Source organism: Cyprinodon tularosa, unplaced genomic scaffold (assembly GCF_016077235.1).
Source record: "Cyprinodon tularosa strain WSP-4 unplaced genomic scaffold, ASM1607723v1 ctg51, whole genome shotgun sequence".
Lineage (NCBI taxonomy): Eukaryota > Metazoa > Chordata > Actinopteri > Cyprinodontiformes > Cyprinodontidae > Cyprinodon > Cyprinodon tularosa.
Genome location: NW_024039241.1, coordinates 3,382,142 through 3,442,742, shown reverse-complemented (window position 1 = coordinate 3,442,742; position 60,601 = coordinate 3,382,142). Strand labels below are relative to the sequence as shown.

The 60,601-nt window shown below is 36.7% G+C and overlaps 1 protein-coding gene and 1 non-coding gene across 2 annotated transcripts; one reads left to right on the top strand and one right to left on the bottom strand.

The window, feature by feature from the left end:
- Positions 1-6,240: 6,240 nt before the first annotated feature.
- On the bottom strand, positions 6,241-6,312 carry trnae-uuc. Its single transcript has one exon. It is a non-coding gene; the product is annotated as a tRNA-Glu (tRNA).
- Positions 6,313-32,788: 26,476 nt separating this feature from the next.
- LOC119795332 lies at positions 32,789-44,905 on the top strand. Its single transcript, XM_038303272.1, has 3 exons — positions 32,789-33,007; positions 33,077-33,434; positions 44,681-44,905. The coding sequence occupies exons 1-3, from the start codon at positions 32,973-32,975 to the stop codon at positions 44,903-44,905; spliced, it is 618 nt and encodes a 205-aa protein (XP_038159200.1). The 5' UTR covers positions 32,789-32,972.
- Positions 44,906-60,601: the final 15,696 nt, after the last annotated feature.

Genomic DNA, 60,601 nt, shown 5'->3' with positions numbered 1-60,601 from the left:
GAAACCTTGCAGTGATACTCTTTATCTCTATGTTTTTTTTAAGTCATAAGTCAATTTCACTTACATTTTGTGCTCAGATGTGTTTTTAAGTATAGGCACCATTAAGTCAATTTACCCTTATAATATTTTTAACTTTATGCATAGTTTTTTATTCTGGAACAAAATTGAGTCATCTGTTATGAGATGTTATGCAGCGACACTACACTATGTATCTGCATCAACATCCGATTATTCCAAGTTATCAAATCTTTTGGCAGAAAATGTGGTTAAATGAATAAGTATGCGTGATAAATATTTACTTGCAGGAGGAAACTGAATTCTATTTTGGTTAGATCAGCTGTCCTAAGCTGTTGAGTTACATCAGATTTAACTAGCTTAAAAGGGGTTTAAAACCAAAATACACTAAACAAGGTGTCTTATGATAATATGCAATTAAGTTAAATGATAATTGAGATATTTTTTTCATTTAAAGGATGTTTAAGCCAACTAGCACCCTCTGAAAATATTCTATGACTGTAACCTCTTTTTACTAAATTTGTATTTGACAAGAGGTGCACATAAAAACCCTTTGAATTGTTATACCTCCTTAGCCTGGGTGCCATTCCGAACTTAGTCCCGCCCACAAAGTTTGAGGTCGGGAAGTTCGGTCTGGCTCTGCTCCATAGTAGCGCGAGTATGATCGCCCACCCTCTGGCGATCCAATCAAATTGTCAGGGCGGGCTTTATACGATGATGGACAGATGATCAACAGTAACGTAATCAACCACGTGACCAATGCGCGCTTGGGTGACAACAATAATGGCTGCCGCTGGAGAGTTTAGGTGAGTAGATTCAGCTTTTAGGTCTGTTCTAGAAGATATCGACAGCAAATTAATTTTAAAAGAGGAACAGAGAAACGCGATCAAGTCTCATCTTCTTATTCTAGGCGCGCAACTGCACGCTTTGATTTTTGTGGACAACAACTATGCCTCACTTAACATACGTCACGCACTCCGTTGCTCTTATTGGTTGTAGGTCTATCCAATTGAGTGCAGAGGCATTTTTTTTCCTGGTTCGTTCGAAACACGCCCCATAATCACAGCTCTATGGAGCAGTATCAGACTCATATTCTGACTAGAATTGAGTCGGACTACGTCAGGCTAATACCTCCTAGCTTCCAATAAATTCAATTCCCTCAGAGCCCAACTGACTTATTCATTAAACATACCATATCTTGATTACACAAAAGCCAGTAAAATTCACCTATTAATCAGTCCTGGTTTCCCTGCAGTAATATCTTATATATATTGATGCAAACAAGCGCAAAACTCTTATTTAACCACATTTTTTTCTTGAAGAATTTTACAAATTTCTCCTCCTATAATAAACATTTAGAGATGTAGGTTAGGGACCAACATGGTTTTGTAAGTTTCTCCAGTTACTAAAAGCCAGAAATGGTTGGAAGTGAAACAGCAAAAGGAAGTGAGACAGACAGGAGTTTGAATCAGCTTTCCATTTGGCCAAAGTGCAAGATTATAGAATAGAAAAGGGAGCTTTTAGTATCAAAATCTCTTTACAGCCCTTAAAGAGGACGGTCTTGCATTTCATTTACTCTGCACTGTGGCCATGGTCCTGCAAAAGCTATAATCATCTTTCTCTCAGTGCTCATTTTAAGACTCAAAGATAATAAAAAAACATCTGTTTGGGAAAAATGAGTGGGCTTGTTTTTCATTTCAAGAATCATCTATTCAATAATACACAACGTTTTTAAATGTACACTGAAAACTTTGGACTTTCCTGGCATAGTGTACAACCAGCAACCCTGTGCTCCTTCAGGGCAGGGCAGTGACAAAATAGTAACATCTAATTGCATGTTAGCAACGTTCCTTACTTCCCATGTGGGGCCGAGTCACATGCAGCTCGCTGTATACAGGGCAGTCCTTTGGCTTTGCTCTCTGAAATGACCCTCTGTTCAACAGGTAAATGATTTGCAGGTAGTCACATTCCCAGCACAGTGAGTACAAACACGTAACCTTTGGTCAATATAAGCTGAGAGGCAGATGCCAGCGGAGTTTAAAAAAAAGGAAGTGGTGGAGATGAAGAAAAGCCCAGCCCATGAGGTTTTCCTTTTCATTCCACAAAAACCAGCACATCAAAGAGAGGCTGCAGTTTATGAAGCGGTGCCATGCTGTCGGTCCCCATACTGGAATTTAACAATTGTGTTTCACAGAGCTGAGGTCAACACGGGTGGTTTATTAGTAGGGTGGCGTCTTGACAGCTTAAAAAAAAAGAAAGAAGAAAACTGTGCATGGATTAACACCACACACTCCTTGAAAGATTACCATGATGAGTCAGAATAATTATCTAAAGAAAACACACAGCATGTGCTTCAGCACTGGCAGCTGATGTGCAATGGCATATTCATGTAAGGGCATTACTGATTAAAAGTACTGAAAGTTGACCAATTTGTTCTATCTAAACATATCTTAAAATATGTTTTTAAGATATGTTAGACTTTGACCTCAATTTATGAACCGTCCATATTGTTCTTCTGCTTTTACAGGAAACATCCAAGAATCACTAAGGCTGAAGTCTATCCTTACTGGAAGAGAACGGAACACAAGCGTCAATGACGTTTCCAACTGCCTGAGACAGAGCTGGCAAAAAATAACGCCTGTATCATATCTATACCTTCAAGCTTAAGCTTAACTTACATTTGTGGCTGCCCAAATGGAAAAAAAATCAGACACCTTTTAGGGAAAAAAAGAAATGTTAGATATGTGAAAAGAGGAAAGTTGAGGATTTCAAACCGTTAAACACCAACCATCAAGCATGGTGGCGTGAGCATCATTCTGCAGTGATGTTTTGTCTACCAGTGGCGCAGGTTGACTTTTACCCTGGCAACTTTTTTTTTTTTTTTTACCCCATTAGTTATAGTTAACTTATTATTTTTATGTTAATTATTATCTTTATCCAATTATGCTTGTAGGGGTCTACAAAAAGCATTTTTTTTTATGTACAACTTGTTAGAAGAGATTCATGAGTTTAAATCTGAACTCAACAGAACAAAACTTACAAACATCTAACTCCATAATGTCTCTATTCATTAAAAATCCATATCAAGTAAAAAAAAATTAACATTGTTGAGGCGACATGTTAATCCCCAAAACATAACTTCAAGTAAATGTACATGTCTTTTCCTAAATTTGCATTCATGCAGCTTTCATGTCCAACTCAAACAATATATGGTATTAAAAAATATATATACATCATCATTTATTTTCACATAGCATTATAGTATGAACATTTTCAATATAGAATTTAGACGAACCAATAAAATCGCCATTATCCTCGTTTGTTTTCCAGTAATAATCTGAAGTGCCTCAGGTTTGTAAGGACTTGGTTTACCAATGTTAGGATCATAGTTAGAGGAGTAAAGAGAACCATTCCTGGAGTAGATATTAAATACTAGATTGGCATCTGACTGTTGTTTTGAACCTTCTTAACAAACTTACAGATAATGTTGGTACACTAAACCAAATGTTGGGGTCAGGTGGACAGTTTGGGAGCCTTTCTTCTTTTAAATTTAATCAGTTCAAAAGTTACTTTTAGTTATATATAAATTTTCATTACTTATAATTGGATGAATGGATTGATGAATGAACGGGGGATTATCACCTTTAAACCTTTTACTTTGACTTTGAAAGTGTTTAGTAACCCTGATGCCACATTTCAAGCTTTTCTTTTACTTTATATGATGATGATAAAGAACGAAGATTATAAGCTGTGAACCCTTGTTTCTAACAACCATAGTCTCATTATTTGTTTTTCCCGTTGCTTTAGCATTGAGTTGATGATACATAGTTTATATTCCAAAATCTGAATACCTTTATTTGCCAATTGTTTGATAATAGCTTTTACACGTATAAACCCATGAGAAGTGTTAGAAAATTCTGTACAGTTACCAGTTTTAACAGTTTTTAATTTCAGTCATGCTCTGATGATAAGCTTTAATAACTTTTTAATTTCTGTATGTCTTTAATCCCCTGTTTCCTGTAATATACCAGGCCAGCTCCAGCTAAACCCTCCCTTCACTGAGTCACTCTCATAATCCCAGATATATTTGACTCACTCCAACAGATTGAGTGATATGACACAATGAGACAGGCAAAGCACAAAGGTAACAGATAACATAGTAACACCTCTCTGCCTCGCTCTGCTGGAGGTTTCTTCCTGTTAAAAGGGAGTTTTTCCTCCCCACTGTCACTACAAGCATGATTAGTGTGAGGGATTGCATCCGAGTTAGTGAGTCGATGCAATCAACTGGTTTTCCTTAGATAGATAACCTTGAATCAACTTGGCTGTATGATCTGGTGAACTGTAAAGTGCCTTGAGATGACATGTGTTGTGAATTGGCGCTATATAAATAAACTGAATTGAATTGAATAAAATTCATAATCGATACTATATGTTTTAAAGATATCACAAATATTACTTTTTCAAGGATTTGGCTTCAAGTTAAAATAATTTTTTGATATTGACATAAGAACATTTTTATATGTTAGTTATGTAAGTTATGTCTTTATAAAAGTTTTTAATCAAAACATTCTTGACCTGGAAGGAGCACAATAGCAGTTGGTTTAACTGGAACCTATGGCCCAGGGCCAAAGGTCAGTGAAACCCACTTTGACAAGGATTCATTTACTTGAAAAAGAACAAAAAATGTGAGAAAAAAGAACTAGGAGGCTTTTATGAACAAATATGTATCCATACATCTTAATGTATATATATATATATATATATATATATATATATATATATATATATATATATATATATATATATATATATATATATATATATATATATATATATATATATATATATATATATATATATATATATATATATATATATATATATATATATATATATATATTCTAAAAACGACACAGGTTGGTGCACAGGGTACTATTTCCACTTTTTACATTTGTTGAAGTTACAATCACTAAGAATGTAGTTAGGTATTTCAAATCTGTATTTTTATTTAAGAGATTTTTCAAAGACACCATATGCATGAAGAGAGACACCTTTGAGGGCGATTTATCAGCAAAGATGTAAAGAGGGAGACTTGTGAAAATCAGTCAGCTGCTGTGAACAAACTGTGAAAAACAGAAGTGTTTACAACATCAGTCAATAAATATCTGTTGCTCAAATATCTAGACATTGTTTACTCAAAAATAAGATGTCATCCTGCCAGAGCAACAGTTTTTTATTTTCTACTAAGCAAATCAAAAAAGAGGATGACATGAAAAGAGAAGTAACAAAAAAAAAAACTGTATTTAGCCTTATTAAGTTGTTTTCATAAACTGCAAATCTGTTAAACATTTATCATGCTTCCCTAAGGATTGTTTACTAGGTTTGTACTAATAAATACCTTTAACAAAAATAAGCTGTACGAAAAGTATTTATTTTCATAAAATAGGGCTGATGGACCCAGTAGTCAGGCGAAACAGACAGGATGAAGTTTAATTAAGATTAATAGAAATAAGAGACAGAATGGAACGCATAGCTGTGGATCTGCAGATACGCTGCAGCGGCAGGGGGAGTTGGTGCTCCACCCATCACTGGCATTCTGGGAGAAGGAGAAACACAGGTAAGTGACCACCATAATCTAACGGAAGATGATTATCCATGTGAGTCACTTAGCTGGTTTAACAGTTCAGTCCATCCTTTCAGAGGACGGCGGTAGACTGCCAAACAAGATGCGGCGTGGAGACGCCCAGACTGTCCCTGATGCAGCAGCCTCTGACGAACAGGCAGGAGTCCGAGCCAGGTCAGGGAAACAGATCATTCCCTGACCTCCATTTTCCCTGCTTTACAAGCAAAATCACTGGGAACTACTAGACACATCTGCAATCAACAAAAACTATTTAAGATTTCGAGAGGAGTTCACCATCGCGACAGCAATACTTAAACTGACAATGCCCACGTGCATGACAGTTGGATGTTGTAATACATTGGGTAAAAGTAAAACAAAATTTGCTATTTCACCTTTCCAATTCATGATCCACCACACAGTCGTCATTGGATTGCCAACTTAAAAAGGGAGAATTTGCCATCGGACTTCTGGCCAGAGAAAAAACACATCAGTAAGACCCACTAACATACTTTCCCACTGAGTAGGGCTGAAACACCATTCATGTTAGCATAGAGTACTAAAGCTCAACATCAAGCAACCAGTTAATGACACATCATGAATTCCCTGACTGGGAATCAAACCCAGGCCGCAGCGATGAAAGTGCTGAATCCTTACCATTAGACCATCAGGGACATGTTGTTAACATTTTAAGTAGGGTTTTCACATGATGTCTGTTAATCAACATTGTGATGTGAAGCTTGGCAATATGCTCCTCAAGTTAGACGTCTGTCTGTCTTCATCACACTAAATTAGAGATAGTTTAACCGTATGTATTCAAGTAAAGTATGAGATGATTGTGCAGTTGCATAATACCAACTGCAGTTTAATCCGTTACACATGTGCTCGTCATCATCATGGATAATAGCTCATTGTGACCAACACCAGATACAGCACTGGGACTTGCTCAACAGCCGATACTGCACCATGATATCATAAACCGGTAGGTGGTAGTAGGGATGTCTTCTGTAAAGCATATTCCAAAGGAATTACTCTTAATTAAAAACACTTATCATTTATTAAAAAATATGTTATAATTTCATACTTAAGAGTGTTTTCAGAAGGTTGTATTCTAAATGTTACCTGACTTTTCCTTTAAAAAAGGTAACCAAGTCGCTCATAAGTAAGACAAGACACTTATTACAGTTTAAATGCCTGGTAAAATTATACTATAGCTTAGTTTATACATATTTAAATTGCTATAATACAGTATAGGGAAGTATCTACTACATATTTGAACACGTTTTTTCTACAGAAGAAATTCATAAGCTAAAATATCTGTGAAGATTCTCAGTCATCCAAGTCATGATCAAGGTTGAAAAGTTAATTTTAAGCAACTGGACGTCAAGTTCTCTAGAAAACGTTTCACATCTCATCCAAGAGGCTTCCTTATTTCTAACTGATGGTGGGGAGCACCGAGACTAGTATACTGTAGGTGTAGCAAAGAATTAGAGGAAAAACAAAAGGTTTGGCCTAACGAATTGGTCATGGAGGTCACCTGGGGGTGTTACTGGTTGTTAGGGGGTTCTAAAGGATTACAACACCCAGAAGAGTCACCTCTCACCTGCCCTCACCTGACTCCCACTTCAATGAGGCATGTGACCGAAACCACTCTGACAACGGAGTTAACATCCTATCAGAACCGAACAACGGAACTGATGACAAAACACATCCATTTGTTGGCAAGAGCAGAAGGTGGAATGTAAACAGTGGCACAAACAACACTGCTGAACCCCCAGGGTAAATATGATTAAAACTAATTGCCAACAGTTCAATATCTGCAAGAGATAGAACTTCTCATTAACATCTCCTTATTGACACAATCTGTTGTTCACAACCACTGTCTAACAGTGGTGTCAAAAGTAAACACATTTGTTACATAAGTAGAAGTATAGATGCTGCAGTTTAAAAATACTCTGGTAAAAGTTGGAGTATCAACTTGACCTCTTTACTCAAGTAAAAGTGAAAAAGTATGTGCTCCAAAAACTACTTAAAGTATAAAAATAAACTTTAAAAAAAACAGCCAGATGTCGCTATATGAATTAAAAGCTAAATTTTTCGACTATTTCTAAAAAGTCTTTGATATAGGGCCAAGGATGAGAGAGGTCTTGTTGGTGTCCATCTCCCGATACGCTCTCGTCTGTGTTCGACCTTTCAGACATTTCAACATCTTTTTCTGAATCCTACATTGTAGCATGGCATAGACAATTCACGTTTACAGTTTGAAGAACACCTGCTTGCTTCTGATGATTTCCTTTAGCTTTTTTTATTTATTTAATGAGTGTTTGCGTTAGATGACTCATCCAATGACACTAGTTTTCACTAGATGTGGATGGAGCTAATGATCTGCATTGGATGGCGCACATGACGGGAAATAAATATTTATAAACATTAAACCAAAGCCAAGAGTAACGAGTAACGTTTGTTTTAAACATGTAAGGAATAGAAAGTACAGATACTTGTGTGAAAATGTAATGAGTAGAAGTCAGAAGTAGGACGAAAAATAAGTAATGGAGTAAAGTATAGATACCTAAAAAGTGTACTTAAGTACAGAAACAAAGTATTTGTACTTTGTTACTTGACACCTCTGCTGTCTAACCACTTCCCCCACAATTTCCAGCCTTCTTTAAATATCTGCTTGTATGGTCAGAAACCCTTGCAGAAAGACACCGGATCCTGCAGCAATATTTCAATAAAAACAATATTTCTGCATTCTATTTATTCTAGTTGTGTCCTTGCTAGCACTTATAGTTCTTCTAACTTGTTTTCTAAAGACCTCAGTTGCCCATAATGATTGAAGGAAGAGATGAGTTGAATTTCCTCCTCCCATTTCTTCCTTTTGTGACTGTTCTGCATCCTCAGTGCCTCTTTTTCAACTGAACTGTAAATTGTGTAAGTAGTTGAATTATTATTCTAGCTTTTGAGATGTTAATGAGGTGCTCCTGGGTAGGAAAAATAACTAACTTCCATTAATTGATATTTGATATTTGCAAAAATCTTTTTTAATGCATTGCATTCAACACTAAATGGGGGGGACAAGAAAAAATAAACATTAACAGAGGAACTGAATTTCTTTTTAAAATATCAGAGGGAAACTAACAGAGCTTGTCCAAGACACATTTAGCAAAGCAATTATAGAATACATTTCAATTTAAGCCAACTTTACTATACTAATTGGACCCCCAAATGAGTGCACTAGGTGAATGACTAATCTCACCACATGTTGAAATATTGTGCATCTATTAAGATTTCTTCCTAATACCTCAATTGACTATTTGATAAGACTTGTTTTCCCTACAAAAAATCTCTAGGTACAGTTATCCAGGTAAGGTTACAGACTACTCATCTCTCAATCAATCCTGCATCCTACTTCACGAAAGTGGCATAACGTCTCAACTCCTTCACTTAAGGCAAACCGTATATGGAGGGATCAATCCATCCTTTTTAATTTGAAAACATGGCTTCACACTGGAAGAAGCTGAGTTTTTTTATGGATGGAAAATTGTTCTGCTATACACTAAAATAAAAAAGTAAAAAAACAGAAAAAAAACAAAACAGAAAAGCCAATCCAACCATGCTGATTAAAATGAACCAGTTATTTATTTGGCAATATTAACCCCCTAGAACACCTCCAGATTTACCAAACATGTGGGTGACATATTTAGCATGTATCCACTGTGTCTTTGTGAGGCGATATTGGACACAAGGACAAACCTTTTCATTACATTTTCTTAAATACCATCCTAACCAAAAAGCTGACTAATCACAATTAGTTTAATCATGGATTAAACTGTTTACAGCCAATTCTTTCACTGCTACTGTTATGTTGGCACGCTTGTGAAAATGAACCTCCTTAGCCATAATCTTAATTCCAGCCTTTAGCTGAAAAGTAAAGCCTTTCTGTGGCACCAATCATGCAACCCTTAATCTAGCTGTGTGGACAACGGCCACATGGCAGATATACAAGCAAAAAAAAAAAAAAGGCTGCACTGACTAATTGTAGCTGAAAATAGAACAGTTTCTTGGCTATTTTTAGCTATATATTTATAAACAACTAAAGAAAATGGTGTCTCATGATCAAACATAATGTGGCATTTCAATTGCACTACATTATTCACTTCTTGTGCATCCATTCATTACTTCACTATCTTTGTGATTCAAATGTTAGATCATGTATAAAAATAAGCATGATCATTGGATTTTACTTTGATGAATACAGTAAATAAAGCCAAACAGGATTGGTAAATGTTTTTGCGCTGCTTGTTTATATTATGCTTTAAGTAACTCTAGAAGGCTGCAAAGTTTTAATTTTAAAGTAGAAAATACAAAGCAACAGAAAGACCAAACAACAACTTTAAGAAAATAAAAATCTAAATAAAAATCAGAAGTAACTAAGTTTTCTGAATAAGGCAAAGTGATGCGAGACATTTAGGTTTGTAGAGCACTGAAGGGCAATTTAGGATGCTTGAAATTAATAAAAATATGTGAATGCAGATCTCTGATCATGTTTTGTATTTTCTTTGTTAAGTTGGATTAAATTGTAAAAAATAAAATAAAAATTTTGTGACTGTGGTAATGTGTAGTAGTGGTACAGAATGCAACACTAATTCAGCATATGTGATACAATGAATGTTGCAACATAAGATAATATGAAGTAGGATGTAGGGAGGATGTAGATTCTGAATGAGAATGGCCCCAGAATGGAGCCTTGATTAACCCATCTTCCACATCCTCTTACAATTTCCAAATGACACAAAGAAACACCAATTCACCAAGAAATCAGTCAGCTTAACAGAGGACTTTCCCATCAGTTAGGAAGTTATAATAAGGGAGAATAAGTAGAAATAAGAAATGACACACTGATATGACTGAACATTGTATTTACATTTTTCCATATTTTATGACACTTAATTATTCCTCTGAAAAGTTTATAGTACTCTATAACAAAAAGTTTATTAAATATGTGGTATTTGATAAACTTAACAGTTTGCATTCTTATACACTCCTTTAATACTTCCCTTGGCAATGTGACCTTCATTTCTCTTGTATTAGAAGATTATTACCACTTGCAGGCAAATTTTAAGTTTCTCACAGTATTTTTATTTTCACCTCAACATGAAATAGGAACAAGTTGAATCCTGTTAACATCATGGGAGAAGACGTGGAGGTGATGAAGATGTATAAACACCTTGGTGTTCACCTGAACAACAAGCTCGACTGGAGACACAACAGTGAAGCCATCTACAAGATGGGCAGGCTGTAGGTGGTTCTGCATTCACAGCAAGATACTGAATATCTTGTTTAAAGCCCCTGTCACACCATGACATTTTAGCCAGCTGTGCCTGACGAATGAAATATCTGGCAAAAACCCTGGCATACGTTGGATAAGTTATGGGTACATTTTGCATAAGTTAAGAGCACACTGAAACCCTTTGGCACACGTCGACGTACGGCAAGTACGACGTTTGCCAGTGGATGCCATAGATAAGTTACAGGTAAGTTAACTGATCACTGACATAAGTTAAGTGTAATTGACTACGGTAATAAATCGTGGTGTCTAGCTTATCCAAAGCCTAGGAGTAACTTGTGCATAGGTTGTGCATAACTTATGCGTAACTTGTCAAGAACTAATCTCCAACGCATATCAACATATTTGACGTGTACCAGATGAACGCTGAACGTGTTTCTAACTTACAGCTACTGTATAATGGCATATTGGCAGTGTTTGGGTATAAAAGGGGGTTCACAGGAGGAAACTGTCTGTTCTCCTCCAGACTTCATCACCATCATAGGGTGAGAGTGAAGGTGAGTGTGATGGATCCTCCCTGTGTTCACTCCAACAGCCAACAAACTTCGTAGCAGACATGATGCTGAATTGACTGCAACTGCAAGAGACAATAAACAGCAGGTAGTTTGATGCCCCCTCAGGACACTGGCTTGTGCATCATTCCATGGGAAATGATTCACATGTGCATGCATCCAGGAGTCCAGAGGTTACAGAATCACACTCAGAGCAAGAGCTAGTCCTGACAACCGTCATTTTGGCAGAGTGCAAAAGCACTGCAAAAGCCTGCTCGCTGACTCATATATGCCGTGAACTTGGCATACCCTCCCACTTTGCGTTACACGTTTGAAGTCTTCAAAACATTTTCCTGGAGTTGGATGAATTTAAAGTGTTCCCAAAAGTAAACACCCTGAAGTTAAAGTTGCTTTCCTAAATGCATTCATGACTTTGTCATCTTATGGTAGGAAAATGTGGCATCAAATCCCAAGAATCAAAGTTTAAGCGGCATTTTCTGTACTGACCCTCGCCCGAAGTTTTTTTGAGCATGTTTGTGTGCCTTAAATATTCTTGATCTTATATATGAGTATATTTCTGTAACGAATGTTGAAACTCTCAGTTTCAGAGGTTTGTACATTTCTTATTGCATATTTGAAAAGTTCTTTTCCAGTTAGACGGCTGTTCAGTGGAGCAGTGGGCAGCACTGCCGCCTTACAGCAAGAAGGACGGATTTGATTTCCAGCCAGGGGTCTTTCTGCATGGAGTTTGTATGTTCTCCCTGCGCATGCAAGGGTTTTCTCTGGGTACTCCAGCTTCCTCCCACAGTCCAAAATTGTTAGGTTTGATGGCTTCTCTAAATTCTCCTTAGGTGTGAGTGTGTGCATGAAGGATTGTTTGTCCTGTTTGTCTCTGTGTTGCCCTGCGAAAGACTAGCGACTTTTCCAGGGTGTACCCCGCCTCTTGCCAATAGACAACTGGAGATAGGCACCAGCACCCCTCATGACCCCAACAGGGGTTAAGCCTGACAGAAAATGTATATCAAATGCATAGACTATTGTTTCAATTTATTTGGTAACATTTATCAAAAGAAATCTGGCAGCTGTTACGTATGGGGTGCCACCAGGAAAATAAATCAAAATTAACTTCCACATACACATATTAGAATAAAGTCTCTGAAAAGCTCTCACATAAACTAGTGAAAACATTTACCTCTTATTTAATCTACTCAAAAGCTCTCATATAAAGTAGTGAGAGCTGTCCATATAAACTGGTGAAAAGGTTTACCTACATATACACTACTGAAAAGCTTTCATACACACTACTGAAAAGCATGATGGTTACCAACAGGGATTCCTCTCTCATGTAGTTTTACAATGTATGAATTTGTGCTGAAAGGCAGCTACGATGTTTGCATTTATGATTGATTAAAAACAACCTTATAGACTTCTAAATTTAGCCAAAAAGGCCAAAAACGCAAATAGCCTGAGGTATTTTGTTCTTTTTATGTGAGAAGCTAAAAGATTTTGTATAATCTTTAAGATTTGCAACATGAAAACAGATTTGTGGATGTTTCTGTTCTATTTTTTCACTTCCTTCTTAAGTTAGAAACTGTAAACACTTCCTCTCTCTATCAGTGATTTATTTTACCATACAGGAACGTCTATAGAAGCAATGTCACATAAGTGTCAACCCCATTCAATCCTATTACAACCACTTTCCTAATCACTGAGATTTCTGGATTATATTTCCCATGTCAACAGCGATTAAACTGGAAGAGCAATGGGATTGGCATGGCTTCCAGATGGGCTGACTCGACTGGAAGTGATCAGTGATAGTATAAGTATAGATTATATGGTTCACTGCTGGCTTGGGGTTTGCTGTACAAGCTGTTCTTGCCTCTCCAACTAATGCCACCAAAATGCATCCACTGAAAGAAGTAAACCAGATTCAAAGGACGTCTTCAAAGAGAATTATGTTTTTGTTCTGAACATGGAAAAATCTAGGGAAAATCTTGACCAGATGGCCTGGCCAAGATTATCCTGTAAACATGTCTTCCTATCCTCACTCTGCTACACTTGGCACAGCAGCACGTTTTATGAAGACGGTAAGGAGTAAACATTCCTCATCCGGCTGAGCAGGTTTCTCCAATGCTGCTCCAGTCCTGTGTGTGTGTTTGTTGCCGTGTACATATATGTGGTCTGGGAGGGGTTACTCAAACAAGCGTGGTTTGTCTTCTGACCCAGCCGCTTTGAAACACTCTGCACCACCCACACTTGTCTTGAGCTGTGTTCCCACATCTGTGCTGTGGCTCAAATATCACTCCTTCCCCCCACCAGCATCTGCTGCAGGCGGAGGATGTAGTTCTGCACAAACTCACAGATTATCTCATGTTTAACTCAACTGGAACACCAGCCTAACCCAAGGAGATAACCTCACCTCTTTAAATGATATCAGGACACTGAAAAAGGGGAACAGGACAGTTTGGTCCTGGAAGCCCTTTGATCCTGTTGGTGTTATCCTCTCTGTCTTTCAGAAACAGTGCAAGGACTGTCAGCGAGCAGAGGTATACTGGTGTGGTTGCCACAGCGAGCAAACTCTCTTTCCTTAAGCCCGCATCTGATTGGCTGAATCCTTCACTGAAGGAGGGGGACTCTGCCAATGAGAAACAATTGTTATTTTGTTGCCAGGCCAAGCTGTCCTGATACAGAGGTGATGTTTATGAGCAAAAGATCAATCACCTGGTTTGGAAAGTGGCTCATTTCTCACATAAGAGGGTTGCTAAGATGTAAATAAATTAATAAAAATCTAGTATTAGATGCGAATTTATTCTTTCAAAACATTGTACAGCAGCAGCTGAAAAATGACTGGATACAGCTGTATTTTAAAATATAATTTGAATGCTAAGAAAGTGCCTTTGGCTGCTCCGTAATACAATAAAAATACTCTAATAATGATATTTATAAAATATTAATGGTATATATGATTTAGAGTTTTATTGTTATATCTCTGTTTACTTTTGCTCATATTTGATTTTGAAAAAATATTATTATATGATTATTAAATAATTGAATATTCAGACCTTTTATGATTCTGGTGCTCTTAAACTTCTTTAAAAAGATTATTTCACTGTATTTTTTGCTATCGGCAGCAGCAAACCTTGATTGATTTAAACAATCTATCACGATAAGCTGATCATCAATACAAAATTCTGAAATTTTGATTTAATAGTAAATATAAAACCATTTAACTATGAGACACTTTAACACATTCTGTGGAATGTAAATTATGGGCACTGAATACATTTCAATGTATTTTGTATGGTTTTAAAGGATTATAAGGAAGGTTTCAAATGTTAAAATCTGAAAATCTGGCATCCAGTTGCATCCAGCCTTTTATAGCCTGAAAACCATAAATTAAATTACGTTACCTTAGTTTTACAGAGTTTTTTTTTTTTTTTAGAAGAAATTAGTGGGGGGGGAAAAAACATAATGAAGACCGATGGGCGGATCAGGGAGATATGAGGTTGTGTTGGGTAATGACACAACATCCCAACCCTTAAATACTGTACAGGCTCTATTCATTAGGAAGACTGTGGCCCAACCACAACCCTTTAAAGACCTGAATATGCAAAGAGGGGCTTAATCAAAGAAACATCTCCTGATGGAGATCCCATTCAGCCCTGAAATACAGTCCTATTTAATAAAGTTGATTTTCATTAAAGCAACATTTCTGTACTAAAATATTTTTTTTGTAAACCTGTTAATTGTTCTAGTATGTTTTCATTGGCTTTAATCAGAAAAATAATTGCTTTAAACACAAATAAAGCTTTAAAACATCAGTCTCTTTAAGCAATTCTGTATATTATTTTTCAATTTGTGAACTGTGTTGCTATAATAAATGAAATATTCAACAATAACCCAAATTACACCTGTGTCAGCAGGTGCCTGAATTTGAAAGTCGTAGGCTGCTGCTCTGGGTCCCCCAAATTAACCCTGTTATTGGATGTTAACTGAACAATATATGCTAAAATTCTAACTTAATTATGTTTTCTAATGTTCTAATTCATAATTATGAACTAATTTGTGTTTGTCTATCACAGCAAATCCCAACTGAAACTCCTGGTTGTAACCACATGTGACATTTCGGGTTGCAAATATATCGAGCTTTGTAAGGATCTGTTTCCCCAACAAGCAACTTTGACAAGTCCTGTGTGGAGTGTTAGTCTGTTTAAAGTTAATCCGAGATTTAGAGAACCTATTACCTTTTTACATACCTAAAAGTTTGATTAGACTAGATTAAGAAATAAAATACCGAAGTGTTAATGAAATCCTTGCATAAATGTACTTTTCTAATATTGCTACAATTTCCTTTAGAGTATTTATCTTCACTGCTCCTCCTGTGCCCTCAGGGAAAGAAAAAAACGAATGTATTTTTCCTTTATGCAAATGATTGTTGATGTTTTTGTACCTTGTTCAGCAACCTTTGCATCAGTGCTCAAAATAAAACTATACAAGGGGATTTTTGTATTGACCCTGTGCAAAATAAACTACCTGCCCTTATCAATTTTAAACTAAGTTATAGATTTTTCTCTTTTTTAGCTGAAGATTACTGTTATCATTCAGGTCAAAAGACATTTAAGCGGTGATTCAGGCCAGAATATGACAGAATAACAAGCTGTGAATTTTGGCTTATGCTTCTTTTTTTTTCCAAGTTACTTTATTATGTGTGAGTTATTTAAACAAACAGATCCTCCCAGTTTTTAATAAAGAGTTTTCTCTCAGTGTTTTAAGGGCGTTTCAAGCTATAGGGATTTAACTTTGCAGGGTTGAACAACAAATATCTCACAGCTTCCTTTAAAAGTTTATTTTTTGTCAGTGTATATTTAGCTTTTAATATGCCACTCATATAACTTGGGTGTGAGCAGGAAAGCCTTTCTTGTATGTAAAAACCATAATGTTTTTGATTGAGCTAAGTCCTAGTGAGCTTTGTTTCTTTTTTCCTCGTTTCCAGGATGATATTTCTCCTTCTGTCTGTCTTTTTTCAGTTGAAATGTACCTTGCTGTTTTTACTCACTATCTCACTGATCTGATTTTGGTTCTTCCTCCAAGCTGGGGTCCTCTACCAGAGGCCTGGGAGCTTGAGGGTTCTGCGCAGTATCTTTGCTAGAACTGCACCCTTCTGGACCATGACTGGGTCAGGAAAGCTGAGAACAATTAACATGCATGAGGATCTGCCTGCGAGAATGACACGTGGTTGGGTTATTTTCTCAGGATTTATTTAAGCACATTTTAAAGCACCCACTTCAGTGGGAGGGTTTCTTTTCGAAATAGAGCAACTCCTTTCCTACATTGTTGAGTCAAATTAAACCAGTTTTCTACAGTAGGATGAGACCAGCGGAATACCTCTGATCTTCTGCTGGTATACATTATGAAAAAAAGCAACTTTGGTGACACCACCCAGCAGAATTTTGGGTCCTAAGGGGAGGAGTGTGTGTTTTTGATTGTGTGGATGTTTGTGGTGATGGCTCAGCTCGGATCGGCGCCACATTTGGCCTCACGGCTGGAGCGCCAGATGTGCTTTGTCTTTCTTTGTGAAGGACAGCTCAACAAACTCATTGCAGGCTGAACAACAAGGAACTCTGCAACAGAAATGACGTGGAGGGAAAACTGCTACAGGGATCTGAAACATGAGACTTTCACCCTCCACCCCTTCCTACTCCAACACTACCCTGGAAAATTTATCATAAAACAGAAGTCTTGTAGTTTAAGACTTCATAAACACTTTTCAGTTGGTGATTTTACTCTTTTTTTCTTTTCTTTCATTTAATACTTTCTTATATTGGTATACTCTGATTGCTTTCCCCCAATTGTCAGAATCCTTCTTTGCTCTGTTTTCACACAAAGAAAACTAGCTCCAAAACCAACAGAAAGATAATACATCTACAGCCCTGATCTATTTCAAAACTCCTCTCATATGATTTTACCGATATATGCTGTAGAGATATTTTTTTTCAGCAGGGTCCAGGAAGCCGGTCAGAGTTGAAAAGATGGATGAAGCCAAATAATAATAATTAATAGACCTTTATTGATCTCACATTGGAGAAATGCAACTCTGCATTTAACCCATGCACTTGGGAGCAGTGGGCTTCCAACAGGGGTTAAGGGTCTTGCTCAGAAAGCCAGAGTGGCAGTGGATTTTGAACTCACAACCTCAGGATTCCATGCTACATGTCCTAACCACTAGGCCACCAAGCCCGAGGATGATTCAATACAGGATGATTGTAAGAGAAAAGCTCCTTGACAGGCTGGGTGGTGTTTCATCCTGCAGTAGATAAACATGAAGACAGAGCTGCACTGAAATGCTTTAAACTGCAGGTAGGGAGTATCATACCTCCTTGGTTTAACTGAGGTCCGGTCGTTAACTAATCATTTGTTTCAGGGGTGTTGGAGCAGGACACTGGCACTCGAGAGCCAACATTACCTACCCCTGGTTTAAACCAAAGCTTATGTTAAAATGGTTGAGTCAAAGTCTGAACCTCAAATCAAACTGAAATTCAGATGTGAGAATTAAAAAATGATCATTACAGGTACTAGTTATTTATCTGATTGAGCTTAAACTGTTTAGCAAAGTAATGTGGAAAAAAATTCACTGTATGGATAAGCAAAGCTGTACCAGATTTACCCCAATCACTCTACATGGTACCATTTCATGGGTCGTTTAATAACAGGCTACAAAGTAGAAACTATTGTTTTAGGGGTTTTTTCCATGGTGCTGATGATTGGATAATGAGAGTGATTTTATGCTTTAAAAACCAGAAGTATGTCTGCTTCTGTCATTGGTCTTTGCACGATGGAAAAAGGAGCAGCGACAGGAAGCAGATGGAAAAGTGTTGTAGCTGAGATGAGTGGGGAGCCTTTGGCTCAGTGCAGAGGTTAGCGTAGTCAACTGTTGGTTCGTTCTTATTGGCTAATATGCTAGATATTTTTTATGTCCATTTGACCGCACTATTGCAATCAATCCCTTCTGCTTTTCTTTCTCTTCTCATTTTAAAGACGTTCCTATGCTCCACTTATCTGCAACAAACTTCCAGAAAACCGTAAAAATGCGGAAAGCCTGAGTTCCTTTAAATCAAGACTAAAAACCCATTTGTTTAGAATTGCCTTCGACTGCCTTTTTCCTACTTGCTTTGATTCTGTTTTATTTTCCTATATTTTAATCATGTAAAGCACTTTGAATTGTCTTTGTACTGAATTGTGCTATACAAATAAATTTGCCTTCCCTTGCTTTACCCAAGTACACACAAATACCCACTCACAGACACAACCAGCAGCCCCTGCTATGCCCCTGTATGACCCCCTCTCCTAACCCTCCCCTCCAACCCTATCCTCCTGTTCGTTCATAGTTTTCAGAGCTAACCACCAAACTTATGGAAATGAGCCAAGACGCTTGCATACGTACTTGTGAAATGTGCCATATACTTTTACACTCTTTTCAATCATCGCGGTCCGAATGGTAAAAATGCAACAAAAGACACTAAGATGCTTCTTTCTTCTACATCTACAAACAGATGAAGCTTTGATTTGAACAAATTTTTGTTGAGGTTAGAATATTCCCAATTTGCAAAGTACTTATGAATTGTTAAAGTCTAAAGAGGATTTAATTTAACGCTGGATTGGAAGCCTTGAATCAGATGACTTCCTTTGCACTGCAAACAGCTGCATCATGTCCATTGTTAGTTATTATTGTTTGTGTTTATAGTCTCCATTAAAACCACCAGCGCAGCAATGGGAGTCCCATTTGTAAAATGAGGATTGTGTGTCCCATTATGGGACACACAATCCTCATTTTACAAATTCCAAAGTTTGTTTAATGAATCAGGAAAATAACCATTTAAAAACTACATTTTGTTACATTAATTTTTGTTGTGTGATCTGTAATATTTTCATAAAATATTAAAAAGCAAAAACAGAAGCAATCTTTAAGACAAAGTAAAGAGCTTAGTCCAAATTAATTGTTTAATTATTGCAACTTTGTAAAAGTATCCAACATTTTTGATTTAGACAAAAACTGGAGAGCTTATTTGTTAGGTCTTTATCATTTCGAAGATTAACATAAAATAATCAAAATAAAACACAAAAGATAAAATATTCTGACTAAAATAGAAACTACTTATGAATTTAGGAAACTTTCTGGTCTAAATATGTGTGTTACAATGATCAGATTAGATCTACTTAATTGGATTTTTCTATTAAATTCAATATTTTCAGTTCGGTCTCCTCAAATCATTTGAGTTCAAGTCATCAACTTTTACAGTGAACAGAACATCAATTCTTTTTTTTTTTTTTTCCACTTTTAAACAGCAAGAGCTTAGATTCCTTTGTTGTCAGAAGCTTTATTTTACTGACAGTCAGGCTGCAGGCTTTAGCTGAGCGGTGTAATGAATTTGGCCATCAAGCTGTGCTGTGTCATACCGATGGGTCACTGGGGAGTCCTCCATCACTTAAAGCTCTACTGATCTCGTTGTGCAGCTGTCTTACACATTGTGCAGTGTTCAATGGACATCGAGTGCATTAACCAGCCTGGATGTGGAACTTCAGTGGGGACACGTCCTCTACATCCGGACTGCGCAGCGGCTGGCCGGTTTTCTTTGTTTTCTCTGTAAACACTGTGTACATTTAAGACCTGTTGTTGCAGGATGGTGCTGTTTACTGAAGTCAAGGCCCCTGCTGTAAATCAGACTGAGGAATGTTGTTGGAGTTCAACACGCTGCTCATTTAATGAAGTGTAGATGTTAAAAATCCTAAAAGATATTCATTTGATTGCAGAGACATGATGTTAAAACTATACATTTTCTTCAATATCAATCTTTTACATCCTGTCCACATGATGACCAGAGTTGCATCTTTGTTAAAAGCAATTAAAAAAAAAAAAAAAATATATATATATATATATATATATATATATATATATATATATATATATATATATATATATATATATATTTGTTAGGTCTTTATCAAACGAATGCAGCCATCACCACTGAAGCCTAAAGGCACTGAAATATGACAAAATGAATAACTATACAGAGGAAAAAACACTGGGAATGCACAGACTACTTGTGTGAGGTAAACACAGGAACATGGCAGCCAAGCAGTGCAGGTTAAAAGAGATATGGAGCTAAGATTGTTTAAAAAAAGAAGTAGTCTACATGAGCACAAAAGGCACCTTTAAATTATTTCACGCAGAAAAATATAATTTTTGCTCTCCGAAAACTTTGATCCATGAAGAAAACTACCTTGCAGAAACACCTAAGCTTGTCTTTGTGAGAAGATTTTAAATGATAATTCAAAGAGCCTGTTTTTGTTTGTTAGTTTTTTTTTTTTTTTACAGAAAAGAGATTAATAATTTCATGTTAAAAAAATGGCTTTTTTAATTTCTTAAAACATCTCACAGATACAGATAATTTTTTGTCACCTAAAAGGGGTTTTATCTTGTGTATATTTGGCTGTTTGATCACATTTGTGGATGTTTTAAACTTTCTCCATCATGGCTACTTCCTATAAATTAGTACATTTAAACACGTGGCTTCTCTTAAAGCTATTTTCTCTTCTATTTTCCATTTGTAAAACTAGCAAGGCAAAATGAGTCTGTTGCTTTTCATGTAGCATATAAATGCATATTAGCATCAGAGAAATTTTGTACATCAACAATATTGAACAAAATGAATCTGACAATAATATGCATTTTTATGCTGATGATACAATTATTTTTTGCTTTGTGTCATCTCTTTGTTGTTGCACAATATTCCTTTATTAATATTAAATTATTCCTTAATGCTGACAAGACAAAGTTAATGTTGTTTTCAAATCATAAGAATGTGCCTCAAACTCTGGAGGGCGATGTCATTGAAGTGGTACATGTATATAAATGCCTTAGGATTGTAATTGATGACTCCAATACCTTCAAACCTTTTATTGATAAACTTGCGAATAAATGAAAATTAAATTGGGGTTCTTCTTTCATAATAAGACATGTTCTTCATCTCTGCCACGTTTTTAGATCATGGTGACCTTTTTTTACAAGAATGCTGCTTCCTCACGTCTTCAAATGTTAGACTCTGTTTACCATGCTTCATTGAGGTTCATCACAAACTGCAAAGCCATGACACATCACTGTGACCTGTACTCTCGGGTGGCATGGCCTTCCCTCTCTACAATGAGGCAGTATCATTGATACACCTTTTATTTGCAGGGCCCTTTATGGATAACTGCCCTCTTACATATGTACCTTACTTATACAGAAAAGCACGGCCACTTATGCCCTGAGATCAAACACTCAGCTGTTGTTTATTCAGGGAAGAAAGCCTTTATCTGCATAACTCTGAGTGCGTGGAATTTTTTTTACATAGAAACTGGAAGTTGACCTAGTTTTTATCCTTAAATGATTTAAAGTTGAAAATGAAAGAATTTGAAACGGCTTCAATTATCTGTCATCATTTTTACTTGATATGTTTTTTATGCATCTGTCATTTAATTTAATGTATTTCTGTTCAGTACGTAACTTAAATAAAGTTTAATAAAATAAATAATGAAATGTAAACAGTAGTGACATGGAAGTGATCCATTAATAATTAAAAGTTCTTAGAAAGTTATATTTAAAATAAAAAATGATGTATGATGATAAAAACACTCCCTGTAGATTTATGTTAAAGACCTTTTTAGTTGTGTTAATCACTAAACCACTACTGATATAGTGCAAAACAACAATATCCCGTATTGTCCGCCTGAATAAAATAAAAATAAAAATTTTGAGACTCAATTCACCACAAAAACATGATAAAGAAAGATTCCTGTGATGTAAAGCTGCAAAACAAGCTTCAGATTTCCCTAAATATTCTCCTTATGGCGTGACTACTGACACAAATACAGAGTTAATTCACTAAAAGATCTTGAATTTTAGACCCTGAACCCTGCAACTTTTTCAAACCTTGACCATTATCCTCTTCTTTAGGTTTGTCTTCAATTTTGTCTAGATTTTTTAAAATTGCTGCAATGATTACAACACCTGTTCTCAGAGGTCCATGATTCATACATTCCATGGAAACAAAGGTAAACTCTCCTATTAAACATTAACAGCCTCATTAACAATTTACATCAGTTACCCACTAACAGAACTATTTATCACTTCAAATCCAATGACTTTTCGCAATTCTGAGAGAGTTTGGTCTTGATAACAAGAACTGGACACAATGAGGCTGGAGCTCTCCCACTTTTTATCACCAAGCTTTAATTCAGATTTGACAAGCTGACTGAAACTCCCATGAAGGAGGGGGGGTTGATAGTCAGAGTGTTACTCTAGGAGTCCGGTTTCAGCAACTCTGGCTGAAGATAGGGAGTTTAAGCTGAGGTCAGTCAGCTTTCAGGGAGGGTTTCAACTAGAAGCATTATTAAAAACCGAAGGAGAAAAAACTAATTTTTAACGCTGCATTTCATGATAACTTTCATGTTTTTGATGAAACGATAGGGACCGTTTTTGGACAGAAAAGGCTAATCAAACAGTTTTTCCCTTTTATTATATTGATGTGGTTAAATTAAACTATTGCCTGATTCAACTTACAGCTTAGGATTTATCTAAATAAGATGATGTCAACGTAAGATTTCAATTGAAAACTTACCACATGGTAAGGGACACCAAAACATAAACATAAACCCCTCCAAACATCTGATGTTATTCAGACGTTGGTTTTTAAGCTAAATCTAGTTGGTCTGTCATAGTCTTGAATTAGTCCATAAATAGTTGTTTAAGAAGTGGCTGTGTTTGGTCGGTCTGATTTTGTCCCACTTTAGTCCAATAGCAAATATTGAAAAGATGTTGAAAACCCAGTTTTTAACATCTTTTTGACGATCTGAAAATTATGGCGTTCACTCTTCAACCAAATGTAGACGTCGCTCAGACGTAAATCATGTCGTCTTTTCAGTGTCTTTTCAACCATTTTTGCTCGACAGGATGATGAGCTAAATATACCACTGAGTTGTATCACTTTTATATTTAATCACAAGCGTAGTAAAGTAAAACGTAGGTAAAAAAGTAACAATGTTAGAGGTGTTGGTACACCTAAGCGTTCATCGTGGAGATTTATCATAAAATGCATAAATATTGATGTTTGGAATGCTTTTATTTTGTATTTGTTGCTTTTTATTGTATTTTTTGTGGAGGGGTTCAGCATTTCCAACATGATTAGATAGTCTTGCCATATCAGATCAGGTTCTTTCGTATAATTTCTGTGTATCTCTGTTCAGCTCTATTGGTGTTAATTGCTCTTTCTCCTGTGCTCACCTGTGATTGCTAAGCACACTCATGCCAATCACCTGTCTCAAAGGCAATTTATTACCTTCTTTGCTCTCAGTTGGGTTCTTCTGTTTCTCTTCCTTCATGTCTGATACCTACCTGAGGTTTGTTGTTTGTTTTAACTTTTTATTTTTCATTTACTAAATTTTTGTTTGTTTGCCATGCTGCTACAGAGACCCTGTTGGCTAGAGAGTCCAGATCAAAACCCTGAAAATCCTTACAATAACTACATGTTAAAAGTACATAATGGTCCCAATGTAATTTCCCATTGGGAACCTACTGTACTAGCACTAAGTTGCTAACTGGTTAGATGCTTCCGAGACACCAGCCACGATAAAACTTGCTTACAAACCTTCCGCCACAACAATCTTGCTCCATTGATAATCGTCCAATCTTATTCACTTTATTGACTCGTGTAAAGTCGGGCACTACTCGGGAGAATTCGGAAATGCAACTGTTGGAACAACCGCTTCCCCGCGACTTTAACAGCTTTTGGCATGCTTCTTATATTTAAATAGGCCCTACAGTAGCTGTTGAGTTGAGAGGAAACTGAAGAATCTGGGTTTAGTCCTGACTAGCTTTTACACTCAGCACGTTTTATCCAGTGGACTCAATATTATTAAATCAGCCCCACAGCATAACGGTACCACCACTATGTTCAGTTGATCTGAAGTTCAAAAACCTTAACATTATTTCATTTGAGTAATTAAGAGAGGTGTAACACTTTTGAACAGGACTTCTGTGTGTTTCCATACAAAAACGTTTAAAAATATTGGAAATGTATAAAAGCTCAGTGTTAATAATGAGAACAAAAGAGGCTTTATCAGCTTGGCATCCTGGCAATGCAAACATTTGTCACATTCCTGTGTGAAACCTCAGCTCAGCCACATCTCCAGAGTGACAGACTGCTCGATTTAGCCTGCTGAAAATAGATAATGATGTGTTATCACCAGCCATGGATGAACAGTATGTATCGGGGCCATTTCCTGGAAGTATACGTCAGAATGAAGAGCTCAGGCTTCCAGCTTGTTTCTTAAAGTTCTGGGGTCAATTTCAAAAACCAGGTTTACTTAAAACAGAAAGTTTTTTTAAACCTGAAATAGAGGATACTCTGAGTTTTCCATTTTACAAAGAGATTTTCCTCAACCTCTGTTTCAGTCAAAGAGGCGCAGGTGTTGTTCTATAAACTCAGTTTCCTCTGTCTCCACTCTCCTTACAACCAATCATGTTGTTTTATTAGTTTTTTGCATACAATAAAAAAAAAATCATTATTTAGGTCACTTAGTATGGAGGACCAACTCTGCCATATTTAAAAATATATACAGAAATTAATGAATGCTCAATAAATAAATAAGCATACAATTAATTGCCCCCAAATATACAATAAACAATAAATGTATGTAGAAATTAAATTATACAGTGAGACATAAACATATGAATCTCTTTTAATTCGCTTCTTTATTTATTCGCTAGAAGTTGACCCTTTAAGACACACCCCTTCTCATTTACATATGGAGGCAGAAATGCATACAGAAATGTAAAAAACACATGCAGAAATAAATAGCATTGAAGAAATAAATAGGGAAAAAAATGCAAAGCAAGAATAATATAGATAAAAATATTATCACGTGCACATAAATAAATACTTAAAAAATAAGTAATAAATAAAGCTGAAGATTATAATGGGCTAGGGTTGTCACGATACTAAACTTTTCAACCCGATACCGGTACTAAGTAAAATATTCGATACTCGATACCATTTTCGATACCACAAGAATAAAAACAAAGACTCTAAAATTCAACAGAAATATTTTCATTACTAAAAAAATAAAAGAAATAAATAAAAAAAACAATAAAAATAATATTTTGAGGTCATTTTCTGTGCACAATATTAAGCAAGCTTGATAAAAAAAACTTACAAAATTAAAATGAAGTGTTCCTTCCTTGGCTATGTTTTGCAGACATAAAAATGACACCCGCCAAACCAGTTAAACAAAAATAATTCTCAGCAGCTGCACCTGTTACAAAAAAAGTCTGAAACTTAAAAATGCACAGAACTATTCAATCACACAGTGTTCAGAAAGTGTATTTTCCACTATTCTGCACTTTAGATGGCTGTATCGATACTTTTAAAAACGAGTATTGTATCCGGATACAACGTTTCAGTATCGATACTTTTTTGAGTATCGATACTTTTGACAACCCTATAATGGACAATAAATTAAAAAAGTAATTGTTACAAAGGGTAATAAATAAAGAAGCTATTTAAAATTAATGTCCACATTTATGTCTCACTGTATCATTTCATTTCTGCCTACATTTATTGATTGTCTTTTTGGGGGCATTAATTGTATGCTTATATATTTATTGAGTATTTATTTCTGTATTTATTTTTAAATATGGCAGAGTTGGTTCTCCATAAGTTAGAGACATTAGGTTTAAAAAACAAACATTGCATGTCCTGTAGACGAGGATCCTATCAAAGAATGATCAGCATTTTTTCACAGAGAATTAAATATTTTATTATTCTACAACTCAGTTGACAGGATATGTGATTTATTTGTTTTTGATTCATTTAATATGTGTGATATGCAATTCATTTATTTTTTTTTCTTTTCTACATTACATGAACAACTACTGTTTTTTTTTCCAGATTAGACATAAATGCACTGAAAAAAAATCATTTTGGCTGCCTGTGACAGAAAGATGCACACATACTACACTGTAATCGCCAAGTTAAGTACATTCTTATATGTATTATTCTTGAAGTAAAATATTTTTATGAGAAAAAGCAGAAAGAAAAACACTACACAAATTTCCATTAGTACACCATAGCATCTATTAGGTTTAGTCTCAGTGGAAGGTTATGTTATGTTAACAAAATTATTATTAAGGTAACTAAAATCTATCTCAAAATATATTGTTATGAAAACTACAAGTTTTTGTCTAGCTGTAGTGTGATATAGAAAGAAAATATTCCATTTTCTTTTGAGTGGATCATTGTTTAAGTACATCCACAGGACCCTTTGAGGTGTCTGATTACCCAGTCTGATAAGCACAGGATGGGACGCAGCACTGTTGATCCTTCAGCTTTTGACTAACAGATTACAGGCATAAGAGGAAGAAATTTCAATGTTTTTGTTTGTCTGATTAATACAAATCAATAACTAAAAGCATATACCTTTCTTGTCACGTTTAAGATGTGTAAGAGCCATACTTATTATATTGCTGTGTTTTTACTGTATCATAATGAAAAAAAGCTTTTTCAACAATTATTTTTTAATAAACACTGACAAAAACAACTCGGTAATACAATATATTTTTGCTCTTAATAGGTATTGTCCATCAGTCTGTACCAATTTTCAAAAGTATTTACCTTCAGCTGTTACTTAGAGAGGCTCAGTTTGTCCACAGCAGCATTAATATCTCTATATTAATGCTTAATTAATATTCTCTGATTTTGTATTATTTGGTTATCCAACTTCTAACTTGATGTGGTCTGTGCTTTTTTTATCATAGTAGCTACATCTTGTCTGGCAATCTGCTCTGTGGTGATACCATCATAGAGGTAAGGAGTTAGACTACTTCAATCATAGGTGATAGAGTTGGGTCTGTTTTGCAGTGCTCAGTCCTGTTTTTCTCTTACACATAGCTAGGGGCTCAGCTTTTACTGTGGCTAACTTTATGTACACTATGAAAACTGACTCAGAGCTCATTTGCTTAACTGTTTATTTCCTAGATGGAGCCTAGCCTGGGTGCCATTCCGAACTTAGTCCCGCCCACAAGGTTTGAGGTCGGGAAGTTCGGTCTGGCATTGCTCAATAGTAGTGGGAGTATGCTCGCACAATATCTGGCGGGCCAATCAAATTGTCAGGGCGGGCTTTATACGATGATGGACAGATGATCAACCGTAACGTAATCAACCACGTGACCAAAGCACGCTTGGGTGACAACAACAATGGCTGCGGCTGGAGAGTTGAGGTGTGTAGATTCTGCTATTAGGTCTGTTCTAGAAGATATCAACAGCAAATTAATTTTAAAAGAGGAACAGAGAAAAGCGATCAAGGCATTTGTTAAAAAGAAAGATATTTTTGGCATCCTTCCTACGGGATTCGGCAAAAGTTTAATTTATCAGCTGGCTCCCTTGGTCATATGTCACGCACTCCGTTGCTCTTATTGGTTGTAGATCTATCCAATTGAGTGCAGAGGCATTTTTTTTCCTGGTTCGTTTGAAACACGCCCCATAATCACAGCTCTATGGAGCAGTATCAGACTCATATTCTGACTAGAATTGAGTCGGACTACGTCAGGCTAGATGGAGCCACCTACTGTATGAAGCCATTTCAGCATTTACTTTTCCTCAACATAAAAACATATATGGATCAGTGCTCCTATCTCCATTTTGTATGTCTGCTTTCAGACAGTGAATAGCAGAAGGTGGCTTACACTGACCCTGGTTCTGCTTGAGGTGTTTCCTGTCTTTTACACAATTTTAGCAAATGTCTACAGTCACTACACGTTCAGTCCAGGAGGTTTCCTTCATTTAAGAACTTTATCCAGTCCACGGTTTTGTAGAATTGTCTCTGTAAAAGTTCTTGTGATGACATGTGTACTGAATTTAAGCTTATTTTTTACATCATTTGCAAGACCATTGTGTTGCAGGTGTTGCTGTTTGGAAGGTTTGGGAGTAGAACTGAGAGTTTGGGAGAATTCATCTGGAGGCTAATCTACCCAGCTCCTGGGTTTCCTGTAGACCAAGCTGACTTAAGGATCGATGGAGGGAGGGACAGACTGATGGACGGATGACTGGATTACTTTTTTTGTTTCAATAATTTAAAACAAACCCTAAGATGTCCTGCTATATTGGGGGTATTTTTCATGTTCCTCAATGGCGTTGCAGTCAAAGGCTCCCGCACCAACCTGCAGATTATCGGACTTGCATTTAATATTCTACAATCCAGCAAAAGGACAAAATATTGATGACAGACCATTCATTATAAACATTAAAAGTTCCTTCATTGAAAAGAGTACATTTGTTGTATGTTCATTCAACTTGAGCAATCTTCAACTTTGTTGCTGCATTCTCTGTTATCATCATACACACATGCTGTGCTTTCTGATAAAGAAGACACAGATAATCTGAACTGTGTTTGTTTAAAATGAAAATAAACTTCAAGGTTTGCAGCGAATCTTCTAAGGATGAGAAAGAAAGCAGCTTGGACATGAAGATTACAGCATGTTATTGTGTCAAAAAGGTGTGGCGAAATTAGTGTTATATCACTGTAATGGCCTTGAGAGGACATAAATCTGTTCTCAGACTCTCTTCAGACAGCTGAGGATGATATAGAGGAGTTCAGAAGGCCATGAGCTGTCCTTATGAGCTGAGTGGTGACAGATGAAATAACAGCAGATGACAGGTTGACGTTGGCTCATTCCTCTGCCCGTGACTGAATGCATCTTCTCTCACACTGAACATGCTGAGCAATATTTGTAGGCAATGCTATAATCAGATTTAATATGCTCTGCTGAACAAAACTGAATCAATGTATTTGCAGATGCCAGAGAATGGCTTTTAATAAAATCTGTTGTTTTTATTTTAGTCTACAGATGGGCAATCTGTTTCTGAGTCTTCTGCTCTGACTGTCAGTGGGGGTCATGGCCTTTCACCTCAGCTGGATACCTTTTCTTGTTGGAGGAATGCTCCCTGCTGTTGTTGTTGTGCATTAGAGGAAAAAAAGCATTGTCAGGGGAGGCAGCCATATGTCTTTCAAAGTCTCCACCCAGAAAACAATGAATTAGCTCCATAATTATCTGCTTTACTCCTGACAGAATTGATTTCCTGGTGAAATGACATCAGTTGTCAGATGCGCAACAGATTTACGTAAGGGAGCTCCAGTGACCTCTGACCTCTGCTGATGAATGCATTTAACCTGATGATCCAAACAGGCCTCTTGTCCCTGCAATCTGCAGATAAATAATAGGCAGAGGGGATGAGAGGGAGGACTACTTGTTTTCAGTGTGAGTTGTTGGATATGGTTAAAGGTGGTAATTACTTATATGTACTCAGTTACATTTAGTTGAGTAATCAATAAAATGCTTTAACTGTAGCTTTACAATTATCTATTTAACTGTACATCTATTGACACAGTATATTTACCCTAAATCTTCATCTCTGGTGTTATTCTGATTTTACTTTAACAATGCCCAATTTTAGGCTATCAAGTAATATTAAGTAAAGTTGTGGTTTACTTAAGATTATTAGATATTTGTTAATTAGAGGAGTATTTTTGTTTTTATTAAGATATTATTTATGTATTCATATCTTGACAAGTGACATATAAATGATTTTGTTATTGCACCATCAATCATCAATAATAATCACCAATGATTATGATCTGTTCATCTTATTACAAGCAAGGAGGAAATACACAAGTCAAGTACTGAGAACACCTGAGTTAAAAAAAATCCAACTTTTCTGAAAAGAAATAAAAAAAATTGTTAAACATTTAGTCTTTTAATTTAATGTAAATATTAACATTATTAGCCTCGGACAAGACTAATAATTGAGAAACACCGTTTACTTAAACTTGAAAGATTGGTTAGAAAACAAATAAAATAGGATTTCTATTTACTGGAATTTTTAGCAAAAGAATATGAATAAAATGAGGGATGAAAACCATTTCGTATCATATATAGACATTAGAAAAGTTATGACAGAGATGTATAAAACCACAGGTTATATATTGGTGTCAAATATGTAGCTTCTTAGTTTAAAATGAAATTGAGGAGGCTGCAGTTCTCTTCTTATAAAAGCAGACAGAAATGACAGGCCAGCTGCAGAAGATTCACACGGTTTCCGGCAGATACAATCTGATTTTAAGCTCGTGTTTCTTAAAGGCACCTCTAACAAGCCAATATTTTTTTTTTTTTTTTGAAAAAAGTGACCAAAAAAAATCAGACAGAAACACTATATCTAATCCTATAATACTCAGGTTCTGTGTCTGCTTTGACAAGTTCTTTATGAATGTCTGAGCAAGTTTTATGAGAGCTTAAAGCTGCCATATAAAGTCTTTTCATGCAACAAAATACCACCACCCCATTAACTTCATGCTTTTTCTGTTTTACACTCCTGTCAACACTGTCCAGCAGTGAATAATTTAGGATAGGCACGGTTTGGCATGCATTAAGGGAGTCATTTCTCTCCCCCCTGGTACATCTAACTCCTGCACTGTAGTGTCAGTGAGAGTCATAACCTCGTCATGAATAAAACATCTCTCCGTCTTTCGCCAGAGGAAAGCTTACATTACTGCAGTCGCATGCCAGCTGGGCCAATTTAACAGTGTATATTAATGGATTTATTTCAAAGAAACTAAAATTATGTTCATAATTGTACAGTGGACATAAATTATAGATGGATCATAACTTTTGAGTAAAAAAAACAACAACTGAAAAGTAAAGTATTCATTTATCTTAAGCCCTTCTGAAGTAATACTATGCGGCTCAGCCTTTCATTGCAATTAACACTGCAGGTTTGAGAGGGTATTTCACTACCAGGTCTGCAAAGCTAGACACCTTCATTGTGGGCCATACAGTACTTCTCTGTAAAACTATAGTTGAAGACCATCTTGGTAGAGCTGTAATTGTGACACACTCTAACTTTGTCAGTTTTTAAATGCTTAGTAATCTATGACCTATATTTGCTTTAAACATTTCGACAACTATCTCCCTGATCTCCCTGCTGTGTTTCTTCTTTGTGATCCTGTTCATTAACAAATGCTCTAAAACCAACCTTGGGAACTTCAACAGAGCAGCTGGATTTCTACTGAGATTAAATTACATTCATTTTTCAAAGAGGTTCTATAGTTGTATGTAGTATGATTAAGGGTATGTCAAGGCCTCAATGATTTTTGTCGAATTCACAAAAACTAACATTGTATACAGATTTTGGACACACCTGTAGATTAGATTTTCATTTAATCTTTGCATTTAAAGAATTCACTTTATTGTAGGTGGTAATGGTTGGCCTGCAGGCCCTGCTGATGGTTCCAGTAACAAAATATGAGACTGAACCAGGAGATCTCTGTTAGCACTGGGATAATGTGTCAGTGTCAACAGATACAAAGGCTGTCACTGAGACCGTGGGTGGGAGAAGAGGGAAAAAAGATAAAGTGTGCTGTAAAACCCTACACTGGTGAAAGAGCAATTATAAGCTCTTTGCTGTAAAGAAAGCGATTAACAGTTGAGGAGTCTACGAACCCAAGAACTGTCTGGTATTCCCAGTTTAACCAGGAAGACTCCTAAATGATCCTTTGTGGCAGTCAGAGTTTAACTCTCAGTTTATAACTCTTCACTTTCTGAGCTGGACAGCAGCCATTCTATTGTTAATGGATGATTATTGGTTTGTCTTTTTGTTAACCATTAGATCTGGAGTCCATATTTCTGTCACATAGTCAAGAGGAGATAAGCATAGCCTTGAAGGAGTTTTGAGCTCAGAGGAGTTTGAAGGAAGTCCGCCGGATTATACAGGAAATGTGTAAAACGAGCCGCTGCACAAACAGGAAGTGAGTGATGGATGGCAGCTTTTGTTGCAGAGGAAGGAGGGAATTGCTCGACAGTCTCTCAATCACTTCAGCACATGGCTAAGTTGTTAGAAATCTCTCAAGCTGTTTCTCTGCAGGAAAGAGACTTTAAATGTCCAATTTAAGGGCAGATGGGCAATTAGTAGTTTGTTTTCTTGACTGATTGAACTTTTGTGTTTTGTTTTTCTTTCCTAATTGTGCTTTTTTATCACTTAAAATATATCTCCCTGAATGGGATATGAAACAACAATCGAATCACACCAGTAAGTTTTTATCTTCTAGTTAAACCGAAAAGTTTACATAGGCTTTTTAAAAAGGCTCACGTTTTTTATGTCACTGTCAGTTATGAAATAAGAATAACCTTTTCTTTTGCTATTTTATATCTGCTAGAATGACAAACAAAGTAATTTGTTAAATGACAGAATGAATTAATAAAAAACTTAAATCATGATCATTATGCTTTTAAGCAATTCCTTAATGTCGAGATGATGACATCATGTCTTTGTAAGCTTTTGATAGGTTTATTGACAACAACTGAGACACATCTGTGGTGACATTCGTAAAACACTACCTCTTTGTGTAAAAAATGGGAAAGCTAAAAGAAACCAGCCAAAATATCAGGTAGAGAATCCTAGATTCGCACATGTCAGTTCACCTTAGACTTTACCTACTGACGAAATCTCTCCACAGGGGAAGCCATCTCCTCTGCTCTTCACCTGAGCCTGGCACACCTGGAGTAGAAAATCACAAACTTGCGGATGCTGTTTTTGGACTTCAGTTCACCTTTCTGTCTTTCAACACCATCATCCCACTGCATCTGATAAGGAAACTGGAACAGCTGGGCTTCAATACACCGCTCTGCAATTGGCCTCTAGACTTCCTCACCAACAGATCTCAGTCAATCCAGGTCGGACACAACACCTCTGATGTCATCACCCTGAGCACAGGTTCCCCTCAGGGCTGCGTCCTGATCCCCCTGCTGTTCACCTTGATGACACAGGTGGTGGGCCTCATCAGTAATGACAATGACCAGGACTACAGAGAGGAGGTGGAGCAGCTGGTGGACTGGTGCAGAGATAACAGCCTGATACTGAAGGTGGAGAAGACGAAGGAGATCATCTTGGACTTCAGAAAGAACCGGCCTAACCACGCCCCATTGGTCATCAGCAGCTCAGCTGTAGAGGTGGTCAACAGCACCAAATTGCAGGGGGTGCAAATCACAGACACCCTCACCTGGACTGTAAACACCACCTCACTTGTCAAAAGGACACAGAAGTGCATGTACTATCTGCAGAAGATGAGAGCCCGCCTGCCCCCACAACCTTCTACAGAAGCGCCACAGAGAGTGTTCTGACCAGTTGTCTCACTGTGTGGTGTGGAGGCTGCAGCGCTTCAGACTAGAAGAAGGTGAGAAGAGTAGTGAGAACTCCTGAGAAGATCATCTTCCCTCCATAAAAGACATCTCATCCCAGGGCTGCGTGTCCCGAGCACATAGCATTATAAATTACCCCTCACACCCCCACCATGGACTGTTCTCCCTGCTGCCCTCTGGGACGGCCTTCAAAGCATCCAATGCAGGTCTTGCAGATTCCGAACCAACTTCTTCCCCACCGACATCAGATAGCTGAACTGTTGAGAAAACTATAAATCATGACACAGACTCGAACTGATAACACCGAACCAAAACACTGCATAATTACACCATATATATTTAATGTTCTGAACTTCCATGTCAATGCGTTTTCTTTTTTCTTACAATAAAAGTTGTTGAAGTCTAAGTCTAATTCACCCTTGTGTACAGTTTTTAATTGAATCAAGGTGCAATATTCACCTGTTGAAACATTTATAAGCAAGTATAAACACCAAGAGGCTGTCCAGCCACCATACCGTTCAGGAAGGAGAGGAGTTCTGCATCCCTGAGATAAATTTGCTTTGGTCCAAAATGTTGCAACCAAAGAGCAAAAGTAAAGACCTTGGCTTCTGTCTGTAGCTGGTAATGTCTATCATTATCCACAGCTAAACGAGTGCTTGAATGACATTGGCCAAAAGGCTTAAGAAGAAGAAGTTGAAAGGAAACCGCTACTCCAAGAGAAATTCATAAAATCTACATTACCGGTACATTTTGCAGATCTACACAGGGACAACAGTATTACTTTTTGGAGACAAATCTGTCATATGTGACAGAGAGGGGAAAAGGCTTATGTGTCTTTTATATAAATAGAATTTTAAATCCTCCTTCTCACATATAAAGCCTTAAATGGCCAAGCTCCATCTTATATCAGAGATCTGATTGCTCCTTAAATCTCCAACTGAACACTTTGCTCTCAATCTGCAGGTTTACTAGCAGTTCCTAGAATTTCTAAAAGTAGAATGGGAGGCAGATCTCTTTAGTTATCAGGCTCCTCTCCTATGAAACAACTACCAGTTTTAGTCGGTGAGGCGGACACCCTGTCTACTTTTAAGGGTTGGCTTAAAACTTTCCTTTTTGATAAAGCTTATAGTTAGAGTGGCTCAGGTTATCCTGATCTATCTCTATAGTTATGCTGCTTTAGGCTTAGACTTCTGGAGGACATAGGGACTCCTTTTTCATCATTCTGCTTCATTCTATCTCTATTGTCCCACTCTGCAGAATCTGTTACTTCAATCTCTAATGTTACACTCTCTCTGCTTTTTCTCATAGGAGCTTCACTTCGTCTGTTCCTGTTTGGCGGTGACACCATCTTGGAGAGAATTATCAGCTGTGCTGCTGCCATCAGCAACTTTGGTTATATATGTTTGAGATCGGCCTGTTTTTCAGTGTAGTCCTGTTTCTCTGACTGTGACTGGCTGGATGTGCTGTCTTCATCCTCTGATGTGGGAGCTGGCTCGGAGCTCATCTGCCTGGCTGCGTGTTTCTTGGACGGGGCCGCCTTTTGCAGTTGCCTTTTGTATCTCTGCTTTTTCCTCTCCACTGTCACTATATGCAGGGTTAGTGTGAGGGTTTGCCTTTGAGTCAATGAGTCGATGCAATCAACCGGTTTTCCTTAGATAGTAAACTTTGAATCAATTTGACTGTATGAGCTGGTGAACTGTAAAGTGCCTTGATATAAATAAACTGAATTGAATTAAATTGATATAAACTTCTGGTTTCAACTGTACATAAAGGGGATTTTCAATTATCTTTATATTACCGTAATCATATCAAATTCAGCAACTGTTTGCTTTTTTTTCTGTTTAAAAACATTGTTTCTTATTGATTGCAAATGTTATTAGCATACAACTATAAATACAAAGCTTAAATGTTGCAGAAAATATTTAGTCAAAATCTTAAAGCATAAAGAACTAAGGTCAGAGGAGACAAGGTTGTAACAAACAGAAAATCCCCTTGCAGGAACCATAGATACAATGACCAGTATTTAAATACAGTATCTGTTGCACAGAGAGAATAATCTGTATTTTACCTTATATTGATATATATTCAGTTTAATAAATCAAAGAGACTCAATGTTCTGTGTGCAGATATCAGATTGTGATGAGTTGTCCTAAAAAGGCCGATATTTTACTACTTCTATAGTTTCAAACACAAGACATGTACTGTAAGTTTTGTTTCTCACCATATGTCATTTATTTGAACATTTTGTGATAAAATGTGAAATATTAAAAGAAAAAAAACATCAACCGAAACTTCATAGAGGTTACTGCATGGATAGAGTTTTCACAATGGTGAAGATTATGGGATAAAAGTATGGAGATGTATGTCTTCAGTCAGCCCCTCCTTCACTTTATTTTGGATTTGAAATTATATTAGATTAAACAGTTTGCAATAAATCATGTCTAATTTTGTTAATCCTGCTTTATAAGGCTTGTAAGAGAAAAAATTATTTTACTAAGTTGAAATTCTGACATATCTTAGAGCAATCCTCTGCAGTCCTGGGTGGTCCCACCTGTGCTCCAGTATCAACAGGTGGAGACACATTTTCTGTTCTTCCTACATCTGCTGCAGTCCTCCTCTGTCAGCAGGAGTTAAATATTGAACTGTTCTTTGTGTGTTTAAACTGCATATTATCCTTTTACCCTTTAAAATCCATCTAATCAGTATTTCGCAGTCAAAATCTTCTGTTTGTTTGTTTGTTTGATCCATGAACTGAGAAAACCACTGATGTTTTGTTGTACATTTCTTCTCAAGAAAGAATTACAAACTTTAAAAACAGCAATTGTGACTTAAGTATCATGCCATGACGAGTTACTTACATTTAGGTCCAGGATCCTCATTAAGATTGACTTCATGGATTGCACCTATAAACCTCTCTGACATGTTTTGCTTTTATCTATATGGCATCTTAATAACTTTATATATATATATATATACTTACATATATATATATATATATATATATATATATATATATATATATGTAAGTATATATATATATATATATATATACTTACATATATATATATATATATATATATATATATATATATGTAAGTATATATATATATATATATATACTTACATATATATATATATATATATATATATATATATATATATATATATACATATATATATATATATATATATATATATATATATATATATATATACACACACATATATATATATATATATATATATATATATATATATATATATATATATATATATATATATATATATATATATATATATATATATATATATACATATTTATCAACAGTCTTATAAAGACTGTTGATAAATATTTAGCTTCATTCTTCATTCTCAGTCTATTGTCATTCAGATACACGATAACAGAGATTGATTTTTAAAAATAGCTTGATTCTAATTACTGGTTTCTTTCTAATCAGAATTAGGTGAGAACTACAGTATCCTTCATTGCAAATAATAGTATTAAAAAAGCTCAAAAGCATTTGTGTTTGCTGTTTGTTTTTCTAAATATAAATATATGCAGATCATATATATTTATTTGTATCTATGACATATGTCAGTTTGGATGCCACTTTTCCAAATCTTTGTTTTTTGTAAAAGTTCTGACCTGCAGAAAACAATCTGAGCCGATTCTGAATTGTCTGCAAGTATTAAGATATACAGGAACAGCACCTAAATTATCTTCTTTTAGCCTACTTATTGTGAGCTGACTTTAATTATTGATTTTAGGATTAAAGATTTTGCAGCATCTAAGAGAACAGTCCTTTTGAAACATTGTTCAAACATAATTTTAAAGCAAAAGCCAAATCAGTATGAGTTGGGATTATAAAGTGTGGTTTAATAGCATGTGAGGCCCACAGGATCCTTTTTCTTCCATCAGCATTTGAGGTCTGGTGAAAAACCTGCCCACAGCTCAGTGATCAGTTCATTTTTTCAACTTCTTTTTTTTTTTTTATATCTTCCTTATCCTTTTAAAAAAAATGCTAATCACAACTTGTTGAATGACATAAATAGCCTACAAAATGCCGCAAAGGATTTGTATTTTTGCAACAACACTTTAAGCTTGAATGTTTTTTATTAATAAGGAAAAAAACATTTGGAAGTACTCATTTATAAAAACACGGCTACATTCAGATTTCAAACAGTTGAAGAAATCCTGTTTCTGTTACTGAGTTTTTTTTCCTATAAAATACAAACAGAAAATAATTTACCCAAAGAAAACTCAGGGAATAGTTTGCCTTTTCTTTAAATGAGATCCTTCTTTGTTTTGATAAAACATTATAATTTCAGTTTACTGTTTAGCAGGCAAAAAAAAAATTTTTATGTATTTATTTCTTATTAATTTTATTTTCCAGAGAAATATTGAACTTCTTTAGTTTTCATGAAGATATAATTGGACAATTTTTGCCTACATTGCAAAATATTTTAATGCCACTATTATTTCCCCTTAAGGCTGCCAAGTTCCTCAAGTCAAGCATGTTCAAACATGGGCTAATTGTTAAAAACACAATAAAAATCAACTTCTTCATATTTTTTAGAGCCTTCCTGTTATCTTCAGTATTCCCTACTCTCACTTGTCTACTTGCAGATGCAATAAACCACAAAAAGCTTGATATGGAAAAAACACTGGTGCTTTTATTGTCCCTTCCTCTGATTTTTTACACTATCTTGAAAACAGCTGACTTTAATTCTTTCCCAATCAATACTAGTGTCTTGAACAAACTGGGTTGTTGTAACTATTTAGCACCGTCAGTCAATAATTGACTCATCCTCAGGGTTCAAATTCTTCCAAACAGAAGTTTTGCCTAACTTCCAGTTTTTATGTATAGTTTTTTTTTTTTTATCTGAATCTGCTCAGGTTACCCAGACACCTAATTTGAGTCTCTGCATTTGTTAATGAAGTCTTTTTTTTAGGGCACATATTTTTGTTAGAAAATCTTCCACAATTTGTAATGCTTTGTCATGTAATTTAAACTTTAACGAGATAAATAAAAAAGCCCTCTTTTTGATAATTCCATATTTCTGTTTTATTTTGAAAATCTTCCAACATAATATCCAGTAGAAAGGATAGGGTAGATATTCATAAGTGAAATCTTCAGTATTGGTTCGTTGTTGCAAAATATTTCACAAAAAAAGGCTTTTTATGAAAATAATATATATCCTTAGAAAAAAAAACAACAACCCTGCTTTCAGTGTGAAGTGAACCAACCAACAATTTCGCTCTCTTAACCTGTCATGTCCAAGATGCATGGGCGTAGGTTTGCATAGGGACCATAGGGACATGTCCCTACCAAAATTTTGGACTGACCCATTTGTCCCTACCAATAATTGGATGTGAACAACATATAATTTACTATACAGCAGCCGCTTCTTTTCCTCTCGCAGCTTCTCTGCCTGGTAGCTGCAGCTGCCTGCTCTTTCCTGTCCCTTTCACATAGCAGCGCATCAACTGTGCTGCGCGGTTTAACTCTCTGATTATTCTGCCTTAAGTTCCGCCTTCTCTCTTTCTGATCGCGTGTTTTCTAGTCTGTATGTGCGCGCACGCGGGTGCTTGGAGCGTGAAAAAAAAGACGCTAAAATAAATTAATATTGGGCTACGAAACTAGTCCAAATTAAAAAAAAACTTATTATCTACGCTAAAACAGGCGAAAGCTTCTGATTGGAGTTCTGTAAAGAAGCAGGAGAGAGTTTTTTGATTTGTGGAACTTGAGAAATGTAAGTTAACAACGTTAGGATTTCTGTTATTTTATCTTTTAATATAGCCAAAGGTTCCTTAAAGAAGATCTTTTATGAAATGAAACCAGGTGAAACAGAAACGTTTAAACGTTTCCTTTGGAGGAGTTCTGGATGGAGAATATTGACAGACAAAAACTTTTTTTTTTTACTTCTTAAATGCAAAATGTTTACATATTTTTTACAAGCTTAGTATAATTCCTGCTCTAAGTGAGTCGCTCTGTCGGCTAAAGGCACATTTTAGTGGCCCTATACTCCAGTTAACAATTAATCAATTACTAAATTAGTTCACGATTATTTAAATAATTTGTTAATATGATTAATTGTTTCAGCCATAGATAAAATACATGAAATTAGCTACACAGAGTAACTACAGCCCAGATCCAAAGAGAGCATATTAGATAAAAAAAAAATAACATTGGGTTTTACCTCTGTTTACCTCTGCACAATTCTATATCTTCAGAAGAAAACACAGGATAAATCCACATATTATAGACTATATTTGGTTAAACAGACACTGTCTTAGTCGCAGGTAAATTTAAATGCAATCCTTTTCAAAGTGGAAAAAGTCCTAATTCCACATTCAGAGCCAGTGATGCTTTAAATATTGATAAACAGCATCTAGTGCATGTAGTGCTTATAAGATTTGTATTAATGTAGCAAGAAATGCTGCTGTTCTCTTTAAACAAAATGAGCCCTGAAGCTCACATTAAGCATAAAAAAGAGCATGCATATTTTTGCAAAGGACCAATGAAACTGAAGAATAGTGTCCCTACCAAAGTTGAAATCAAACCTACGCCCTTGCCAAGATGGCAGTTTATATCAAACAATGCTGCAGTGCAAATAAAGCCTATTACGGTGAGCAGCATAATCATTTTCAGCGCATCTGCTGAGCTGCTGAGGCTGATGCACAGCTATGGTGTCTCTGACACAGAGCATGATGTATGTGCATGCCTCGACAGTCTGCCTATAATCAGCATCCTGGCTGCAGGAGATAAGGTTCAGCTGTTCAGTCAAGCTGCTGCTGCTGGATTTCTGCCCGGAGACTTCAGGAATAGCAGATTTAACTCTTCAGCATATGATCTAAATCAAGTCATGATTGGAAAAAAAATTATTTATTAAGTTTACTCAGCTATTTGGGTCTGTGATTGGCTTCTACAGGATCACTGTCTCAATATAAGGGGCTTCTGCAACTTAAATCTAAGATCAGTAACAATACAATGGATAGGTTACAAAATGCAAGCTGCTCTGCCTGAAAAACTAAAAATATCTAAACCAAACATAATATTTTTTAAAAGAAAACTAGTCTTGACTTGATTTGTAGGACACTGTTTATCTAACTGGTATTTATTCTTTCCTGATGCTTTTCTTTGTCATTTATGGCCCGGAAATCAATTTACATAGTCCCAAATTTGCTTTATGTAATAACAGATCCGCACTCTGTTCATGTTTACAGGGGTAATTTAGATTTCTTGTGTTGTCGTCCATTCATAGCCATGTAGTTGGTGGCCAGTCTGTGGGGATAAGAATCACTCCTTCCTTATGACTCAATAATAAAGAGCAGCTACAGATAATGGATGAATATGAAAAGTAAAAACTATATTACAAGACTCTCCGTCTATAAAATTGGTATCTATCCACTTATCATCTATTTTCCATTGAGTTGTGAATGGTGGTGCCTTTCTCAAGCATTCAGTGGATAAGAGGTGCAGTACACCCAGGACAGGTCACCAGTTTATAAGGAAATACTGGATTCCCATTTATCTATGTCAACCTCAGATCGATGTTTCTGAACTGTAGTAGTATCCACATACAATAGAGAACATGAAAACTCCACACAGAAAGACACCAGGATTCAAACCTTGAAGCTGCAACATAACCTGCTATTCAATATATTTTTTTGTCTTCCCTGAGTCGGAATAAATAGCCTATAATAATACCAAGCAAAAAATTATATGCAAAACATTACATTGATAAATGGATTTTATACGTATAACATATTCATTAACATTTAGAGTTGATAACTCTCATTTTCATAATGATTTTGATAACATTGTCATTTTTTCATTAAAATGATGAAAGTCACTATCATTATTTTATATAATCTAAAATTAGTCTTTTTAAGAGGTTATGATTCAAATTTTCATCAAGAAGAAGAAAAATACATTAATATTGTGTCAGTAAAGGAACTGGAAAAAGCATGTTAAGAACATTTAAGGCTGTGGGAGTCATTATGATCCCACAGGCGCAAGCATGCAGTAACAGGAGGTTTCCTACAATTACCTTGTTATGGTTTAACCTATTTTTACTGACAAGGACCTCATTAACATATACAGTGTCCTCTTACATGGAAATTTCTTTTGCAAAAAAAAAAGAAGAAAAAACTCCAATAAAAAGAATTAAACTTTGATTTAAAGTAAAAGACCTTGTAAGCACAGTGGTTGGGTAAACAGGAATTCCATGAAAAATGTGTTCATGAGAAGCAGTAAATTCGCATTTTCTGTCTCTGGTTTGAAAAGTGTTCTCCTAAAGAGAGCATGATGGCATATATATGTGCAGGCCGAAGCAATAATCTTTTAGAAATGTAAAGCAGATGCTGATGGAGTGATATGTAGAAACGATGCAGAGGAAAACTCACCTACATTAAAGTAGCAGTGAGAAAAATTTCTTTACACCAATAACAACTCTGTAAATGAGCTTTAGCCATTGAAAACAGTAATTTCTTTAAATGGCTGTAATTGTAATTCGTTTTAATAACTTCTATTCTCCGATGTATCACTGCTTTAGCATCATGTCAGGGATTATTCCTAGAACAAACAAAGCCCCACTATTTAAAAATCATCTCGGCGACATTTTCCACCATAAATCAAACCCCAAACTCCTTAGTCAGGGAAAATACTCTCCATGTGGAAGTTCTACTACGTTGCATCAGCCAAGAGGATGAAAAAAATGTTTAAAGCATCCAAAAAGGGGTCTGAGTGGATGTTTGAGCCATAGCTTCGAGTTTACGATCCCACAGACACGATTGTGTTGGAACATGTGGTTTTGATCGGCTCACGTGCAAGGCCGAGGCTAGTTAAGGCACCAGTGCACAACCATTACTCACTAAACTGCAGCAATGAGAACCACATGTCAGTTTTCAACTCAGAATGCTCTGATCCCTGTCCCTGGTTTTAGTCATGTCCCGTTCCCAAGCGCCGAACAATGTATTCATTTAACCTTTTCAAGTTGCTCTGAAAACATGGAGCTCCTCCCAAATAAAGGCCTTCACAGTGGATTAAAAGGCATGTAGAGGAGCCTCCTAATACAAAGATCTAACCAAAACTAAAAAAATAACAATCAGAAAGTCATAAATAACAATAAGAAAATATTATTCTTAAGAAACAGGAACATATAGAGTAAAAACTGAGCTGTGGCTGAATTATTAGCAGCTCAGCTCGCTACACCAACCCCATCATTAACTGATGTTGGTAGAATCTTGTATATGGGACCAACAGACATACATTTGCATGATAAAGATTGTCTAACTAAATAAAGAACTAAAATGGGACATTTAAAATAAAAGCAATGGACCTCTTCCTGTAAGAAAATAGAGTGTCAAAAGGTTTGCTCTAATTAAATGATGAAGGCAGACAACTGTTGTGTTTGCTGGTTATATTGGTTCCTGATGTGTTTGCAGATATAAAAAGAACATGGATATCAGCCTGAAGAGAGATGGAACAACAATGGCTGGACTGATAACACTGAAGTGGTTCTTTATGGTTCTGGGACCCAGATACAGAATATCAAAAAACCCTCAAACGTTGAAATGAAGCTAATGTTCTCAATAAAGCAAAGTGGCTGAGGCATCATGGGAAATTTCTCATACTTTGGTATCAGACCTAATCGCACACCATGGATCAGGAATAATCTAGAACAGCGGTCCCCAACCACCGGGCCGCGGACCGGTACCGATCATTTGATACCAGTAGTGATAGATGTGGCAATCCCAAGCGACAGCAACATCAAGAAGAAAGAACACGAGAAGCTTGAGAAATACCAAGGGCTGAAAGAGGAGCTAGAAAAGATGTGGAAAGTAAGAGCAGCAGTGGTGCCAGTGGTAATTGGAGCACTTGGGGCTGTGACCCCCAAACTGGGAGAGTGGCTACAGCAGATTCCAGGTAAAACATCAAAGGTCTCTGTCCAGAAGAGCGCAGTCCTAGGAACAGCTAAGATACTGCACAGAACCCTCAAACTCCCAGGCCTCTGGTAGAGGACCCGAGCTTGAGGATGACACATACCACCCCACGAGCGGTGAGAAAACAGTTTGGTTTTTATATATATATATATATATATATATATATATATATATATATATATATATATATATATATATATATTATATTATATTTAAATTTTATAATTTTATTTTATTTTTTGTATGTCTTAAATTAAGACCCTTAATCAAGGTCTTTGGGATGGTGGGGCAGTGCCCTAGAGCCTCCATTGGTTAGCCGCCACTGCCTAGAAGACTTTTAGAAGACCCTGCTCTGCTATGTTTAAAATTGGGGAAATAGTCTAATCTAAATATAAAATCCTTTGTCCATCAGTGACAGTGTAATGAGCCAGATGACACGTACACTCTAGGGACGGCGCAAGATAAGAGGCGCTGTTTAGACGGCAACTGCTGAAACACGTTCATAATTTCACTATGGCAGGTGGAGGCTTCCAGGCCAGTGCTTACCAAGCATTGGTTAAAGATTGATTATCTTTTATGAGTGTGTAACCCACTAAGAAACCAGCAGTGCTTTGCATCATTAAGAATTTCTTCATTGGGCTACACACTGATAAGTATCAGAAGGTTTTCTATGGCTTAAATTAAGAAGAGCCGTTAATAGAGTGAAACAAACTTTATTGTCATTTGTCCTTGTATGCACGGAATGGGCTCAAGGTGGGCTCTCTCATCCTCCACAGGAAGTACAAGCAGTTCTGTGCCCTCTTGATCTGTGAGGTGGTGTTTACAGACTAGGGGAAGTTTTTTGTGATGTGCAACCCCAGCAATTTGGTGCTACTGACCACCTCCACGGCTGAGCTGTTGATGAGCAGTGGAGCTTGGCTAAGCTTGTTCTTCCTGAAGTTGACAACGGTCTCCTTTGACTTATCCACATCAGGTTGTTGTTTCTGCACCAGCCCACCAGCTGCTCCACCTCCTCTCTGTTGCCCAGGTCATTTTTGTCTCTGATGAGGCCACCACCTCAGTTCAGGAACAGCATCCAAACCTTGGATGTTCTTCTCCTCCCGGTGTGCCAGGCTCAGTAGTGGTAGCGGAGGAGATGGCCTCCTCACAGGAACGATTCAGCTGGCAGGCAAACTCCAATGCGGGGGGGGGGGGGTAGTCTGGAGACGATGTGTTCTTTCACCAGCCTTTTGAAGCACCTCATGGGAGTCAGTGCAACAGGCCGGTAGGCTTCTTAGGAACCGGAATGATGGAGGCTGACTTGAAGCATAGTGGCACTGTGGCTTGGTCCAGCAAGGTGTAAAAAATGTCTGTGGGGACACCAGCCAGCTGACCTACTCACTCCTTGAACACCCGCCTAGTTACATTGTCTAGGCCTGGGGCTTTTCGTGAGTTGACTCTTCTCAGTCTTCACCATCTTGGCTGCCATCCAGGCAGAATGCCTCCTATTCCTGGTTGGGGACAGCTTTCACAGATGGAGTGCTGTTTAGTGCCTCGAACCTGGGGCTCTGGGGCTCTTTGGCAGAGATGAACAGGTTTCTAGGGGCTCTGAAGGAGGGTGTTCTGGACGCTCTAGCAGATCTCCAGTGTTGGTGCTGTGGCAATGGTTTGAGAATAATGACATTACTTACATTACATTTTCAGGTCTGAATTATTTAACACAGAGATTTCATAATACTGTAAAAAAAAATTTTTACAGTACCTTGCAATGAGTCATTGCTGAATCTCATGTAGGGCGGATTGAAAACATTCCTCCTTCTCTTTTTCAGCAACCTGGAGAACAAAGTTTGTGCAGTCCTCTAGGTATTTCTGTAGGTCAGATTCTTCCACGAAGACCCCATGCTCCTTTGCAACTCTCCCCAGCTGTTCAACTTCATCATTTTTGCCACAAGTGTTCTGCCATGCTTTGAACATGGCATACTCTTTTTCTAAATTTTGAACAAGTCTATTTTTCTGCATTGTGGTCATATTTTCAGAAGAAGGAGCTGCTGAGCCACCAAATCCTCTTTTCTTTGGGTCAATCCAGCTGCCTCCTCTGGCCATGGGATGTTCATCGAACCAAAAATCTGGTTTCTCCATATATCCCTTTTCCATGTCCAAAGCCATCAGAATCAATGCAAAAGTTCGAAAATTTCTTGCAGATTCAGATATAACTGAAGCAAGAAAATACCAGGTAAAGAAAAATACGTCGTGAAAGTTTTTTGTTGTGTTCTGCCCGATAAACACTTTATCAACAAAGAAGCCAAAGGTCTTTCTTTTCTCTTTTGAAATATTTTCTTGAATATTTTTGTAACTTTCTCTGTTTTTTTTGTTCTCTTCGACAATCAGTTTTTTGATTTTGTGCTCGTCATCTGTTGCGATCACTCTTTTTCCAATTGGGTACACATACAGACTTGCAGGATCAACTTCAAAAATCCAGTCGTTGATCATCAGGCATTTGTGTCTATCCTCTCCATCTTTTGCATAGTGACGGATGACGTTTATGACATCCTTTCCTGAACAAATCATAAAGCAGTTCTTAAGAACTTCCATTACTTTTTCTGCATCCTTTATCCAATTTATACTGCTTCTACATTCTCCTCTAAGTACAAAGGTTTCTGAACTAAATTGTGAGTCACTGATATGGACTTTATTTGGAATTGGTTGGTCATGGTGAAACAATCCCCAAGTCTGCGTTTGAAGAATCATAAAGGCTGAATTATATTCTTTCCGGTATATATTTGGGCAAAGGAATGTCATTGGTTCCTTTGGCCAGCAGTCTCTGTAACCTTTGGTTTCTTTCTCTGACTTGCTTTTCTGATATCTTGTTGTTTTCCCCTTTTTTCGGTTTTCCCTCTGCTTTTTTTCCATTTTCTTTCAGTCAATTTTTCTCCTATTAAATGTGACCTTGTAAATTGAATTAAACTGTAAAATTAATAATATGATATGTTGATATATTATTAATATCACTTAAATAGAATGCTGGATTTTCTTATGAATACGATATCAATAACAATATCCAGGGTGTTCTCATAAAGATCTTCACTATTAATTGCTCGTTTGATTCGATGAAAGTCGCATGTAATATTTAAATTTGACCAGCAGGGGGCATATGTCTGACCTACAGACAGGCTTATAGGCAGCCATAACTAGGGAAGCAAGGTACGTTAATAGTTGGAAGTTTGGCAGGCCTGTGAAACTTGGCCCATCTAAACTGGAGTAAGGTGTGACTCATCAGAAAAAAATGTGGGGATTTTGTATGGATCCACATCGGAGTCATACATTTTGCATAAAAATGTTGAAAGTCAAGCATACTTTTGTTGAATGAAATGAAATAAAAACATCAGACTGCGTTTTTTTTTGTCGAACTTTTTATTATTTTATGTTCACGGAAGGGGGGTGGGGCGCTCCCCCAGATTCGGCAGCTTCAGCCTCCTCTGTGGCCGGCACAGGTAGCCTGTTTTCGGGCAGCAGCTCTCTGGCGACTCGGTCTTATTACAGTGTTGGAGGACCGAGACGGTGGGGAACTGTAGCCCAAAAATAGATTTGCTGTGCCGGCCAACCAGGAGCCTGAAGCCGCCGAATCTATGGAGCCCCTATATCCACCATTTAACCTAAAACTATTTGCCCCGTGTTTTACAGAGGATGGTATTAAAGTGGGTACGAGAGACGGGGAGGGCCATGCGGTAAAGGGCGGCAAGTGGGATTCGAACCGGCGTCGATCACATAAAGAAAACACTGACGCCCTGCGTGCTAACTACTGCGCCACCAGAGCTGTATATTCTCTCGGTCCTCCGAGAACTCGTATTTATCCACGAAGCTGACCCGGCGACGATATCTTTTTGTGTAGCGGTCCCCAACCACGTTCCGTGGTGTGTATGTATGTATATATATATATATTTATATATATATATATTTATATATATATATATATATATATATATATATATATATATATATATATATATATATATATATATATATATATATATATATATATATATATATATTTATATATTACGGAAGAGGATTAGGGCCACTGAAAAAAAAAAGTCAGAATTCTGACTTTAATCTCAGAATTCTGACCGAAATCTGACAATAAAAAAAGTCAGAATTCTGAGAAAAAAAGTCAGAATTCTGAGATTAAAGTCAGAATTCTGAGAAAAAAGTCAGAATTCTAAGATTAAAGTCAGAATTCTGAGATTAAAGTCAGAGTCAGACTGAGATTAAAGTCAGAATTCTGAGAAAAAAGTCAGAATTCTGAGATTAAAGTCTTTTTTCCCATAGTATTCTGAAATAAAATAAGAAAAATCTGTTAACTTTTTTTTTTTTTTTTCAGTGGCCCTAATCCTCTTCTGTAATATATATATATATATATATATATATATATATATATATATATATATATATATATATATATATACATACATATATATATATATATATACCATAATAATGTAAAATAATAAAATAATGTAAAATAATTGCCATCATGGCTTTGTCAAGCCGCTGCCTACCTTTGTGAAGCAGGAGAAAATCTAATACAAAGTGAATCCAGTAGAACTTTTTAATAAAAAGTTCTACTGGATAATAAAAATAAAAAGTTTTTATTGCCTACCTGGAATGGGTGACAATAGTTGAATAAACTTATGGCTCTCAAAATGGTATCGGTGCCCTATTTGTTGGTACTCGCCGATACCGATACCACCATTTTAGGGCAGTATCGGGGCCCCGTCCGATACTGGTATCGGTATCGGTGCAACACTAATATATACATATATATATATATATATATATATATATATATATATATATATATATATATATATATACATATATAATTTATCGACAATCAGAGTCTGAGTGATGTTTTATTTTGAAAAATATACAAAATTGCGGTATTCTCTCCCAATTACTTCAGTCGGTGCATCTGTGCCTCTTGACACAGGTTAAGACTCATCCTATCTATAACATCCTATCTTTGTGAAGCGGGATTTTCTGCGGTTACAGCGACCAAAACAAAGCTACGGAGCAGACTGGACATCAGGAGCACACTTCGTCTGTCATTTTCTCCGATTACGCCTAGATGGGACCGGCTTGTTGTTTTAATTTTTATGCTGTTTGTATTTGATTTTATGATAGTCGTTTCATTTTACTTGATCTTATCCCATCCGCCGGCCGGTCCGTGAAAATATTGTCTGACATATAGCGGTCCGTGGTGCAAAAAAGGTTGGGGACTGCTGATCTAGAATGCATTTACATGGGGGTCTTGTCCGTTTTTCAGGAGAATAACCTCAAACACATCAGCAGCATCTTGGTTACAGATCAATAGCATTGCTGTAATGCATTTTCAGCTTAATTCTGGGACATAAACATCACAGTATTTATGAGGAAAAAATCAAAGGTGTGATATAGTGTAGTCCATTGTTCTTGGCTGAATGTTCACAGGTGCAAGCAATGCCAGAAATGATGATCATACAATTATTTTTCACAGAAAAAGCCGACTTTGATAGGTTTCTCATTTAATTTTTGTTTTTCTGAAAGTAGAAATACTAAAAATAAAGTTGTTTGTCTAAAATCCCTTTTTCCTAATGTCCTATAGCAATAAAAAACTTGATGTACTTTTCTTCAATATTAATTTATTTGTAAGCCATGTTGTTTCAAACATAACTGCAATAGTTCTGAAGCTAAAGTAATACCCCGTAACAAGGGAATCCATTGGTTACATTTCCTGCCTGAAATGATAAAAAGTTGTCTGATTCCTCAAAAAAGGCATATATATCTTTAACTCATTATCCTTCAAACACTAATGTTGTATTAATTTGGATTATTTAAATATCTATTAACTTATAACGCTAAACAATACTCAGAGGAGCCTTAAAAACCTGCTCCAGGCTAAGAATATAAAAACTTTGGACAAAAAAGTGCAACACCTCCAGGGAGGAACAGTACTGAGTTATCTGAAAGTTTGCTTTTTTAATCTGTTTATCTGTAGTAATTTTGTATGTGAGAACGCCGACTTTTATATTTCCTGTTTTCCTAAAAGCTCCTGCTAGTTTCATCACCTGCCACAGCACACCTTCCCACTGACCGCCCCACTGGGATGTACTTGTAAATGCGCTCCTTTTGCCCCCGGCCAGCCTGTAAAGTCCGAGCGTTGGCAGCTATGTGTCATCTGTGTCGCTCAGCTGTTTGGTGTCATCAACAGAGCGCAAGTGTGATGTTCATGGCAAACTCTGTGCCCTCAACACAAGCTTCTTGAAGCCTAGATAAGCCTGGATTTGATATATAGGACATCCATCCACCAATCCACCCACTCACCGATCCATCCATCCATCCATCTATCCATCCATCCATCCATCCATTTATGCTAAACTAAAATAAACGTTGTGAATTCAGAATACAATTTAGTTCTCTTATAAGTCAACTTGAATGAGTAATGTGTAAGTATGTCATCATTGGCTTTCGGCTATTGGATGAGGGGGGGTAGAAAGCGACAGAACGGACAGGTCGTAACCTTGAACGAATGGTGGCGTCGAAGCAGGAAGCATGTGTCTTTATCTCCCCGTCTCACACTGCTGCTGTTACATTCCTCCTCTGACCCCAGAAGCCATTCAATGCTCCTCCGCATTACTTTCACTCCTAAAAAGCAGGTGACCACCAAGAATACTTTTGCTCTGTTGTCAGGCTGCATATCTCTGTCAGAGGGGACCACAATGACGACATGACACATATTTAACCACTAAGCAGAAGGTGCGCTTTGTTCAGGCCCTCTGTTCAATCAGGTCAGGAGGATAATGTCCCTCCTCACAGCAAACCCTGAGGCCATTAATGCTCCAGCTGCAGCAGATCAGCCTTTTATGAAAACTTTCTCCATGACCTCTCACTGTTATATCTGTCCATTCTCCTAACCACCAGCACAGATAATACATAATGCAGGTCATCATTCTTCCTGCTCAGATTATTCTGCAGAAGGCTTTGTGTTCGGCAGCCATGTCCACATTACTGAGACCAAGGCGGGCAGGACTAAAGCAACAGGGCTGTGGCTGTGCTAAGAGAGCCGAGCGTGGAAGCCGTCAAAGGCCTCGGCAGCTGATGTGTTCTGACAGTGTTGTGGTAGATCCGCTCTGCCGTGAGCAGTACATAGAAACACAGGGCTTCACACGGGGAGATGTTTCAAACATCCACAGCTTGGCCTCTGCAGGGAGTGTGTGGGCACCTATTTTGGTTTATCATCATTGTTTCCCACTCCTATTCTCAAGTGCAGAGATTAAAAAAACCATAGCGGTCTAATTTTTTCGGTATGCATATTCCTTAAGCAGTAAAACCAAATACATATTATAAAAGGCTGAAAAGGACAAATTTCCCCCTTGTTTTGATGATACTTTAACACTCAGATGCACCATTCTGTCAGACGGAGGTCAAAATCAGTCAACTTTCACCTTGATCCACTCTGATCACTGATCAGCAGGTCACACACTCAACACAAACCTCCATTGATAAGCGGGCATAGATAGCATATATTTAGGCTATAGCAAGATATAAATAGGTCCCTTTGTCCTTGTTAAAAATTGAAGCTTAATAAATAAACTGAATTGTAACTGTTGAAGTGAACTTTATCCCACAATAAAATAAAACAATGATGCTGTGGTCATACTGAGACAGATAACCACAATGGTCTACTTAATTCCTTTATAACAGAGGATGAAGACATAACAAAACATGGGACTTCGATGAGAATGTAAAAGCCTTCATTTTTGATTCTCCCAGACATTGTTGGTGCCTGTTATCAACCTGTTGCTCTTAGTTAATTATGCGAAGACATGTTGGACAAAGAACACATTTCAAGGATCTCAAATGGTTTCACATGGAAACTAAAAAAATTGTAGTTTAAATAACCTACACTCCAAATCCCACTAAGTACTTCCCACTGTTTTCTTTCAATTAACAATTACTACCATCATTCATAGGATTTTCCTCCTGCAGGGTGTTGAGTTTTCTATAATGGAACTGTCTACCTTGAAAAAAGAGACTGTTTATCTTAAAGGTGACTTTCCTGGGTACATGTATATATGATAGTAAAGTTTAGAAATGAATCAACTTTAGATAAACAAAGATCAATACTATAATAGCAGAACGTTAATGCTTAGCTCTGAAATACAAACAAAAAAAAACTTTCAGCAGCTTATTTGTTGCCATTTCAGTCAAAATATCTGAAGCCTAAACAGAGCTTAAAGCACTGGGATGCATTGTAGGTGTCCTGAATTCTGCCAGTTTTGTTTGTTGTTGTTTCTTTTTGGTTCGATGATTGTTTGCCTCTTCCCTCCTCTGTTCTAATTCGCTAATTAGAGCAAACTGACAGTTATTCCCTGCCAGTATGTCACCACCTCCTCTCCTTTATGAGGATCATTGTAAATCTCCTTCCAAATACTTCAAATGACAGTTCCTAGGTATTGTTGCTAGCTCCTATACATTCACCTTTTGTGGGGTCAACAATAAGAACACCATTTAGAATGTCCTTCTAAATAGCCTTCAGCCTATAGAAGTCCTTACAGGACAGACACACACATGGATGATGCTGGTCCAATTGGGACTCCAACAACAACAAAAAAGTTGCAATATTGTAATTATCGCATAAATTCTCCTTTATAAAATGCAAAACACATAAAAGTGTGTAAATCAGCATGTGTCACAGATAGTATATGTCACTTAAAATGTATCTTTGTTAAACTCTGTGGGCTGTGCCTATACATCTGTTCACACTCAGGATTGTGGGAAACCGTTCAGCATCTATTAGGTGGATAGGAATGTCAGGAGGCCCCTATGCTAAATAAACCATATAAGGATCCTGCTTCGCCTTCCTACCTCCTTCCTTACTGCCGAGTCAATTTGGACAGCACTTATCAAGGTGACTGGTGACGTACTTTGGCTTTGGCTTTAGTGTCCTTGATTTGCCCGATTCAGATGAAGCCCAAGTGTTAGTCTGCACTGCCCACCTTTCTGCGTTCATCTCCTCAGCTGCCTCTATCTGACCTCCAACTTTGACCATGTTCTGGACTCTTTGAGTCTGCCAGCCATCATCCAGTCTGCTAAAAGTCGCCATTTGCTTGTCCCCTCCTGGTTCTCCCCTGATCTCCCTCCTCAAGCCTGCATTAGAAACTTTTAGTAAATCTTTTAAACTCACTCTATGTAATGCTTGAATTGTGGGTTTTAACAGGACCTCTGGTGACAGTGGGTAATGTAGGCAGTAGGTTCTAGCTTTAAATAGTTTTCAGCTTTGACACAGTTTCTTGCACATTTTATTCTTTGTGTCTGCAAATCTGAAAATGTTCTCAAAGTGTAAACTTTGTAGATTTCTAACTTGAATCAGCTGAGCTTTGTTGAATTCCCCTGGGCTGTTCTGAAGGCCAACACATGTTTTCTCAGAGCCTCTGCGTTGTGTTGCTGTACATGGGAAAAACCTTACATTCCTCACCCACTTGTTGACCTTCATACACCCAAACTGTGCTGATTTCTCAGAGATACCTCAGCCATGGGAGAGGATGTTCCTGGTGCTCACAGGGAGGAGAGGCGTATGCAGCGGGAACTTCTCACTCAGCAGAAAAAACAGTGATGACACATCTGTGGGGAGTTACTCTGCTTTCAATGTTTCATTTTATATATTATCTTAAGATAATAAGAACATTTTGATATTAAGAATAATGAGAATGCTTATTATCTAAGTCTAGTTGTTTGTAGAAATCATTTACTACTTACAGTGAAGTGTTATGCTTCAAATCTGTCCTTGCTGTGACAGTAAGCAGCCTTCCTCCTGCTTACACGATGGCAGCACTCCACATTGCTGCAAGCAAAACAAATCTCATATTCAAATAGGATTACACTGAAGGTTTGATGAGTCAGACATCAGAAAAAGGAGAAAATCCAAATTTTTGTGCATAAATATATGCAAAAATATTTCAGGTTCTACAAAAAAATGTCAAATTAATAAAGAATTATAATGATCCATCTGCTGCTCACATGACAAGGTTTCTGGGGCTTATTTGCATGCAACTGGGAATGGGTCCCCCCATTGCTGTTGACAAAGTAAGCTCTGAGAAAATATTGCTTTGCACCAAGTTTTGCTGATCAATCTGAATTGGGTATTTAGGTTAAGATTTATTAGGCTTTGCTCAAATGAATGACTACTTTCAATGTTGTGAAAAGAAAGGAACATTTAAACGCTGGTGGGTTTGCACAGATTCTGATGAAGGCGGTCCTTTAAAGCTTCCAGTGTACTGACTTATTATACATGGGAATTATTGTGTAACAAAAATGGGAGTAAGACAAGCAGCCGAATAATATTCAAAGTCCCACTGTGGATGGAGGTAAAAATCTTATAAGGTCCTTATTTTACATGGCAGTTCCAGCCAAGACTGGACCTCATCAGATTTATTACCTGTTGCTATTCAAACTCCTGTTCTGTGTTATCTTAACTAGCTGATCAAACAAAGTACCCCCCCCCCCCCCCCCACACACACACACACACACACAAGTGAAATCACCAGTATTTGAAAGGGAAATTGCATCTCTTTCATAAAATAATTGGTTGAAAACAATACGATACAATAATTAAAATGTCATTGGTAATGAAGCTTAGACTGCTGTTTGGCAGATATTAAGTGAATATTTTTTCTCTGAGCAGAGATTCCCGACATCTGATTTGTAAAACATCTATTCCTCAAAGTTGCAAACAAAGAGTTTACATACACCTATGTGAAAACATGTGAAATCTGACATTTAATCCAGCTAAACTTTGACTTTTAGCCTAATAACGATTAATATTTGTTGCTATTTGCTTAAACCCTCAGAAATTAATCATTGTTTTTCATTTAATAATCTCCTAATTAAGAAGTGTGCTGGTGTTTTGTTGTTATCTTGTAGATTGGGCTCATAAGCTGTATGATCCTGATGAAATCTTCAGTCCTGTAGTCTGTTTTCCTTGCACACAACTTTTCAGTGGGACAGAGATCAGGGCTTTGAAGCAGCCGCTCATAATCTGACTGTTTCATATATAGAGTATGACTTCTTCTGTTCAGAGTGGTATTTCAGCCAGTGTAGAAACGGGAGTTGTTTCACATTAAATGATGACATTCCTTTGCTCGTTTCAGTCAGGATCCTCAAATGGTCTTTTAGGTTCTGGTGTTTATCCAGGTATTTCATATCCATCATATTCCAAACTTGTCCCCTTCCTAGGCTGCATGATGTTCACATATTTCCATGCAGACATTTGCTGGAATAATCCTGTGTTCACAGAGCTGTCATTATGAGAGATTTAAACATTGTCTTTCTTTGTTTTTTCTAGGAAAACTGCCATTAAGGGTCATGATCTGTCATGCATAAAACTCTGTAAAATCTATGGTAAGTCAAATGGAAAAATGATAATAAAGATAAAACATACTGTAATATGATTTTTGCAACTGTTTTCCTAATTCATCAGAAAAATAAATGCCAACATAAATATTCAGATACACTATATGCTTTGTTTGTGGGTAAAAAATAAAGTAGATTGGGACAAAAACCTATGATATGTCCAAATTGGGTGATGCGGTAGATTGACCTGGAACATTTTTGGTTTGTCTCCAGCTTGACTAAAACTGCAAATTCGAACCTTCTCAAATATAAACATAATATTCCCTACTGAGAAATAAACCAACTAAATAAACAGGGGCATTTGGTCTGTTTATATGAGCAGTAAAACGTAAAAGAAAAACCCAGGAGCTGTATTGCAACTAATATGCTATTGATGAGTAACACAAAAATGGTATTTTGTTGTAAGCACTGTGAATTAGTCTGCTAAGCAGTTATAGATGGAGTTAGGCTGTATAAAAAAAAATACTAATCATAATTTAAAAGGAACTGCACATGAAATTATACAGGAATCTGTACTTTTAGACCAAAGCAACATGTAAATATGACTGCCATAGTTGTCAAAATCAAATTGTCCAGGAGTCTGCTGATCAGACATGGTGTATTATGAGAAAGTGGTCTGAAGTGGTTTAATCCTGTATAATTCATGGAGAGCAGCAGTTTGACAAATTTTTTTTTTACTCCTCGGCTATAAAGCGTGTGCCAGATGCCCCTTTTTCCTTCAGGGAGGCCCTCGCATTCAACTCACAGCAGCTGGGGAGCGCTTTGAGGCAAAGGAGTGGCCAGAGACCGGGGGAGTTTTTAAAGATGTAATGGGGTGGGGGGGATCTTTTTGATTCGCCTACTCATAATCTGGCACACGCCTGTGACAAAGAAACCCCTAGCCTGTCAGTCTATGATCCAAATTAGCAGTGTGAGGCCTGGTGTGTGAGGGGTGTTCCTGCCTATTTAAGTCTTTTCTGTAGATGTGTGGGATAGAATAAGGGGGTCGACATGTGGCTGGAGACAGCAGGTTGTTTACTCAGATGTGGTAATAATGCTAAAGCAGGGTTTGTCCTGGAGACCTGCATATAGTACACTGTGAGGCTGAAACTATTTTCTTTGTTAATGTGTGCATGAAAAATTGATTTTTCTTGCATTGTCTGCCTAGATGTGATTTTGCAGTTCAAAATTTTACTGAATCAGTTTTATCCAAAACCTTCACCAACTTGATCTTCATCTATTGCAGAGGTCTTCAACAGGGGGTCCGTGACCCCTATGGGGTCTGTGGAGGTACTGCATGGGGGTCGCAAAAGTTTTGGTTGATTAGACTTTTTGTTTGATATTCTCCCCTGCAATTTATTTGCACTAATTGAAATGTCTCTAGATACACATTAACATGAATTAAGATTAACACTGAAGTAAACAGATAAATGGAGGCAGAAGATGTCTTTCAGTCATCAATGCACACATTCAATGACACACAGGAGCTCTTTCAAGCTGGGCACCATTTCATTCACAACACCTGTCCATCAACCAGGAATCAGAATCAGAAATAATTTAATAATCCCAGGAAAAAATGATTTTCGTTACATGACTTCATCTGTAAAAGAGTTACTATAGGACCAGTTTGATATAACACAATTTCAAACAATATATATATTTAGGGGGTCCTTGATCCATCTTACCATCAGTTTGGGGGTCCTTAGCCTGGAAAACATTGAAGACCCCTGATCTATTGTGTAACACACTTTCCTGATGTTTCTACTTTTTAGCTCATTAGTGCCATTAGAAAGTGTTCACAGCAGTAACACTTATTTGTTTAGGTGATAAACAAACTCATGGACACTTGGCTGGCTCCTTCAGAGTTTTTGAACAGATCCACAAGTCAGGTTTTTTCTACATAGTGTTCATCCTGCCATTTTTTTCTATCAAACACATTGTCTTTAGAACATTTAAACCAGCAAGCATACTGAGCTGTTCACATGGCTTAGACATAAAGAAAAGGCAATTCTGGAGGCTTAAGGTCAGTTTAGCCTATCACCATTTTGAACCCCTATGTAACACTCATGTATTGTTGTTTCACACGACTTTAGTGTAAACATCAAATTATTTTCCAGACTCAGATTTCCTGAGTTTTCAGTCCTCATTTATAAAACTTCAAGTTTTATTTTGTACATCTAGCAGATAGACGGGCTCCATGTGGCTGCAAAATATTTAAACAGAGGGAATCAGGAGAAGAACACAGGAAAAGATCTGAGAACAATACAAAAGAAAGGAATGATAGGCAAGGCAAGGCAAATTTATTTGTATAGCACAATTCAGTACAAAGACAATGCAAAGTGCTTTACATCATTAAAATATAGGAAAATAAAAAAGAATCAAAGCAAGTAGGAAAAAAAATAAAATAAAAAAGGCAGAAACAAAACAGTTGGACTAAAGAAAATAAAAGTTGAACTAATATAATATAATATATAATATACTGATATGAAGAAGAAAGGAGGCAAGGACCAAACTCTTGTTCATGTCGACATTTGTATCATGGGTGGTAGCAGAGCCAACAGTTAAAAAAGTAAAAAAATCTTTTTTGCATTGTGTTATTCTTGCTTACTTGCTCTGGTGCCAATTATATTTAAAAAGTTAAACCAGTTATTAAAAAAAAAAAAAAAAGTTTGTCTGTCATCCATCCATCACCCAGGATAAACTAAAAACATAAACATTTCTATGGATAAAATTTGTGAATGGTCTAAGGAGGTGATAATCTTTTAATCTTAAGGGTTATCTAACATGTTGGCACTGGACACCTGTAGTTCAAGTAGCATGTGCAATTTGAATGAAGAGGACAAAATAGTTAGCTTGAATGCATCTCTCAGGAGCGAAATACTTTTTGAAAGCATAGAAGGGAAGGTTGGCTTCATTTGCCTTAACTACAAACAGCCACAAAGAAAGGAGAAGTTCCTTTTCCCAGACAAACAAATTCTACCGCACCCAGAGGATTGTTAAACAAACTGTTTCAACGGTGATCTGGAAAATACAGAAAGGGGAAGTACAACCGTCCCTTTATTATGCACTGTGTTTTGTGTAGAGCGGCCACTTTGTCATTATTCATGTGTCTGTGGTGCCTCAGGCCCTGTTATGAATGAATCAGTCCCCCGAGGCCTGCTGTGAACCCAGAGGGTCAGGAGATGAGATGCAGGCTATGCTGTGGCTGAACACGCTTGTCACTGTAGATTGGCCTCACAGAGGACAGGAGGACATTTATTTAACCCAAAGTGGACTTTAGGTCCATGCAGAACATTCACTTTCCAGGCTCACAGCTCCTACTGCAATTTACTTAGCTGGAAAAGCAAAGACATTTTTAAAATTAAAATTAAATATAATTCTGAAATTGAATTCTGTTCCAAATTGGTAACTGCACCTCAGTGATGGTTCTACAACAGAAAACTATCTCTAACTTAAAAATTTAAAATGAATCTGAGGGATATTTCATTTGAATATGGAAAAGGGCTCTCCACCCTGTGCTTTTAGTAGATCTGATGCATTGAATGCTTCAGCTTTGGGCTTTTAAGTTTTAAAGGTTGCTGGATCCCATTTTTAACAGACACTTTAGAGTCTTTAGCTTCAGCAAGAGTTCTTACTTGATTCTGAGGCCAGAGCTGGAGAGAAGCTCTGGAAAATATTTAAAACGTGATATTTATTACATTATTATATGAAACTGAGGCGTTTTCAAGCCAAGCAAATCTCCTAGAGGAGTGTTACTGAGGACAAAAACAGTATGGGGGCGTTATGGGGTGAACTGTAAAATCCATCTTATGTATTTCCACTTCTTGCCTTACCAACTCCCAGACACACACACACATACACACACATAAGGCACGTGGTCTGCAGTAGGGGAAAACAAAGACTTGCAATCAATGTATTGTTTACATGTAAGAAACTGAGCAAGAGCGACATCTGGTGGCAATAATATGGAACTAAGTATTTTATTGTCTCCTGTATGGAAATATAACAAGTTTTTTCTTTTTCTCTGCTGTTCTAGTTTAACAATTACTATATGAGTTTATTGATATAACTTAAATGAAAGCGATTCATTTTTTTATTTATTTTCCACATCGAAATTTTAAAATATGACAAATGTTTGGTATTGGTTGTATTCAAATTTTTTAAAACTCGACTTATTGTAATTGGATTTAATTGGGCAACTCCATTTTCCCCAGGAGAAATTCCCCAAATTTGCTCATATCTGGTAGAGATATATTAAAAATATAGGAAAAACTGCAACCTCAAATGACACCCTAGAGGATATAAAACACCACAAGAAAAATATTTAAAAAATGGAAAATTGGAATAAAAGGAGAAAAATTGAGCACTAGTTGAAGATATTAAACATCTTTGAGAAAGAAAAAAAAAACACATATGTGCATGGAAATGTAGGATGTAATATTTAGATAAAGAGGATCACTTGCCATAGTATCAATGAAATTAGGTGGAGTGGCGGCCTAGTGGTTAGGGCATAGAGCTTGGAATCCTGGGGTTCTGACTTCAAGCCCCACTCCCATAGACTGCCACTCTACGTCCCTGAGCAAGACCCTTAACCCCACACTGCTTCCCGGGCAACTCACAATGGCTGCCCACTGCTCCCCAAGGGGATGGGATAAATGCAGAGGTAAATATCTACAATGTGAGATCAATAAAGTTAAATTATTATTATTAAGAAAGGGACTTTCATAATAATAAAAGGAATTGTTTATTTTATTTCTGTATGTGATCTTGTTTTCTATGGAGGACCAACTCTGCCATATTTAAAAATATATACAGAAATAAACAAATGCTCAATAAATAAACAGGCATGCAATTAATTGCCCACAAATATACAATAGACAAATAAATGTAGGTAGAAATTAAATTATACAGTGAGAAATAAATGTATGAATCTCGTTTAATTTGCTTCTTTATTTATTCGCCAGATTTTAACCCTTTAAGACAAACCCCCTCCTCATTTACATATGGAGGCAGAAATGCATACAGAAATGTAAAAACACATGCAGAAATAAATAGCATTGAAGAAATGAATAGGGTAAAAAAAAAATACAAAGCAAGAATAATACAGACAAAAATGTTATCACGTGCACATAAATAAATACCTTAAAAAATAAGTAATAAATAAAGCTGAAGATTATAATGGACAATAAAAAAAAAGTAATTATTACAAAGGGGAATAAATAAAGAAGCTAATTAAAATTTATATACACATTTATGTCTCAATGTACCATTTAATTTCTACCTAATTTATTTATTATCTTTTTGGGGGTAATTAATTGTATGCTTTTTTATTTATTGAGCATTTATTCATTTCTGTATTTATTTTTAAATATGGCAGAGTTGGTTCTCCATAAAATCTGGCGAATAAATAAAGAAGCAAATTAAACGAGATTCATACATTTATTTCTCACTGTATAATTTAATTTCTACCTACATTTATTTGTCTATT

Bases quoted from the DNA above. Each gene is read 5' to 3' on its own strand.
- LOC119795332 (XM_038303272.1), top strand. From the start codon at position 32,973: ATGGGAAAGCTAAAAGAAACCAGCCAAAATATCAG. The intron at 33,008-33,076 runs GTAGAGAATCCT...ATCTCTCCACAG, and splicing joins GAAACCAGCCAAAATATCAG to GGGAAGCCATCTCCTCTGCT. The intron at 33,435-44,680 runs GTGGAGCAGCTG...TATCCACATCAG, and splicing joins ACCAGGACTACAGAGAGGAG to GTTGTTGTTTCTGCACCAGC.